At 48.8% G+C, this 71,300-nt stretch overlaps 1 protein-coding gene across 1 annotated transcript; it reads left to right on the forward strand.

The window, feature by feature from the left end:
* The first annotated feature begins 16,204 nt into the window (after positions 1-16,204).
* Positions 16,205-49,907, forward strand: TBX22 (T-box transcription factor 22). Its single transcript, XM_060249510.1, has 7 exons — positions 16,205-16,338; positions 21,038-21,139; positions 28,117-28,291; positions 31,168-31,332; positions 36,358-36,422; positions 40,251-40,336; positions 49,291-49,907. Exons 1-7 carry the CDS (start codon positions 16,316-16,318, stop codon positions 49,905-49,907), a joined length of 1,233 nt encoding a protein of 410 aa, XP_060105493.1. The 5' UTR covers positions 16,205-16,315.
* Positions 49,908-71,300: the final 21,393 nt, after the last annotated feature.

Raw genomic sequence — 71,300 nt, forward strand, 5'->3', positions numbered from 1 at the left:
TGGGATCCACCGTCAGGCAATCCCTCGCTCGAACAGTTTCCTGCAACTGCGGTCTGTCTGCCGTCTGCTTTTGTCGCGAGGGCTCCAGAAGGGTTGCCTGCGACTCGACTGCCAAACCCACGCGCCTGTTGACTCAGAAGTACTGCAGTGGGGCTTGCGAGCATGGAACGTTTGCACAGGATTACAGTTGCAGTCGGCACACGCTGACACATACGCACACCCATCCGAAGACGTGAGCAGTGGCTTCCCACAGCTCCTGCCCTGCCACAAATTTTGTTAATCCTGGACTCTTGCTCTTTTCGGCTACACACACACGCACACGCACACACACACACGCAGAGCATAGGGTTGCAGCTGTTTCAGGACTAAATGGCCACAATTTTAACAACCTTTACATCACAGAGAGTCAGTTTGGTGTAGTGGTTAAGTGCGTGGACTCTTATCTGGAAGAACCGGGTTTGATTCCCCACTCCTCCACATGCACCTGCTGGGATGGCCTTGGGTCAGCCGTAGCCCTGGCAGAGGTTGTCCTTGAAAGGGCAGCTGCTGTGAGAGTCCTCTCAGCCCCACCCACCTCACAGGGTGTCTGTTGTGGGGAGAGAAGATATGGGAGATTGTAAGCCGCTCTGAGTCTCTGATTCAGAGAGAAGGGCGGGGTATAAATCCAACATCATCAATATCATTGGGCTTAAATATATTTCACCCGGGTCCCGGGGTGTGTGTGAATGGGAGAGACCAAAATCCATCCATCCTTCCGTCCGTCCGTCCGTTCGTTCATTCATTCATTCATTCATTCATTCATTCATTCATTCATTCATTCATTCATTCATCTGTTGCTAGAAGAAGATGGAGCTGGAGAAGAGGTGAAGGGATTCGGAGTCCCGCTGGGTTTGGAGAACCCTTGCAGAAGAGGCTCCGTCCGGAGAGAAATACGGGGTCTTTCGAAGTCGCAGTTGCCGTGGAGTAGGGACAAAAGAAACACGGGCGGGAAAGAAAGGCGAGAGACTGGACCTCAATTCCTGGAAGGAAGCCATTTCGATCAAGGGAAGCGAACCCGCAGATTTGGTTTGCTCCGGAGTGTTAGTTTCCATTCAAGTCCACACCGCCCCCGCCCCCTTTAAAGCAGAGGGCAGGGGAGAGTCGCTCTTGTCCTTCCTTTCCCCCTTCACTTGCAAGGGTGAACCTAGTCAGCCAGTCCGAGAGAAGCAAGCCCCGTGTTCGAATTTCAGCTCTGCCACCGAGGGCGTCTCCCTTCCCATTTTCGGTTCGCTGTGACGTAGCTGGAGCTGGTTCCCTCTTCCTCAGAGCAAAGAGACCCCCTCCCCAAGGCTTTTCTTCACTTCGTTGGGATAGAGGAGGGTGACTCAGGAGAGCACGAGAGGCAGCCCATCACCTTGGGGTTAACCTGGGCGCGCATCACCTGTGGGATTGGACTGCCGGACAGGTCTGCAGGGACCGCCCAGTGCCTCATTGATGAATCAATCGGAATCCCTTTTGATCTGCCAAGAAGAGTGTCTTCCCCTCCCCCCATTAATCTGGCAACATAAGACCGTAAGAGAAGCCATGTTGGATCAGGCCAATGGCCCATCCAGTTCAACACTCTGTGTCACACAGTGGCCAAAAAACTCAGGTGCCATCAGGAAGTCCACCAGTGGGGCCAGGACTCTAGAAGCCCTCCCACTGTTGCCCCCCCACAAGCACCAAGAATACAGAGCATCACTGCCCCAGACAGAGAGCTCCAACATAAGAACAAAAGAGAAGCCATGTTGGATCAGGCCAATGGCTCATCCAGTCCAACACTCTGTGTCACACAGCGGCCAGAAAACTCAGGTGCCATCAGGAGGTCCATCAGTGGGACACTAGAAGCCCTCCCACTGTTTCCCCCTCTGCCCAAACACCAAGAATACAGAGCATCACTGCCCCAGACAGAGAGTTCTAACATAAGAACAGAAGAGAAGCCATGCTGGATCAGGCCAATGGCCCACCCAGTCCAACACTGTGTCACACAGTAGCCAAAAAACTCAGGTGCCATCAGGAGGTCCATCAGTGGGACCAGAACACTAGAAGCCCTCCCACTGTTGCTGTTAGGGTTTAGAGATACTTTAGCAGAGTTGTGTGGAGAGAACCACAAAAACAAGCCAGGCAGAGGTTTTAGCTTAAGAATAAAGTAGTTTACTTTAACTATGAGGAAAGGGTTACTGGGATTTCTAGAAAACAAATAAGGACTCAATATCCTTTCTAGCTTCTAAGCTACATCTCGACTCTATAGAGTCCAAACTCTAACTGCATGGAGATCTGAGGGCTTTTACACAAAGGGCAATAAAAACTGATCAAATGGTTTCCCCCAGACCACCTTCCAAATATATGGATTAGCCTATTAGGGCTTTGCTTCAATGGTCACTATACATATTGACACCTAGCCTGAGTGGGAAGTACGTGCAAACATTCTCATTGGCTATACCTCTCACTGGCTAAACATCAGCATGCATATACATTCATTTAATTAACTCATGACAACAGGAAGTGAAATTGCATCAGAAAACCCAACAATCCCCTTCTCAAGTTCACAAACTGAAGTCATGAAAATTTCAGCTTCTCTCTCTGGTGCTCGAACTTCTTCTTGGTGAGTGGCTTGGTCAGGATGTCAGCAATCATTTATTCTGAAGGACAAAACTTTACTTCAATCATTCCTTGTTGCTGCAACACCCTCACCTTGTGGTATCGTATAGAAATGTGCTTGGTCTTGCCTTTGACACTTTCACTTTTGATCAAACTTAGGCAAGGTGTGTTACTGGAATAGGCTCTTCTATTCCAAAGTCTCTCAGCAGGTGTAGGATCCATTCAAGCTCATTGCAGGCACCTGCTGCAGAATCAAACTCAGCTTCCGTTGAGGACATAGTTACTATACTCTGCTTGCGACTTGTCCAGTTGATCAGGTTGCTTCCGTAAAAAAACAGATGCCCACTAACTGATTTGCGTTCAGTAGTGTCTTCGGCCCAATCTGCGTCCATGTATCCAACCAATCTTGGGTCGTCATCAGCTGCAATCTTCAGTTTCAGATCAGCTGTCCCAATAAGATACTTAACAAGTCTCTTCACTGCATTCCAATCATGGTGATTAGGTGAGCTTGTCTTTCTGCTCAAGATTCCAACAGCTGCACTTATGCCAGGTCGGGTGAGTTGAGCTAGATACAAAAGTTTCCCAATGGTCTCTCTGTACAGACGATTGTCCTTTAGAGGCACTCCATCTTCCAGCTTGAGGTAAGATGGGTCAAGTGGGAAACTTACTCTCTTGACATCTTCCAGGCTCAGTGCCTTAGCAAGATTCAGGATTTTGGTTCTTTGACTCAGAAGAAAACCTCCATTCTCTGTCCTTTCTATCTGTATTCCAAGATAGTGGTTCAAAGTTCCAAAACGTTTTACTTCCACTTCTGCATTCAGCTTGTCAACTATCTCTTGCACATCAGATTCACATTGACAGCATAACAACAGTCCATCAGTTGACATCAGTACATACTGGCATTTATCATTCTTCAGTTTGAAGAACAGGCTGGGTTCTACTTTCCCTTGCTGGAACCCTTGCTTCTGCAGAAAAGCAGTTAGCACTTAACTCAGTCCTTTATCAGGTAAGTTTTCCTTGAGGTTTGCCTTTTCAGTCTCAAGGTGCTGCACATGCATTCCTTTCTGTGCTGCTATACTCAGTAGGGTTCTGAGAGTGGCATACTTTACAATCAGCTCCCTTGGGATTTTCTCATTGTCTGAGGATTCTTCTGCAGTTTGCAGAACATTACAAAGTCCATATCTGGCAGGTGGTACACCCTTGTTGCTCCTCTGAGATTGCCTCACAGTACTGCCTGTCTCCCCTTCTGGCCCAGCTTGATCTGCCTCCCCTTCTGCTTCTGCGGTGCTTTCTGGCCTACCTTTCAGGTCGGCGCTATTGGCAGTCAGCCAATCGGCCATTTCAGTGAGGGACATTCCTGCATCAGCTTCCTGATCTTCCTGCACTGTGGCTGTCTCAGATATCAGGGGTGCACTCCTCTCATCAATATGCACAACATTGCATTCTTTAGATAACATAGTCTTTGCATTCATCACATCACCTTTTACAGTCTCTAGAGACTTCTCATTGTGCACTGGCTTTCTCTTGCCAAAGGGTGGCGCTGTGCCTTTCCCCTTCTCACATACATCACAAGCTTGCAACTTTTGGCCACATCCTGCAAACTTTTCTTTGCATGTATTCAGTGATTTCTCAACAGATCTCACATTATAGATATGACCCACTTCTACAGGGTTCAGATAGTAAGCTCCATCAAATCTTTCTGCTTCAAAAATCACATCACTCCCTGAGTGGGCAATGGTGCATTTTCTATCTTTAATCAAAAACACATTTCCTTGATCTGTTAATTTCATTACAGAGATTAAATTCTGATCTGCTTGCTCAGAGTAAACACAGTCTTTCAACAACACATCAATCTTTTGAGTAGACTGAAAACTTCATGGCTCCAACCCCGTCCGTTTGCAAAACATCACCATTAGCAAGTTTCAGAGTTCTCCTCTCACTTTCATCTAGATAAACAAACCATCTTCTCGATCTACATATGTGGGTAGTAGATCCAGAATCCAATAAAAAGGCCCCTTTGTCATCTACGTCACTGGCCCTTAACATGAACGAAACTTCACCACGAGGCTTTTCCTTTGTCTGTGAGCTTTTGGCCCCCTGTTGAGGCACACTTCCTCCTCCTTTGTCTGAGAAGGCCGGGCCATTACCTTTAAATCTGCCTTGCTTTGATTTACAAAATCTTGCAATGTGCCCTGGCCTCAGGCAGCAGTGGCAGATCCTTTGATCTCTGCCCCCTTTTTCCTCCTTCACTGCTAACGCTTGCATTTGGCTTGACATTTTAGAGAGTTTCCGTTTAACACTCAAATCTCTCAAATATGCAATTGTGAAATCAATATCAATCTCTTCTCTGGATTCAACCGGGGCTAAAAGACTCTTATAGGATTCTGGAAACGAAGAGGCAATGACTGCCTGAAGTTCCTCAGTGGAAACTGTACCTCCTGCTGATCTTAATTCAGCTACAAGAGCCAGAATTCTATTTAGGTGATCTGAGATATCACCCCCTGGGGCAAGACTGAGGGAGTAGAGGTGTTTGCAAAGCTACTGCCTCTGGATAAAGGTGCGTTGCCCGTACTTTGAATTCAGATTATTCCAAATCTCTTTTACGTGGTCACAATTAACAACAATGGCTGTCTCTTGGGACGAGACAGAACTTAGAATCAGCAGCTTGGCTTTAAGCTTGTCTGCATCAAATTTATCTCTTCACTCTTGAGAGAAATCCTCTGGAATTACATAGTCCAGCACATATTTTATTTGTATGTACACCCAGAGCACACTCAATTCCCATTTTCCATAAAAGGAAGTTATCCTTGGACAATTTAGGGATGCTAAGCTTATGGGAACCTTCCATATTGTATACGACCTGTTCAGACGATTGCGACGTCATGTTTTCCTCGCTAGTTGCAGGCGAAAATGCTGTCCCAGAACCAGCAGGCGATTGCCTCTCTCTGGGTCTTCTGGGTCTGTGCCTCCAAGAGGACATCAAAAAGAATCCGTTCTTTGTTCCCAAGCGGCCAGCCAGTGACCAGGAGCGACGGGGAAGGAATTCCTTCAGATGCAAATCGGTGAGCAATAGACCTGAGCTCTTCTTTACCTTTCTTAGCTAATTGCCTTGGCTTTTGCTCACAGCTATGAAGCTCACTGCGGCCCACAACCTTTTGTTAGGGTTTAGAGATACTTTAGCAGAGTTGTGTGGAGAGAACCACAAAAACAAGCCAGGCAGACATTTTAGCTTAAGAATAAAGTAGTTTACTTTTACTATGAGGAAAGGGTTACTGGGATTTCTAGAAAACAAATAAGGACTCAATATCCTTTCTAGCTTCTAAGCTACATCTCGACTCTATAGAGTCCAAACTCTAACTGCATGGAGATCTGAGGGCTTTTACACAAAGGGCAATAAAAACTGACCAAATGGTTTCCCCCAGACCACCTCCCAAATATATGGATTAGCCTATTAGGGCTTTGCTTCAATGGTCACTATACATATTGACAGCCTGAGCGGGAAATACGTGCACACATTCTCATTGGCTCTATCTCTCACTGGCTAAACATCAGCATGCATATACATTCATTTAATTAACTCATGACAACAGGAAGTGAAATTGCATCAGAAAACCCAACAGTTGCCCCCCACAGTCACCAAGAATGCAGAGCATCACTGCTCCAGACAGAGAGTTCCAACGTAAGAACAGAAAAGAAGCCATGTTGGATCAGGCCAAGGGCCCATCCAGTCCAACACTCTGGTCGTTTTCGCACTCACCTTAATCAGCAGCGACGACCCTCTTCACCGCGCAGGATCTGCGCGGATTTCGCACTAATTGCCGCGGAGCACCCGGAAGAGCTGGAAAGTCCCGGCGCTTTTGCGGCACAAACCGAAACCGCCAAAAAGTAGTTTCGGTTTGCGCCGCAAAAGCGCGGGACTTTCCGGCTCTTCCGGGTGCTCCGCGGCAATTTGTGCGAAATCCGCGCAGATCCTGCACGGTGAAGAGGGTCGTTGCTGCTGATTAAGGTGAGTACGAAAACGACCTCTGTGTCACACAGCGGCCAAAAAACTCAGGTGCCATCAGGAGGTCCTTCAGTGGGACACTAGAAGCCCTCCCACTGTTTCCCCCCCTGCCCAAGCACCAAGAATACAGAGCATCACTGCCCCGGACAGAGAATTCCAACATAAGAACAGAAGAGAAGTCATGTTCCCACCCTGAGCAGCTTGGTCGGGGAGGGCGGGATACAAATAAAATGTGACTGACTGATGTTGGATCAGGCCAATGGCCCATCCAATCCAACACTCTGTGTCACACAGTGGCCAAAAAACCCCAAGTGCCATCAGGAGGTCCATCACTAGAAGCCCTCCCAATGCTGCCCCCCAAAGCACCAAGAATACAGAGCATCACAGTCCCAGACAGAGAATTCCAACAATACCCTGTGGCTAATAACCACTGATGGACCTCTGCTGCATATGCTGAACCATACACCTCTCGAAGCTGTCTATGCTTGAAGCCGCCACCGCCTCCTGCGGCAGTGAATTCCACGTGTGCTAATCACCCTTTGGGTGAAGAAGGACTTCCTTTTATCCATTCTAACCCGACTGTTCAGCATTGAATGTCCATGAGTTCTCAGGGCCTTTTGATTTTTAAAAGGGGAGGGGGCGTCCCCAGAAGTCGAAGGCAAGAACTGTAGCGGGCAGACAGCACTCTCTACAGTGTTCTCTCAAGCCTCACAGGCGGGCCTTATCTGAACATAAGGATGCCTACCCCCCTCCAGGGTATTCATATTCCTTGGAAATGTATTCAGATTTACAGACTCAGACCCGAGTATATTTAATCAGAGATAAGGCCCGTGGGATTTCCTCCCGCTGAGAGTAAAATTTCAACCTAGCAATGGATCCAGTATGATTGAGATGATTGTCTAAAACGGCTTTAATCGTCTGCCACGCTTCCCAGCGAAGGGTTTGCGGTCGGTTGCCTGGACTGGGAAAGCGCTTGCAAAATCCTTTTTGAACTTGAGCTCCGAACCAGTACCCTTCTGCCGCTTTGGAGCGAGCCTCAGCCGCGTTTGCACTGCAAGAGGGAGGGAGGGGCGTCTTCAGCAATCATATTCAATCCCCCCCCCGCCCCCGAGTTTCCTGAGGCTACTAATCTTTATCCAACTTTATCCATCAATGAATAACTGAAACGCAGCTTTGACTGTGCAGGAATCGGCGTTTTAAATTTAGGAGGTCTGTCTGCGCAGGAAGGTCTGTTGCTATGCTGGGAATTCTTAGGAAGGGAACTGAAAACGAATCAGCCAGTATCATAATGCCCCTGTGTAAATCGATGGTGCGGCCTCATTTGGAGTACTGTGTACAATTCTGTTCTCCGCACCTCAAAAAAGATATTATAGCATTGGAAAAAGAGCAGAAAAGAGCAACTAGAATGATGAAAGGGTTGGAACACTTCCCCTGTGAAGAAAGGTTAAAACGCTTGGGGCTCTTTAGCTTGGAGAAACGTGGACTGAGGGGTTTACAAGATTATGCATGGGATAGAGTAGGCAGAGAAAGAAGTACTTTTCTCCCTTTCTCACAATACGAGAACTCGTGGACATTCAATTAAATTGCTGAGCCGTCGGGTTAGAACGGATAAAAGGAAGTCCTTCTTCACCCAAAGGGTGATTAACATGTTGAATTCACTGCCACAGGAGGCGGTGGCAGCTGCAAGCATAGCCAGCTTCAAGAGGGGATTGGATCAACATATGGAGCTGATGTCCATCAGTGGTTATTAGCCACAACGTATTGTTGGAACTCTCTATCTGGGGCAGTGATGCTCTGTATTCTTGGTGCTTGCGGGGCACAGTGGGAGGGCTTCTAGTGTCCTGGTCGCACTGATGGACCTCCTGATGGCACTTGGGGTTTTGTCCACGGTGTGACACAGAGTGTTGGACTGGATGGGCCATTGACCTGATCCAACATGGCTTCTCTTATGTTCTTACCCTCCAGTCCACTGTGCATTATTGCAAACCCCTCAGAGCAGATGTGCTTGCGGAGATGCCGGCCATTGGTCTTCTGTGCCTCAGTATAAGTAAAGAATGAGTGTTATCCAGACGAGGCGCCTAAAGGACTGGGTGGGTTTGGGTGTGTCCTGAACCACACAGCTTGGTGAGCAGTACTGCAGCAGGAGAACCCTCGCTCATGAAAAGAGGTCCATCTCACTTGGAGAGGACGATGAGATTAAAGAATCGCCCCCTTGGCCGGTGGAAACACATTAAAGAATCGCCAGTGACGATTGCAGCGCTTTGTGCCTCTTTCCTGCGTCCTTGATTTTTTTTTTTTTAAAATCTGCTGCCCAATTGCTAATTTACACGCGTGAGGCTGTCAAGTGACCCGTCTCAGATTGGGAAACTTCCTGATTAACCAGTATTTATCTTCGACGCTGATAACACACCACAGCCGCTCCCTGGCCTTCAAGCCTGAGTACCAGAGAGATAACAAGGGCAGCATGCCTGGGGCACACAAAGCTGAGGGGCGCAGAAAAAGTATCGCATACTTCGTGTTATTCTTCTTCAGGCTATTTGTGTATTTATCTTTTTAAAAACCGAAATAACTACTATGAAAGTATAGGGGCCGCGATTTTATATTCGTGCCTGCGTGCAAAGTTAGCTGGCGATGTCTCTGCTGAGTACACTGGTTAATTAATTAATTATCGCATCCGAAGATCGTCTGAGCAGCCTGGAACTCTAGCTCTTTTTTGTAGTTGGGCGGGAGCGGGGGGAGGGGGGGGGCTGAGAGAACTGTAACTGACCCAAGGTCACCCAGCTGGCCGTGTGGAGGAGTGGAGAATCGAACCCGGTTCTCCCAAACAGAGTCTGCCACTCTTAACCACTACCTCACGCTGGTTTGCCAAGTGGCACCGATCTACTTTAGACCTTCCTCGGGGGTGCCGGTGACGCGGCGATGCTTCAGACCCTACAGCGGGAGCAAGAGGAGGCGTTGCTGTTGGGAAATGTTCTGGTCCAAGCTGGACCAGAACATTCGGGTGCATTCGCACTACACTAAATAATGAGTTTTGCAGGTGGATTTTTGCTGTTCTTATGCAGTCAAAATCCAGATGCAAAACGCATCATTTAGTATAGTGTGAATGCACTCTTTGGCTGTGGTCTCACATGCTAAATAGTGCAGTTTCAATCCACTTTCAAACTGAATTTTGCCTGTTCACACAGTAAAATCCGTGCAGAAATGCATTGAAAGTGGATCGAAATTGCCTTAATTAGCATACTTAATTAGCATGTGCATTATTACACTGAATAATGCACTTTCAATCTGCTGTCAGGGCACTTTCCAATTGGATGCTACTGTGTGAACTGGCAAAATTCTGTTGGAAAGTGCCTTGAAAGTGGATTGAAATTGCATTATTTAGTATGTGTGATCACAGCCTTTGAGGCCCAGACGGGAAACCCAGCTTGCGACCTACTTATCCCGGTGGTGAAACCAAATCATTAAAACCAGGCACGAATTAAATGCGCCAAAATTAAATGGAGCCTAATTATTCTCCCTGAAACAGCCATTGAAGGCGGCTTGGAAGTATTGGGAGGAGGGGTGGGGGGGAATCTTGTAATTGTTTCCTGTGCAATCCTTTGCCCTCTCTTCCCTGGAAAATACCAAGCGACTCGTTCGCGTGGAACATTTCTACCGATGAGAGCAAACGCTGCTTCCCGGAGGCGATAGGTTCTCTCCAGTGACAGCGCGCAGAACTTCCCCGCCCGCAAGATATACGATCAAAAGATAAGAAGGAAAACCAACTCCGCCAACAGATCCCCAGCGCTGTCGAGAAGGACCAGCTAACGGTGTATAATATTGATGAAGCCCGGATAAACATACAGCTCTTTCCCACTCAGAACGGGCCTGGAAACGGCTTCCTAATATCGCCAACACACACGAGACGGACTTTTTTCAAGTTGCGATTCTCTGGCTTGATATTGTTAGCTAGATCGGGTTCCATAAAATAACGCACAGGGGCCATGAGGATTATGACCGTAACTGAATATCGGTTGGAAAGGACACATTTATCCGGCGTGGTTCTTGCTTGCTTTATTTCTTTATTTTTAACCCTATGTCTTGGGCAAGCCTCCGTTGGAATCCTAGGCGTGTTTTTACCAGGAAGCCAACCCCACGGGGCTCAGAGGGGCTTCCTGTAAGGCAAACAGGCTGAAGAGGTCGCTCTTCTGGGTCTGTTCCTCCTCCAAACACGAGCCTCCACGAGCAGCCGGACGGGTCGTCAAACCCGGCTGAAGAAGGACGACCTGCTAGTGTCAGATGCAGGGGTCCTTCCGTAGAAAAAGAGGTGCCGGAGCTCATTAGCAGAACTCATTTGCGGAACTCGTTTGCATACGCCACCCACCCCGGACATCACCGGAAGGCGTCCTGAATTCTATCAACTCAGCATCTACCTTAAAATGCTTCTTGAATGATTATTGCCATTATAAAACTTCCCTTCCCTCATACTTTTGACATTAGATAGATCCAAGCGAGCAGCCTTGTTGGTCTGAAGCACTTAAACAAAGCAGGAGTCGAGTGGCACCTTTAAGACCAACCCATTTTTATTTAGAACGTAGGCTTTCGTGCGCTCTTAAGCACACTTCATCAGACGAGGAATCCAGCGCAGTGAGACTCACCGTGTTGGATTCCGCGTCTGATGAAGTGTGCTTAAGAGCGCACGAAAGCTTACGTTCTAAATAAAAATGGGTTGGTCTTAAAGGTGCCACTCGACTCCTGCTTTTTTCACCTTTTTACATGACTTTCGCCTATGTGGCTACGGGGTCACGATGTTTCCATCCGTCTGCTTGATATGTTTTTGGTTATTCTCCCATTTCTTGTGTGTGTGGGGGGGAATATTAGAAAGTTTGTCCAATCTTAAGAGTTCAGCAAAATTCTCCCGGGGAGGGGGGGGGGTTGAACAATGGAGACAAGAAGCAAGTATTGTGTGGAGTGGGGAGGGAAGGGGGGGGTAAGAAAGAAAGAGCACAAGAAACGGCAGAGGTTCCAGAGCTCCGCTCCTGTGAGCCCCTGCTCCAAACCAGCCCTGGTTAGATGTCCCCCCCCCCCGCACCCACCCCCGCTTCTCTCCTAATTCGCTCCAGGTTTGAGCTTTGGGGCGCCTCCGCAGTAGCTACCCGGCTTTCCTGGCCTTGGAAGAACCAAAGGGCGCAAATGCCTCTTCGTGGATGGCGAGAGGCCAGAGGGCCAGCCAAGAAAGCCAGCCCCGCCCGGAAAGCAGAAGCGGCAGAAAGGCCTTTCCTTCGTCGGGTCTGTCGGGGGGAGGCGGGGAAGCGGGCAGGGGTCGCCTCGAAGCTGCAAGCGGGGCTGCTGCGCGCTTCCCTGGAAAGCATCGGAATCGGGGCTAATCCCAGACGGCAGGAATAAGGTGCCGTTTTTTTAAAAACAAGCATCCACGGATCGAGGATCCGGGATCCTCTCCTCCCCCGGTCTCTTTCCTTGCTTCGGGCTCGGTTTCTCAGAGTGAAACAATGGCGATTTCAGAGGATATGCAAATGAGTTCCTGCTGGACTTTTTCCACCCCAAAAGGCCCTGCGTAAAACAATGGTGATGTCAGGGGCGTGTGGCTTAAATATAGAAATGAGTTCCTGCTGGTTTTGTTTTACAAAAAAGTCCTGTCTCCAAGTAAAAAATTCACGCTCGTGACTAACCCTCTTTTTTTAAAAAAATAAAAAATAAAAAAGTGCGGATTTGGGGCTCTCTCTCTCTCCCCGCCTACCCTGCCTCACGGGATGGTTGTTGCCAGGATAAAAATGCAGGAGGGGCGAGCAATGTTGGGGAAGCGCTTAGGATCCCCCCATGGAGGAGAAAGCCACAGCAGAAATCTTTAAAGAAGTGATCAGGCAAAACGAAATAACAATCCAGTGGCGCCGCTGGGAGATGTCCTGCCCAATGTTCCCTCTAAGCTGCCCAGTCTTCTGAGCAAAAAATCTGCTTCGTGAGCCACTGGCATCAAAGTTGTGAGCTCCTGGCATTAAAGTGGTGAGCTCCTGCATCAATTATTGTGCTCTGGGGGCCATCCTTCCTGAGCTACGACAAAAATGTGTGAGCCGGAGGCTCAAAAACTGTGAGCTAGCTCGCGCTAACGCAGCGTAGAAGGTTGAACAAAGCAGGAGTCAAGTGGCACCTTTCAGACCAACCAATTTTTATTCAGAACGTAAGCTTTCGTGCGCTCTTAAGCACACTTCATCAGCCAACACAGCGAGCAGAGCCACTCTTAGCTGGTAGGCAGTGGCCCAGAATGCAACATGGTGCATATGTAGGAACCAACGACAGTGAAGTGAAATTATCTGGTAGGCGGCGGTTTGGAATGTAAAATGGTACAATGACAGAATCGTAAAATTGATCTCTGCCCGCACTCTCCTCCCTAGCTGGCATTTTGAAATGTCTTGGAATGACCCGGCGTTTACGGGATAGGGCGGAGGAGGATAGCTTGGCCCCAAGGGCGGAAGAAGAGCCCTGCTGGATCGGACCGGGGAGGGGCCATCTAGCCCAGCATGCCGGCTCACGCAGTGGCCAGCCAGTTCCTCTGGAGGGCCAACAACAGGGCAGAGAGGCCGAGGCCTTGCGCAGGTTCCACGCTCAGTCCCCGTCGGCTGGTAGCCCCTGATAGACGACCTCCAGGAAGCTGGATAATTATCTAGCGAATCAATTGCTTACAGATAAAGCATCCAAATGAGTTCTCTCCTCCGAAAGTGGATTTCCGCCCCCCCCCCCCCCGCGCGCCGCCTCGTCCAAGTAAAACGAACCCGCCCCGACTCTGAACTTCCAAGCTTGCAATTCTAACCTTGGCGCGGAGGTAAATGCTGCAGCTTTCGAAAGGCTGGATTCCCAAGTCACCTCGCCTAGGCGGGCCCGTCTTAGGCGTGCCTTCTTTCCCATTCAACTGCAAATCGCTCCATTTGCCTCTCAGTCCATCCATCCATTTGCCTATCAGTCAATCAATCAATCAAAGATGACCCGTTGGGTCAACTGTTCGTTCTTCCCCTCTCCGGGAGGACACGCCCTGTTTCACCCGGAGACCTCCAAGGGTCTCAGGAAAAGATTCCGCCCCACCCCGCCCCACCCCCCACACACCCGTTTTTGGCACTCCACCCGTGGCAAGGGCCCCAAGCGCGTCATGACGTCGAGTTCCCTTCCCGGCCTGTGCCAATGGCCCCGACAGCCGAGCCTCCGGGGCCCCTTCCCGCCCCCCTCTGCCCTCCCCCCTCCCTCCAGCTCTCTCTCCCTCCCAAACGTCGCTCTTGCTCTTAAGCGTTTCCATCCGTTTCCAAAACAGACGGGGCAGGCCTCTCTCTCCCTCTCCCCCTCCCTGCCCCCGTCGGGTTCAGCTGATGCAGCTTTGGAGCGTCGCCTCTCCCTCGCACATCCGACTTCTCCCACGGACCCGCCAAAGAGGGCCGTCCCGTCGCACCCCCACCCCCTTCTTGCTGGTAGTCACTCCCTCGGAGAACCGCGAGGGCGCCTGGAGGCGGAGATCCCGTCTGGTTTAGGATGCCGCGCAAGGCGAGCGAAGAGGGTCCCCGGGCTGACGAGGGAGCGCGGCGTTGAGCGGTCCAAGGCTCGCGGAGGATTTGGAGAGGAAGGTGGGGGTTCCCTCCGGCTTTTCCGCAAGAAGAGAGGGGACCGTCGGCGCAGAGGGCCGCCATGGCTCTCAGCTCCAGGGCCCACGCTTTCTCCGTGGAAGTCCTAGTAGGCAACTCGCCCAAGCGTAAACTGCGCGATTCGGAACAGGAGCGGCCAGAGAAGGCGGCGGAAGGGCGCCTGCGGAAAAGCCAGGCACCAGGTAAGTCACTTTCCCACCCCCCAATTCCTCTTCTAAATTCCTCCGTAGTAGCCCACGGAACTGCTGCGATCCCAAACGCAGCCAGCTTTAGAGTCGCACAGCGCTCTTCGGCTCAGCCCGAACTGGTGGCCGGGGGGTTGAATGGCTGCGCCGCGCTCCTGGCAGCTGATTGGCACGCCAAGGCGCGCTAGCCTGCAGAGAAGCCGGTGGATGCAGCAGCTACCGCGACCGAATTCGACTGGGCAGACGAGCGCAGGGATTTACCTCCGGCCTAGATCTCCAAGAAAGGGGAAGCTCCAAGAGTCCAGCGGCGCTTTCGGGCTAACAAAATCTCAGCATAAATTTGCAGCCAGAGGCGCTTCTTCGGCGGGACACCCAGAGGAACAAACCGGGTTCGTCTGTAAGACGCCGCTGGACTCCAGTTTTCTCTTGCTGCCACACAAAGTAATTACACAGCTGAAATCTTCAAGAAAAGAAGTACTTAAAAACAAAAACAAAACCCTGCCACAGAACCTTCCTTCCTTCCTTCCTTCCTTCCTTCCTTCCTTCCTTCCTTCCTTCCTTCCTTCCTTCCTTCCTTCCTTCTTTCCTTCCTTCCTTCCTTCCTCCCTCCCTCCCTTCCTCCCTTCCTCGCCATCCCAACAAAGCAGAAGATTTCATCTGCCCCTCCAGCCAAGTGAAATAACCGCGAGGGATCCCGTCTCTCTCATTTCTCCGAAGAAGAACCCAGTGGGGTCACAAAGCTTGCTTCTGACGTTTCCTCGAAGAGTTGACCCAAACGCAGAGGAAAGGCCTGGCCTTTTTCGGTGTTAAAGTCGAGCGAGGGATCTCTTCTCCACAGGCCTAGGACTTGGGTACTCTTCTGGAAGCAGAAGCCCCTGGGGGCACAGAAAGTGGACCCATTGTGGCCTTGGTTCTGTTCCTGGGCCGCCCCACTACCCCAAACTCAATGGCAGCCCATGCAAGAGAGCCAATCTCTGCTCTGGTCACCGGCGGGATGGCTGAGAAAACGTTTCCATAGAACTGAATGTGCTGCAGCAAGGGCGGGTTGGAGCTCCACCGCGTTCCCTTCAGCCCCGGCCCCCAACTTGCTGTTCTCGCTTTAAGCCCTGGAGCTAAAGCGAGTTTCTACGCACATGGGAACCGACCACCTCTCCGAATAAGAAAACCCAGGCGGGGCACAAATCTCTGTGTGTGTGTGTGTGGGGGGCAGATTGTAGAATTTCCCCTCCCTCTTCCCACCGCGATAGACCTCTCTAATCCTGGTTTAGCCCTGTCCCCAAACTGACATTCTACAATAGAGAATCCGAAAAACCAACTCTTGTGATTCCATGGCTGCGATCACACATGCTAAATAATGCACTTTCAATCCCCTTTCAGTGCACTTTCCAACTGGATTTTGCCATTTCACACAGTAAAATCCAGTTGGAAAGTGCATTGAAAGAGGACTGAAAGTGCGTTATTTAGTGTGTGTGATCGCAGTCTATGAGTCCAGGGTAGAATGTCAGCTTGGCGACGGGGCTAAACCAGAATTAAAGGTTTAGTGGGAAGCTGGTCCTTCTGAAGCCGAGTGGCTGCAAACACACATGCGAAAGAACACACTTTCAGCCCACTTTCATTGCACTTTCCCGCTGGATTTTACCCTGTGACCTGGCCAAATCCAGATGGAATTAAAGGGCATTGAATGGGCATTATTTCGCGTGTGTGGCTGCAGTCTGTGAGCGCTTCTTCTTCCTTGCCCTTTCCCCCTCCCCCCTTCCGCAGAGAAGAAGCCCAAAGGAGAAACGTCGCTGGCCCTTCCGGAGGAAACCCGAGAAGCGGCGGGGGAGATCCAGGTGGACCTGCAAGGCTCGGAGCTCTGGAAAAGGTTCCACGAAATCGGGACGGAGATGATCATCACCAAAGCCGGCAGGTAGGGACCGGACGGGAGGCAGGGTCACGCGCCTGAGTTCACGGGCCCGCGCCTCGCCCCACGGGCCCCCTTTTGTTCCCGGAGCTCCCGAACACCGAACGCCACCAGGGCGCTACCGCAGGCCCACAACGATATCCCCTTAAGACTGTTCGCACTAGACCTTTAGCCCTGGTTCAGCCCTGTCCCCAAACTGACATTCTACACTAGAACCAAAGAATCAGAGAAACCAACTCTATGACTCCGCGATTCTCTGATTTTAGTGTAGAATGTCATCTTGGGGACTGGGCTAAACCAGGATTAAAAGTCTAGTGCGAAATTGGTCCGGGATTCTAAAAAGCAAAACCATTTTCCAAATAAGCCAGAGCCTTTTCCTCTCACCATATATTCTGGGGAGCCCCTTCGTGTTTTCTCTAGGACTGCAAAATATGTTTTTTTTTAAATAAAATAAAATAAAATGGACGGTCGTTTCTTTTAATTTCTTTTTTTGTTGTTGTTAAAAAGATTCCTCTTCCCTGCGCTGCTGCATTCCCAGTCACGCGCCCCTGCTTGAGATTTATCGTTATTTCTTTTGGGGACAATGACCAGATCCTATTTCGACAGGGCCCTATCCAGGCAAAGTTCCATATTTGTCGAACGCCACTAATTTCAGTGTTTGGGCGTATTTAACAGTCCCATGGAAATCAATAGGTCTGCGGGGTGGGGAATCGGTCCCTCTGGGAGCTTTTTCATCTCGTTGGAGCGCCCTGTTCCTCCGGTCCCTTTCGTTGAATGCAACGTTGGCTTAACGTTAGGGGAGAGGCACCGACTTCTGCGTCTTGGCCCCCGTGAGGCACCATTCGAATCCGGTTCTCTGCTTCGCAGGGACCTCTGAATCTCTTTTCCGTCTTCTGCCGGTGGAGTCGCTACTGACTGGTAGCGGCTCTCCCAGGTCTCGGGCTCCCAAGAATCTTTTGCCTCGCTTTCCTGGGAGTTCATTGGAGCTCCCTCCGGTTTGATTCGGATTCCCACCTTCCGTTCCCGATCCGAATCCTTGTGATGCACTTAAACCCAGGCCAAATGGCCGCTTCTGGGTCTGCGTCTCTGGAGCGGAGGCTGACCCAAAAATGTGGGTTTTTTTTTATTGGGGGATTTGTATTCCGCTTTCCTTCCCCGCCGAGGAACCACCAAAGCGGCTAACAACCCCCGTCCTCTCCTCTTCCGTCTAGCCTCACAACACCCTTGCGAGGGAGGTGAGGCGGAGGCCCAACGTCACCCAGCAAAGTTTCTGTAGCCGAGTCGGGATTCGAACTGGGGCCTCCCAGATCTCGCACTGTAACCCACTGCGCTGTTATGGGCTCCAGATGTTGCTGACACAGAGAACTCAGCCTGAAAGCGAGCCGTCGCTGACGGCCTGCGAAATGACGTCGTGGCCGTGCAACGACTAGATTTCGAGGAATGTCACCCTGTTCTTTAGATGTGTTTCCCCCCCTCCCCTTATAAACGAGTCCCTCGCAGATCCAACAGTGTGTGTGTGTGGGGGGGGGGGATCGTTCAAACCCAGAGACACTTTCCGGCTCATTGATTCCATCGAGATACGATCTTCTGCATCTTAATTTGGGACTAGTGAAGGCGGTGGGGCAATCAGCGCGCTTTCTGGCGGAGTTATTCCGGTTTTAGGCCACACCGATAGCAATGCGCTTAGATGGGAGTTCCTGGCTGCAGTCACACCCACGAAACGATGCCCTTTTCAATCCACTTTCAATGCACTTCCCAACTGGATTTTACTTGTGTGAACTGGCCAAATCCAGTTGGAAAGTGCATTGAAAATGGATTGAAAGGGCATTATTTAGTCTGTGATCGTAGCCCCTCTGTCCAGGACGGCAGTTTTGGACTAGGAGGGCGAATTGTGGAATGTACATTCTGGAATACCCCCCCCACCCCACCCCACGCGATGCTTCTTGCACTTACTGGAGAATCGTACATCCTCTAGAAATCAGTGGGGCTTCCCTAGGATTAAACCTAGCCAGGATCGCATGCCGGTTTCTGGAGGCTGCCTTGGTCACTGCAATGGAACTTCATGTTCGCGTTCTCTTCGGATCTGGAAAGACAGACGACCCGATTCGATTCTAATTTATACCGAAGGAATTCCTGTTTAATGGGACACTGTTAAATACCTATCCTGTACAGTCCGCGCTATATCACCCAACCAGAAAGGGGGAAAAAATTTCAGCCCCGTGGAGCCTTCAGATGCAGAATCCTAAACCCTTTTGGTTTCATAGGCCTTAATTTCAGGGGAAGTGAAATTAAAAGAGAAAAACGTCGTGCAAACCGGTCTAAGGACACACAGTTCAACCAAATTTCACTGGAGGCCCTTCCCAAGGACACTCCCCCCCCCTTCAAATTCCCCCGCCCCGAATGTGGCATCATTTTAATGGGTTAAAACATCCCCGGCAGGGTGAAGCCTCTAGAAACCGTCTTCGTCTATGACTGAAGAAGAGTTCTGTGTCACCCCAAAGCTCACAACTATCCCCGCCCCCTCTCTGCCTTCGCTTTCGGGTGCTTCGCTTGGAGCAATCGGCGGCCTCTGGAGTTGATCGACTCTTTTATGCGCTAGCCGGAGACCGCGGCCAATAAAATAGCACAGTTAACGACAGAGCAGAGAATCGGCCTCGGGAAAGGAGAGTTACGGCGGTTGCTTCTTCTGTGGTTGCCGGAGAGATTCCCCACAGCAGCGGCCATAGAAGTGAAACGACAAATGAAAGCTCTGTTTTGCTGGGATGCGGGAGAGAGGGAGGGTTACATATGGGTATCATACGGCAATCAAAGTTTACGTCTCCCTTTCAAGGGCCTTTAATGATATACCCTCCTGAGAGTTCACTGCATCCCACCCTTTAAAAAGACGTTGTTTAGAAATGCAGAAGTGTGCGCCTGTCTCCGAGGAGCTGGGGTTAACGCCAGGGCTTAAACCGAATCCACAGGTGCCCCTTAAAGTGCCTTTGGAGCCCTCTCCCACTGCTGGTGTGTACGTGTTTTAAAAACGACACGGTTTTACAATTCGTATGTAAAGCAGGTCGTTTCGGAAAGGACTGTCGCTTGAATGCTGCTGGCAAGGCCAACCTGTCGCTCTCCCCGCCCCCACCCCCATCTCGGCCGGTCGGGAAGCAAAAGTTACTGGTTCTCCAGCACAGTAAAGGGAGACGGCGGCTGCAATCACACACATACAATAATGCGCTTTCAGTCCACTCCCCATGCACTTTCCATCGGGATTTTACTGCGTGAACTGGCAAGATCCAGTTGGGAAGTGCAGGGGAAGTGTATTCTCTAGTGCGTGTGATGGCAGCTGGTGTGATGTCGTGTTTAAAGCCTCCGGCTTGGATCTGGGAAACCCAAGTTTGAATCCCCACCCGGCTACAGAAGCTTGTTGGGTGACCTTGGGCCAGTCGCGCGCTCTCAGCCTAACCTACCTCACAGGTTTGATATGAGGAGAAAACAGAGGAGAGAGATGCAAGCCGCTTTGGGGCTCCATGGGGGAGAAAGGCGAGATATAAAGAACAGTAAACAAATGAAGTGCTTCGAGGATCATCATCGTGAATAAAAGGATCAACCTCATATCCAGCGCCCTGAATTGGCCCAGCCCTATTTCTACCATTCGCCATTATTTGCATAGGTCTGCTGCTTCCAGGACCAGCGTTGAGCAGTACTACTCTTAGTAGTTACTAAAACCACCATAGGAACTGGAAGTCTTCTCTTCCAGCGAGACTAGGCTGTATCAAGCTCAACGTCAGTGCAAATCATCCCTTTAGGGGTGAACCTAGCTGTCGAAAAGTGTCCCGTAGCGTTAACACTGTCGCTGCTACTACTAGTAGTAAGAGAACACGCGGCATTCTGCAATTAATATTACGTCGCAAGGAAGCCTCGCTGATTTCCAGGGCTCTTGTGGCCACTGGTCACATCTATTTGCACAGAGTCTGGCTGGTAGAATCGCCTCCCCCCTCCCTCACCGCTAGTGGGTTATAAAGGGCAGCGCACCGACCACCGACTTGAATTCCAACAGGGCTGGAATCCTCACTCGCCACATCTGCCCTCGACAGGCCTGCCCGGGGGTCCTAAGGCTAAATCACACCTGCTCGATCGTGCACTTTCAATCTACTTTCCATTACAGCATTTTACTGTGTGAACTGGCAGAATCCGGCTGGAGAGTGTATGGAAACTTGGAAAGTGCGTTGAAAGTGCATGACTGAGCGCGTGTGACGGCACCCACTGAAATGCACGGTAGTTCCGCGGTGGAGCCTCCACCTTGGGTGCGTTCACACTGCACTAAATCATGTATTTTGCAACTGGGTTTTGGCTGTTCTTACACGGGGGAAAACCAGTTGCAAGACGTATTATTTAGGGCAGTGTGAGGCACTTTCACACACACTAAATAAGGCACTTTTGGGTGCACTTTGCAACTGTGTGAAATGCCAAAGTCCACTGTCACTGAAGTGGATTGAAGTAGCATGTGTGAGAGTGCCCGAGGGCTAGTCTACCTTCCGGGGCTGTTGTGAGGATAAAACGAAGGAGAGAAGGCTGTAGGCCGCCTTGGGTCCTTATTGGGGAGAAAGGGACACAAATGAAGCATTTCAATACAGAATAAATGCATCGGCCAGGGTTTGGTCATCCAGTGCGGGGACATTGGGGCGGAGGGATCTAAGACCTTCTGCTCCTCTTCTTTCCTTAGGCGAATGTTTCCCTCGGTGAGAGTCAAAGTGCGAGGCCTGGATCCGGTGAAACAGTACTACATCGCCATCGACGTGGTGCCCGTCGACTCGAAAAGATACAGGTAAGAGCCAGGCTTCCAGAGCCAGTTTGGTCTAGTGGTTAAGTGCGCCGACTCTTATCTGGGAGAACCGAGTTCGATTCTCCACTCCTCCACCTGCAGCTGCTGGAATGGCCTTGGGTCAGCCATAGCTCAGCTAGGAGTTGTCCTTGAAAGGGCAGCTGCTGTAAGAGCTCTCTCAGCCCCACCTACCATAGAGTGTCTGGGGTGTGTGGGGGGGGGGGGGAGGAAAAGGAGATTGTGACGGCTCAGAGACTGGGATCACACACACTCAATAAAGCGCTTTCAATGCACTTTCCAACTGGATTTTACTGTGGGAACTTGCAAAATCCAGTTTGAAAGTGCATTATTCGGTGTGTGTGATCACAGTCTGAGATTCAGAGTATAGGGCGGGATATAAATCCAATATCATCACCTTCTTCTTCTTCCTCCTCCTCCTCCTCCCACGACCCTGGGGGGTGGGCGGGATCTGCGTTCGAGTTGTGTTTCTTAACGACTTGTCGAGCCGAAGTTATCCCAGGTCGATGTGACCCACCTGCTTGGAGGGTGCTCGAAAGATTGCTGCTGGCGCTGCTTCTCTGGGTCTCTCTCCCATCACGCCCATCACGGAGGCCTCTGGGCGGGCAGAGAGGCAGAAGAAACATTTTCTATCATAAACCATCAGATCTAAAACAGGGTGAAGAAATGCCAAAGGCATGCCGATTGCCGCATTTTAGGCCGGGACCGCGGCTTCCGTCTGTTGACTCCCAAAGTAAGGGCCGCACTGAACATGGTGCGGCTTACTCCCGCGTAAGGGCACGTCGTGAGCCAAGTTGGAAAGACGCTTCGTCGAAGACCTCGGGCCTGCGCAGGAGTGAGACGCTCTTCCCAGATTCTCCAAGAAACGTGGGGAAACGAACCCAAAACGAAAACCCGCCAGGCCCCAACCCAATCTTCTTTGCAACCGGCGGAACTGCAGTCGAACCGGATCTCCGGAGCCGGTCGAACCTTCCGAACCCGAGGAGGGCCTTAGAGAAAGGAAGAAGAAGACTGCAGATTCATACCCCGCCCTTCTCTCTGAACGAGCGCCGTGGCGCAGAGTGGTGAAGCTGCAGTACTGCAGTCAGAGCCCTCTGCTCACACGACCTGAGTTCGATTCCAGCGGAAGCTGGTTCAGGTAGCGGGCTCCAGGTTGACTCAGCCTTCTATCCTTCCGAGGCCGGTCAAATGAGGATCCAGCTTGCAGGGGGGGGGGGGAAGTGTAGATGACTGGGGAAGGCAAGGGCAAACCACCTCCTAAAAAGGTCTGCAGAGTCACCCCGGAGTCGGAAACTACTGGTGTTTGCACAGGGGACCTTTCCTTTCCTTCTCTCTGAATCAGAGACTCAGAGCGGCTAACAATCCCCTATATCTTCTCCCCCCACAACAGACGCCCTGTGAGGTGGGTGGGACTGAGAGAGCTCTTACAGCAGCTGCCCTTTCAAGGACGACTCCTGTGATAAGCTATGGCTGACCCAAGGCCATTCCAGCAGGTGCAAGGGGAGGGAGTGGGGAATCAAACTCGGTTCTTCCAGAGAAGAGTCCGGCGCACTGAACCACTACACCAAACTGGCTCTCAAAAGACGAGCCCCCCCCCCCCCCAATCTCCCCACTGCTCCCTTGCTTTCTCTCGAGTTGCCTTCCAAGGAAGGCGCCCGGGATCGGGACCCTGCTCCGGCCCTTCCCCGCGCCGCCCCCCCCCCGGCCCGGATCCGGCCGCAGTCAAGCGCTCTGTGTGATTTGAGTGCCAGCTATTTAAGAAAGCGCCGGATCCTCCCGCTGCAAGAAATGGGACGTAATATAACTCGGGTTAAGGACTTGGTCACAAGGCATCTTGACCTGCCAAGGCCAGGACACGCGTTTTGCAAACCGCTGGGGACGCGGGCGGCTGGAGGAAGGGAGAAAGAGTCCGCCCTGGAAAGTCGCGGAAAAGTATGAAGTCCACGATCCAGCCCGTTGAACCCGATCGCTGGGGACTGAAAGCGGAAAGCCCAGTCCCCACGTTCACTGCTCCCGAGTCCCGCGTCTTCAATTTCAGACTGGGGCTGGGAGGAGGGCTGGCCCCCCCTAGACTCAGAGGCCGGGAAACCTGAACAAAGGTCCCAAAGGCGCTGCAGAGGTAGAGGGCACCAGGGTGGACCAAGCGCACGTGTGAACACACCCATCGGTGGAAGAGAACGTAAGAGGGGCGCGGGGGGGGGGGAGGTAAGAAGAAGAGGTCGCCAGCGACTCAGAAGCCGTGCCCGAGTATGGAAGCGAGGGGAACCAAAGAAAGGTGCCCACGCTGGGGCTGCTGCACGCGTTCAGCGACCGTGAGGACGCGCAGGGGACTTCTCTTGCTTCCGGGGCTGACCAAGAGACGGCAGATCTTGCAAAACCGGGCCTGAAACGAAACCCGAGCCGGCGGGAGGAGGAGGCCGCTGCATCTTCGCTCTCCCCCCCTCTGGATTTCATTGTCCGCGCAGATCATTTTCTTCTTCTGCAGCAGGGGACATTTTCGGGCAAGCGAAACAGATTGCTGGGGAGCCAGGCTGCTGTCCACCCAGGGCTCGCCCTAGCCCTTCTGGCGCCCTAGGCAGCAGAGCTCCGCCCCAGTCACCGGGCGGGCTGCCTACTCGCGAGTAGCCCCGCGGGGAAACGGTAGAAGGGCTAGGGCCGGCTGCTAGGGAAGGAAAGGTGCGGGGGCGGTGGTGACTGGGCGGGCCGGGTAGGGCAGAAAAGGCGGGAAGGGAAGGAAAAGTGTGGGGGCCGGCAGGACGCCGTGGGGAGGGGGTGGGGGGCAAGCTAAGCACTTGCCCGGGGCACCGGAGGGGGGGAGAGCCCAATTTGTACCCCCCCTCTCAGCGCCCTAGACAACCGCCTAGTTTGCCTAGCTGCGGCAACCGGCCCTGCCCGTTTTGCTCTTCCTGAGGCCTGTCCAGGGGTAGGAAAGAAGAAGAAGATGATATTGGATTTATATCCCGCCCTCCACTCCGAAGAGTCTCAGAGAGACTCACAATCTCCTTTACCTTCCTCCCCCACAACAGACACCCTGTGAGGTGGGTGGGGCTGAGAGGGCTCCACAGCAGCTGCCCTTTCAAGGACAACTCCTGTGCTAGCTATGGCTGATGCAAGACCGTTCCAGCAGGTGCAAGTGGAGGAGTGGGGAATCAAACCCGGTTCTCCCAGATAAGAGTCCCCACACTTAACCACTACACCAAACTGGCTCTCCAAGAAGATGATAATGGGCAGTGTTCCCTCTAAGCTGAGTGAGCGTGAGCTAGCTCACAGATTTGGAGCCTCCAGCTCACACATTTTTGTCTTAGCTCAGGAAGGATGACCCCAGAGCACACTCGTTGATTCAGCAGCTCCCAACTTTCAGGCCAGGAGCTCTCACAGTAGAAGCTTGGCTCACAAGACTCTGCAGCTTAGAGGGAACATTGATACTGGGTCAGAACTGGGTTCCTTACAGAGGCGATGGGGCTGGGGACCCACGGATAGTTCAGCTCCGCCTTTAGGACCTAGTTGGCTCCCAGAGGTGCAGGGGGCCATAGGACCTCAATTGCCTTTAACGGCACCTGGGAAAAGGCGGCATTGGGGGCAGAAAGCAAGTCCCCTTGAATCAGCTGGGCTCTTGGCTCTAGACCACGGGTGGCCAAACTTGCTTATCATAAGCACCACGTAGTGTAAACGCAAGGTGTTTGAGAGCCGCAAGTCATGAATGCCAGATATTTAGAGGGAGGGAGGGAAATAGATGGGAGAGGGAGGCAAGAGGGAGAGGTGGAAAGAAAGCCACTTAAAATGCATTCTCCAAGCTTCCAGCTGGCTTGGCTTGGAGATGTGACATTAAGAGACAAATGCCTTTCCCAAGCTGGTTGACAGGTCAGTGGGGGCTTTGAGAGCCACACAGTATGTGTGAAAGAGCCACATGTAGTTCCCGAGCAGCAGTTTGGCCACCCCTGCTCTAGAATTAGATGGATCTTAAAGAGAAAGGAGAAGGAGGAGGAGAAGATTTATATCCGCCCTTCACTATCCAAAGGCGTCTCAGAAGCTTAAAGTCTCCTTCCCTTCCCCACCCCACAACAAACACCTGAGCCTGAGGTAGGTGGGGCTGAGAAAGCTCTGACAAAAACTGCTCCTGAGAGGAACAGCTCTGCCAGAACTTGTGGCTGACTAAAGGCCACATCAGCAGGTGCATGTGGAGGAGTGGGGAACTGAACCCAGTTCTCCCGAATAAGAGTTTGCACGCTTAACCACCACACCAAAGTGGATGGATTTGAAATGTGGCGTTGGAGGACACTTTACGGATGCCATCACGGACCTCTCGGAGTGGGTTTTAGATCAAATCCAGGCTGAGCTCTCCCTGGAATCTAAATGACTCGTCTGAGGCTTTGGTACTTTGGTCACATCGTGAGATGACAGAGAGTCACTGGAGAAGACAGTGGAGAAGAAGTCGAAGGCAGCCAGAGAAAAGGAAGAACCAACGTGAGACGGATGGACTCAATAAGAGAAACCAAGGCCCTCCTTGCGCAAGTTCTGAGCAAGTCTTCAGTAGCACCTTTAAGACGAACAAAACTTGTGGCCACTGACATTGTTAGTCTTTAAGGTGCTACGGGACTCTTGCTCCTTTTGACGGCTACAGGCAGACTAACATGGCCATCCATCTGGATATACGAGCACCACACATTGAAGGCATCGTATTTAGCCATACAGAATGGAAATCCATGGTATCTGGAGAAGTGAGTATTGACTCAAGAAAGCTCCTACCCTGCCACCGATTTTGTTAGCTTTTAAGGCAGGGGTGTCAAACTCGTTTGTTAGGCGGGACAGATCTTCACCTTGTTGGGCTGGGCCAAGTGTGTCATAAAATATAGGTGGGGAGATATAAAAAGATAGGTAGGGGATGGACACACACACTCAGCCTAATCCACCTCACTGGTTTGTTGAGCCTCAGCCAACAGAAGGAAGAGAGGCTTGGCTCAGTAGCTCTGCTGTGCAATTGAGAGAGCCTGGCAAAGCTAGCTCTCCTTCCCCCACTTCCTCCCCAAGGGAAGAGCTTTGCTCTGTAGCTCCTGTGCGATTGAGCCAGTCTGGCAAAGCAAGCTGTGGTGCAGAAGGAAGCAAAAGAGGGAGAAGGAAGCAGACGACAGTGAGTTGGAGCCCTCTGGGGGCCTGATTTGGCCTTCCGGCAGCATGTTTGACACCCTTGCTTTAGGGCGCTACTGGACTCTTGCTTTTTTTCTACTGCTACAGACAGACAAGCCCAGCTACCCATTTCAATCATGAGCAAGTCTGTTCATGATAGAATGTTTTGGAGGTTTTTAGTTCACGACTCTGTCTGTAATGTGTCCTCGGTTTGTGGCAGCCACGTAGGGCTTTCAAGGCAAGAGACGAACAGGGGTGATTTGCCATTGCCTGCTTCCAAAGATGGACCCTGGACTTTCTTGGTGGTCTTCTATCCAAACGGTAGCCGGGGCCAATCCTGCTTAACTGTTGAGATTGGATGAGATTGGGCTAGCCTGGGCTATCCAGATCAGGGCCTTTAATTCCTTGGGTGGCCATAAGTTGCAAACAACTTTAACATGCACACAATCCAAAGTTGTGGTCCCGTCATGGCCGGCACATGGGAGTAGGCAAGGTAGGCGGCTGTCTCGGTGTTGGATGTTCTTAGAGAAAAATATTATTTAGCAGAGTTAGAAATGAGCAGCGCAGCAAAGAATATGCAGAGAACAAGCGTGTTTTTAAAAGAATATGATTGCTTTACTTAAAAACTACAAGGGAAGGGTAAACTGGGAAGCAAAATAAGACACTAATTTCCTACGTCGTGACGGCTAGAGAACAAACCTAGGAATGGCTTCTCTTCTCCAAACTTAGACAAAGGGAGGAAGACGAACCGTAAAATGCAGAACAGCCAATACATTGTTTTCCAATCACAACACTTCATTGCAGGTCATTTAACTAAGACCTCCTACAGACTTTCATGGCTTTCTCTTTAGCTAACAGACAGGTTACAGTAAACACATGTGACTTCCTGTTCACTAACAAAAACAAGGTTAACTCTATAATTACTGAAGTGTTGCAAACATGCTAATCCCAACACTCGGACACCACCTTGCCTGCAGGGACACTTCCGCCCCCCCCCCCCCCAGCCCCTGTGCTGCTCTCAGCTTCTTGGCCAACCTGGGAAGCTGAGAGCAGCGGGTCTGCCTGAGAAGGCTGAACAGGGGCTGCAGGTGAGCCACGCCAGCATAGCAGAATCTTGGAGGGGCTCTGAGACGGCACTGTGCAGGTGCCAGGAGCCCACCCAGCCCCCCTCTGCTGCGCCGCTGCGCCTGCCCTCCTCACAGGCATGGCCGCGGGGCAGGGGGAGCTCAGGACACCTAACCAACCTCACAGGGTTGTTGTGGGGATACAACGGAGGAGGGGCAGCCATGTTGGCCATCATGGAAGAAGGACTGGAGCCAAACAATCTGGGATCTTCGTTATGCAAAGGAGAAGTTCTTTTGCTCTGCTCTTCTCTTTGCACGTGCCACCAGAATGATACAGTTTTTAAAAATCTCTCATTAGTGTTCTGGGGTGTCTGAAGACCTTCACATAGACAACCACAGTGAGAGCCAGTTTGGTGTAGTGGTTAAGTGCGCAGACTCTTATCTGGGAGAACTGGGTCTGATTCCCCACTCCTCCACTTGCACCTGCTGGAATGGCCTTGGGTCAGCCATAGCTCTGGCAGAGGTTGTCCTTGAAAGGGCAGCTGCTGTGAGAGCCCTCTCCAGCCCCACCCACCTCACAGGGTGTCTGTTGTGGGGGAGGAAGATAAAAGAGATTTTAAGCCACTCTGAGTTTCAGAGTGAAGGGCGGGGTATAAATCCAATATCTTCTTCTTGTTCACGGATATGGGGAAAAGCTGTCTGTGGAACTTGTGTTTCAAATCAGACCTGACAATTTCGCCCTGTAATCGGTTTGTCCCCTGCTTTTGTCGGCAGATATGTCTACCACAGCTCCCAGTGGATGGTGGCCGGGAACACGGACCACTCCTGCATCACGCCCCGGCTGTACATTCACCCGGATTCCCCTTGTTCCGGAGAGACATGGATGCGACAGATCATCAGCTTCGATCGGGTGAAGCTGACCAACAATGAGATGGACGACAAAGGGCATGTAGGTGTGGACTTGGGATGATGCATCTGGGGTAGGAGAAGGACGGGGCGGGGGTTGCAGTTCTGCTCAGCTTCATTCAGAACACAGGAGGGCTGGCTTTGGTAGGGCCGGATTAAGAATTAGGCCAAGTAGGCACTGGCCTATGGGCCCCCACACCTTCTAGGGGCCCCGGGCCAGCTTTTCCCCATGGTTTCCCCTTGCTTGCAGCCCTCAGAGCCTGCACAGGCAGCCAGCTACTGAGCCACTCTTTGCCCAGCTTGCCTGGTGCGGCTGCTGCTGACATTGTCGCCAAATCTGCCTCTCTCTGCCTCTCCCCTGCAGCTTTGTCAAAGGGGCTTTTGAGAAGGTGCCTACAGGTTGCAGCTGGGGCCACGGGTGGCGGGGTGGGAGCTCCGGCTCTGAGATAATTTGCAAGGGGTCCCCCCAAATTTTGACTGCCTAGAGGCCTCTACGGGTTTTAATCTGGCACTGGGCTTTGGTTTCTGCCCCGAACCATTCCAAGTGGTGTGGAAAGTGCCATCAAGTCCCACAGCTGACTTACAGCAATCCTATGGGCAGGGCTTTTTTTGTAGCAGAAACTCCTTTGCATATTAGGCCATGCACCCCTGGCTGTAGCCAATCATCCAGGAGCTTACAGGGTTCTTAGTACAGGGCCTGCTGTAAGCTCCAGGAGGATTGGCTACAGCAGGGGTGTGTGGCCTAATATGCCAAGGAGTTCCTGCTACAAAAAAAGCCCTGCCTATTAGCCGCCCTGAGCCTGCCTTTGGCGGGGGAGGGCGGGATATAAAAATAAATTTATTATTATTATTATTATTATTATTATTATTATTATTATTATTATTATTATTATTATTATTATTATTATTATTATTATTATTATTATTATTATTATAGATTTCAGATGTGGTTTGCTCAGCTGAGCAGCATGGTATCTGACCTTGGCCACAATAACAGGGAAGACACAGGGAGACAGGTCATTTCTATGGTTCCCTTAATAGTACAAGAACTTCTGCAAAATATGCTGGTTAGCATAGACAAGCCCTATCTTGGAAGCTAAGCAGAAGAAGAAGAGAAAAGATTGGATTTATACCCTGCCCTTTTCCTTTCCTTTCCCTTCCCCTCCCCACAACTAACTCTCTGTGTGAGGTAGGTGGAGCTGAGAGAGCTCTGACAGAAACTGCTCTCGAGGGGAACAGCTCAGTGAGAACTTGTGACTGACTCAAGGCCACATTAGCAGGTGCATGTGGAGGAGCGGGGAATCAAACCCGGCTCTCCCGGATAAGAGTCCACGCACTTAACCAAATTGGCTCTCAGAAGGGCCAACCCTGCAAGGACTTGGATGGGAGACCTCCTTGAAATACCAAGACCCGGAGGCAGAGACAGGCTGTATCAAGCCACTTCTCTCAACGTCCTCCATGACCCAGTAGGGGTCGCCAGAAGTTGCCATGACTTCCAGGCATGCACACGTCACACACAAACAAAAATTAGCCAGAACTGCTGCAGAAGTACTGCTGCCATGGGTAAGGGACTCCACCAGTGCTCTGGTCATGGGAAAGCAGTGTGGCGTAGTGGTTAGAGTGTTGGAGTAGGATATGGAGGAACCAGGTTCGAATCCCTACTCTGTCATGAAAGGTTGCTGGGCTACCGTGGACTAGCTGCACACTTTCAGCCCAGCCTACCTCACAGGGTTGTTGTGAGAGTAAGGAAGAGGAGAATGATAGAAGTCACTTTCGGTCCCCACTGGGGAGAAAAGTGGCCACCATCACAAAGAAGATGGAGGTAGAGAGATCCTTTCTGATGTGACCTTAGTATTCGGAGAACTACTGGGGGAGGAGATCCACTAATGATCTCATTACCAGTGCCCCCTCTAAGTTGAGTTAGCGTGAGCTAGCTCACAGATTTTGAGCCTCCAGCTCACACATTTTTGTCTCAGCTCAGGAAGGATGGCCCCAGAGCACAATAATTGATGCAGCAGCTCACAACTTGAAAGCCAGGAGCTCACGAAGTAGAATTTTTGCTCACAGGACTCTGCAGCTTAGGGGGAGCATTGCTCATCAGCCAATAAGATCTCAGCCATGGGGGAGGAGCACAGCACGGGTCTCCTTCTGGTTGTCACCTCACCTGGGAACTGGCGCCACTGGGCATGGATCTCCCCAGGGCTTTTTTTGCAGCAGGAACTCCTTTGCATATTAGGCCGCACACCCCTGATGTAACCAATCCTCCAGGAGCTTACGGGGCTCTTAGTACAGGGCCTACTATAAGCTACAGGAGGATTGGCTACATTGAGGGGGTGTGGCCTAATATGCAAAGGAGCTCCTGCTACAAAAAAAGCCCTGGAGCCTCTCCCAGGTCCAATCACTGGTCCCTCCATAAAGGATCTCAGATAGCCGGTGATTGGGAAAGCCTTTGCATTCCCGACATTGGGAAGTCATGGCATATCTAAAAAAACCTGAGCTGGACAGGCCAATGGTTTGATGCCAGCTCATCCATCTGTTTGTTTTATGAGACAAAAGAACTATTTAGTTTTGCATTTACATTGATGAGTCTCTTTGGTGACGGAAGAGAGGTTGCGGGGACCAGGCAGCCGCTTAAGCAGCTTCTGTTCCCAGAACCATTTCCCATTCATCTTAGATGGGGAGGGTGGGTGCAGAACTGAGCGCTGGCATCATTCCAATGTTGTATTTCAAAAACTCTAGAGATATTTCTGCCCCATGGATTTCTCAACTTCAAGCCTGTTTACATTTGGGGGGGGGGGCGGAGAGAGTTCATTTTATTGAATTCAGGGAATAAGCAGACTTGGAATTGGACTTGTTAGTTGTTTTCTTCTTCTTCTCCAGAGATGAGGGTAACCTTTCCATTTTGCCTCTGGTTTACAGATTATTTTGCAGTCCATGCACAAATACAAGCCCCGCGTTCATGTCATTGTCCAGGATTCCCGATTTGATTTGTCCCAGATCCAGTCCTTACCAGCCGCTGGCGTGCAGACTTTCTCTTTTAAAGAAACCGAGTTCACAACCGTCACGGCTTATCAAAACCAGCAGGTAACCTTCCCAGATCTTCACGGGGCTCTGAACTAGCTAGGTGGTTCTGGTTTTGGTTTCTGCATGTGATTTTAATCCTGTGTGTTTTATCTTTCTGTCTGTCGCACGTCTAAAACAATTATTATTATTATTTTAAAAAGAGAGAGAGAGAGAGAGAGAGAGAGACAGGTACAGGCTGAGAGTGTAGTCTGTAAACAGAACGAAGGAGTGAAAAGTGCAAACTGGGCACTTCATACAAGAGAGAAGTCTGAAGCTGGCATCTATCCATTTTTGCTTTGTGACTTTGCAGAAAAGCACAGAATAATCTGTCTGATTTCTCCTGTGACTGCCATGGCCATCTCAGAAGGAGCCAGGAAACGACAGCCAAATTCAGGCTTGACGTTCAGGTTTTGAACTCCGAAAGTTCGGCTTTGAAGCCTGAAAACTTGGCCCAGTGTCCTGGCTTATAGCGATTGTTTTCTTCGAGGTTTCACAAGTGCATTGTTATAGCCGCCGGGCTGTGTTCCATGGATAATCAAAGAGCACAACGCACCCCAAACTTTTGACTTCAGGGACGAATTGATACAGGATGAGTCCATGCATCTTTCTGCCTGTCTTTCCTATTTTCACCGTGGCCATTGTTGTCTTTAGGGCTGTTGGGTTTTTATGAATCGTTCTCGCATGCTATTTATTTACAATTTTTATGTCGTATGTGCCAAAAGCGAGGAAAAACGGACTCATTTTGGTGGAAGGAATTCTTGCCAAGGAAAAGGAAACTCTTCCAAAAATAAAGGTCCATCGGTTCATTTCCTGTGCAGGAGAAACAAAATTAGAATGGTGATATTTGAACGGAACGAGATAGCCCTTGAAATCGGCCATGCGGTCCTTAGTCAAATAAATATAGAACACTCTGCGAGGGTTTTTACTAATGCATATAATACCAAAACAATTTTTATACTAAACAATATTCAATAGTATTCCAACACCAGTTTTGGGAAGCAGTCATCTCCTTTTTGGAATTTATTGGACTTTGTGTAGCTCTGCAAACATTGTACAATTTTTTTGTAGAAGAGAATTTTTGGAATACTTTTGAATATCGTTTAGTGTAAAAATTGTTTTGGTATTACATGCGTTAGTAAAAACCCTCACAGAATGTTCTATATTTATTTGCCTATTCATACCTGTGAGTTCTCTATCTTGACGTGCGGTCCTTAGTGGCGTGACACTCTATGTCTGAAGACCTCCACAGTCAATTGCATGGTTGTTCTCATCTCCAAGCCAGAAGCAGGACCAGTGCTGGAGTGTCCCATGTGACGCCTTGGAAAAGTTCCAAGCCTCGATCCAGCGAGAGAGATCTAAGAGGGGAAATGGGCTGTAGCTCTGAAAAAGCTGTAGAGTTGGAGGAGAAAGACCTGCATCTACAATGCAGGTGTGATAGATCTCTAAGGCAACTCATCTGACCACCCCCCCCCCCAGGGCATGCTTGCCAAGGAAATTCCCCAGCGCAACCAAACTGCAGCAAAGAGGAAGTCCCTGCCATTAGTTATGGTTGTGGCTACTAGTTTAGGTAAGAGTGGTAAAGCTGCAGTACTGCAGTCAGAGCCCTCTGCTCATGACCTGAGTTCGATCCCAGTGGAAGCTGGTTCAGGTAGCTGGCTCCAGGTTGACTCAGCCTTTCATCCTTCCAAGGTCGGTACAATGAGTCCCCAGCTTGCTGGGGGGAAAGCATAGATGACTGGGGAAGGCAATGGCAAACCACCCCGTAAAAAGTCTCCCGTGAAAACGTTGCGAAAGCAACGTCACCCCAGAGTCAAAAAACGACTGGTGCTTCCCTTTACCTTTACTAGTTTAGGCAGCTTGACAAACTCATGGAGAGTCCTCCTTACTTATCTCACAAGAAAATCAGAAAGGGCACTTTTGGACCAGAAGAGAATCCAACAGATTCTGTTTGTTTTTGTGGGAAGGCATTTCGGAAAAATCTGTAAGCGACTGCCTTCTTCTCTTTTTGGTAGTCTCCAGCATTGGGTGTCTCTGTTACTCAGCAGTAAAGTGTCTCTGAACATGCAAGTTCCTGTGGCAAAAAGCCTGTCTCTGCTATTCCTGTTTTCACCTTGGATGGATTTCGGCTCTTTCTGTTTCTTATCTGCTGCCACCGCTCTGCGCTCTTCTTTAAACGGCACCAAAAACACAATATCCAGTGTATTATTATGAAGTCCCCATTTAAGGACAAACTACTTCCAAGCTTAGCCCTGGTACAGAAGTCATAGGTGAGATAGGTTAAAAAGATGCTACGAACTGGTTTCTCTTAACAGCATATTTTGCTGTAGTGCTATAGCGATTGCTATTTTTAACTAACAGTGGGTTACGCTATAGTGCTGAAAGCCCTTTAAAGGTCCTGCAGCGGTGCAGCAAGGGGGACGATGCAGGTGAAATGGCAGCTGCAAGGGGCTGAGAGAAGAAAGCGTGCGGAGGAGAGCGCATGAGCGCAGAACCTTGTGTTTGCAGCAGCAGTGTAAGGAACACAGAGAAACCTCACCCTGGGAAATGGGCTGTGTCATATCAGGATACTTGAATACGTCTTGTCACCCGTGTTACCTCTAAACTGAGTTAGCTCACAGATTTTTAGCCTCTAGCTCACACATTTTTGTCTTAGCTCAGGAAGGATGACCCCAGAGCATAATAATGTATGCAGTATTTCACAACTTTAATGCCAGTAGCTCACAAAGTAGAATTTTTGCTCACAAGGCTCTGCAGCTTAGAGGGAACATTGCTTGTCACTATTCCTGTCCACTGCTATCTTATAACAGTAATGCCCTTTCTCTGTTGAATTCGCTGGACTTCAAAATCCCGTTCTCTTCTGTCTTAGCCAACACAGTCTCTGAACTGTCATTCTTCAGTGCTCAACTCGTAAACTTACCATCTCCGTTTCCCAAAAGGGATTTCCCTCTGTATCTGAGTCCCATGGTGCAGAGTATTAAAGCTGCAGTACTGCAGTCCTAAGCTCTGCTCACGACCTGAGTTCGATCCCCGGCGGTAGCTGGGTTTTCAGGTAGCCGGCTTGAGGTTGACTCAGCCTTCCATCCTTCTGAGGTCGGTAAAATGAGTACTCAGCTTTTTGGGGGGAAAGCGTAGGTGACTGGGGAAGGCAATGGCAAACCACCCCGTAAAAAGTCTGCCGTGAAAACGTTGTGAAAGCAACGTCACCCCAGAGTCGGAAACGACAGTGCTTGCCAGTTTGGTGTAGTGGTGAAGTGTGCAGACTCTTATCTGGGAGAACCTGGTTTGATTCCCCACTCCTCTACTTGCAGCCGCTGGAATGGCCATAGCTCTTGTAGGAGTTGTCCTTCCGTAGGGTCTGCAAAACTGAATGGCTCTGGCTCGCATATAACATCTAAAGATGAGAGAGGGCTGCCGATCCACTGGATCTGACTGCTGGCCGCTGGCTGACCCACTTGGATTTGACTACCGCCTCCCAGCGATTGTAACATCGCCTCTAAGGATTGCTGACAGTCACTGTGAAAAGCTGATAATATTTCTGGGGAACTGGCTTGTTTTACTCTCATGTGTAGCACCAGTGTCTTTTTTTTTTTTAAAAAAAATTTTTTTAATGGTTTTAATGTTGCACTTGTTTTTTAGTTGCCATTTGGCCTGTTAGTCGCCCTGAGTCTGCTTGCAGGAAGGGTGGGATACAAAGATGATGATGGTAGTAGTAGTTTATAATCTGATGCATGCCAATAAAGGAAATGTGATGTGTACGATGTATAGTAGCAGCAGCAGCACTAGTAGTACAGTAAACCTCTAGACAGAGCCGGGTTAACAACTAGGCACTGGCCTATGGGACTCCACACCTGTGCTGGCTTCCCCTCCCCACCCCACCCACCCCCGGTTTTCCCTCTGCTTGCCGCCCTCCCAGCCTGCATGTGCAGCCAGCAACTGAGCTGCTCTTTGCCTGACTTGCCTGGTGCGGCTGCTGCTGGCATCATTGCCAAGTTTACCTCTTTCTGCCTCTCCCCTGCAGCTTTGTCAAAGGGGCTTTTGAGAAGGTGCCTGCAGGCTGCAGCGGGGGCCGGGCCATGGGTGGTGGGGCGAGTGCTCAGACTCTGAGATTATTTGCGAGCCCCCCCCCCCCGCCAAGATTTTGACTGCCTAGGGGCCACCAATCCGGCACTGCCTCTAGACCAAGAATGTGAACTCCTATAGGAGCAGAGACAAAAATAAAATAACGGGGCAGTGGAAATGATGCTGAGTTTATATTCCACAGATCTCCCTGAAGAAGCTTAATGTGAGACGTGTAGGGGTTATTAATCTTTTGGAATGAGATCTTCTTTCTACCGCACCATTATTGTGTTTTTCTTTGCTCCAGTTAGTGAGACCTTTATTTTCTTCTCGTTGAACTCCTGTAGGAGACCCCCTAAGTCAGAAATATTAACAAAAACCAGGGCTCTTTTTGTAGCAGGAGCTCCTTTGCATATTAGGCCACACCTCCTTGATGTAACCAATCCTCCAAGAGCTTACGGTAGGTCCTGTGAGAAGAGCTCTGTAAGCTGTTGGAGGATTGGCTACATCAAGGAGGTGTGACCTAATAGGCAAAGGAGCTTCTGCTACAAAAAGAGCCCTGACAAAACCTTCCCTGAGTAGGGCTAGCTGAAGAATTTTTGGTGCCCCAGGTGAATAATGAGTTGGGAACATCGTCCCCCTTATCCCACCACATTCAATACAGGGGGAAATTAGAATGAATTTTGCTGGGCCTGACAGGAAGAACCTGTCTATTAATATGGTTTTGTGCAAGGTGATTTGCTTGTCTGCTGAAATTATCTTGGAATGAGCAATTAAGTGCCAGAGTAGAAAAAATGAAGGTTCTGAAATCCCACTAACTGTTGCATTAGAATGATTAGTTCAGACTGCAATTGAGTCATCTGGTATAAACGTCGCAATAATGAACATGTGTGGGTAATAATTCTGTTGACCTAGTTTCTGGGTCTTTCGGCCTTGCGTAGCTCACAATACAATGTCTGGTTTTTCTTCTTTGTTTAAAAACATTCCTAGATTACAAAGCTGAAGATAGATCGGAATCCCTTTGCTAAAGGGTTTAGAGACCCCGGAAGGAACAGGTACGTGAGCTTTCTCACTTGTTTATTACAAATAAAAATCTTGTCCCCATAATTATTTTACGGTTCAGTTATTTGGATGAAAGTTATCTTTGACAATATCAATCAACCACTAGCCCAATTCTTAAGGAAAATATTGAATATCCCCTGCTGTGTCAAACATTGTATTACAAGCAGAATCTGGACAGATATCCTTGGAAGCAAGAACGTGGCCTTTTGCCTTCAAACTGAGGTTAAAATAGCTCTTTGCTGAAGATGGCCAACCTGGATAAAAACCCTGAGTGGGAAACTGATGAAAGTTAGAAAGCTGATCATTGACATTTTTGAGATGGGTGAGTCCTCAAAATAGACCATAGTAGTTTGAACCTGAGATCCCACAGAGTTTGCCCATCCCCCCCCCCTTTTTGGTCTTTCTTACCCAAAATCTTTACCCCCCCTAATATGTACTATCTTACCATCCCATGTTATTACAGAGGTTTTTTGGTTTGCGAGACTGAACATTGTACCTACAATGGTTTTGCAAGCGAGATTTTTTAATAGGCCCAACACCGATAAAATCTGCCCTTGTGGCCTTAAAAGGATTGATTCGTGCTCTGCTAGAATGCAATTTTTTTAGGTTATGAGGGATTACTATACGAAGCCTTTATTCAACCTACTGTACCCCCATACTCCTGAAACCCTGGCTGTTTTATTCAGTGATAAGGATACTAAAATCACTCCGGCAATGGCAAAATTTGTCTCAGTCCTTTTAGCTCTTGCATTAAAAAAATGGAATACATGTCTTCTGCTGCTCGAGACTGGTGAATCGGTGAGCTTCTAAGGATACAAAAAAGGAAAGAGGCTGTGCAGTATGTTCATGTATACTGTCCCAGTGCTCAAGGGTGGAATTTTAGCAGGAGCTCCTTTGTATATTAGGCCACACACCCCTGATGTAGCCAATCCTCCAAGAGCTTACAAAAAAGAGTCTTGTAAGCTCATGAATGTTTGGCTACATTGGGAGGGTGTGGCCTAATATGCAAAGGAGCTCCTGCTAGAATTCCACCCCTGCCAGTGCTAATGGTAAAAGTGGAAGGGTAGGCATTAGGGAGATATTGCAAGGAAATAGTGTAAGAATGTTAATATTTGAAGCATGTTTGTATTTTGAGCGTCCTTTATAAAGTTGATATCTTCAGAACCAGTATCTGGTTTTATACAAAGTAATAAAAAAGTAGCTTGAGACACTTAAAATAAAAGTTTGATTTCTCTTTAGCCAAGTAAGCAAATCAAAATGGAAAAGGAAGTAGTTAAGGATTAAAACGTAGAGCCAAAGGAAAGGGACTGAAAGGAAAGAGTATGGTTAGAGCAGAAAGGAACCGGGACCTCCAGTACCAGGACCTGGCCTGACAAAGTGACATTTATGTCAGATCCAGCCCTCATAACAAATGGCTTCGACATCTCCGGCTTAGACCTTGAATACAACTTTGTGGGTCTTAAGGGTGCCGCTGGATTCAAACTTTTTTCATGCCCAAGTAAAGCGGAGGATGTCAGCATGATTATTTTGTGGTGATGGATTATTTCAGAAAGCTTTTTTAACACTGTGGCTGTGTTGATCTGCACGGCAGAAATCGAGATTCAAGACCGGAAATGCCTTAGAGATCAAGAAGAATTTTGGGGTACAAGCTTTTGAGAGTCAAAGTTCCCTTCATCAGACACAGTAGAGTAGGAATGGAGATCAGAGTCCTTTTAATATAGTCAGAAGGCGGGAAGGGGGCCTTAAGGAATGCTGGTAAAGGATGCAAAGCTATGATGTATATTGTCATCCGCTTGATTAGAGCAGAAGGGAATCTTATGTCCATATGAAAAAAAGCAGGCCTCTGCTAAGGTCTCGGCAAGGGACAGTTTCCCCACTCTAATCACACACAGTTCTGCTCTCTTAGTTTGCAAATCAGTGGGAATCAATTTTTGAAAAACACTTGTGCATGAAACAGATACAAGAGGAAAACATCTTGCATGCGTTGTGTTGGTCAGGGAAGCAGAAAAGCATGGAATGATGGTGTCTAATATTTGTGGCCAATGTATGATAAGAGTGTCCAAAGACTACAAGAGAGAGAAAAAAAAAATTCTCTGTTTTTTTCTTTGTGCCTTGCTCTCCCCGCAACTGGAATCTTGTGTTGGTGTATGCTGCAGAGAATTCTGGCCAAGAAATGGTCAGATGCCAAGTTCACTGACTAGTACTTCAAATAAAATTATGAAAGGCATAGTTTCTTCTCTCGGGTTTTATACAAAGTAATAAAAAGTAACTGAGGAACTTAAATAAAAGTATGATTCCTCTTTAGCTGAGAAAGCAAATTGAAGTGGAAAAGGGAATAGTTAGAGATTTAAAGGTAGAGCCAAAGGGAAGAGGCCAAAAGGAAAGAGTGTGGTTAGAGAAGAAAAGAGCAGAAACAAAAGGAAAAGGGGAACCAGGCTATACTCTTTTGCTGAGAGATGGCACAAATCTGTCCCTGAGCACAGATCAGGGCTTTAGACAATCTGGGTTAATGGTCATTTGCCCTGTTCTTCAAATACCAGTAGAACCAGCTCTTTGAATTATGCCCAGAAACAAACTGGCAGGCCACGCAGGCCCTAGAATCATGGTCTGGTTCGAATGTTGCCAATTGCAATAATGTCCTACCTGTGGTATCAGATGGATTTGAGTCCTGTGTCCTATCTAAGAAATACAGAGCAATACAGGCAGTAGATTTGCCCCAGTCCCATATTCTTACTATCTCCACAAAGTGGTCAAAATAAATAGACATCAGACCAACTGTGCAGATTTTCACAGAAATATACACCCGGATCGCATAGGATATTTTTGTTGTCGCACGTCTTTGTGGGTGGAATTGCTAACACAGCTTTACTCCGCCCTTTCTCTAAGCAGTTCGAGGTGGCATACATTATTCTATTGCCCCAGTTTTGTCCTCACAACAATATGAGGTAGGTTAGGAAGGGCCGTGGCTCAGTGGCAGGGCATCTGCGGGCATACAGAAGGTCCCAGAGCTGATCCTGGCATCTCCAGTTAAACAGTTATCAGGCAGTAGGTGATGGGAAGGGCCTCTGTTGGAGATGTTGAAGAGCTGCTGCCAGTCTGAGAAGACAATAGTGACCTAGACGGACCAAGGATTTGCTTTACTATAAGGCAGTTCAAGCATGTGTGAGGGTCTTGGACAGGGTCAGCTTGCGAGCTTGGCGGCCGAATGGGGATTCAAGAGTCCTTGTCTGACACCCCAGTGGCACCTTTAAGACCCACAAAGTTTAACTCGGGTATCTGAAGAAGTGTGCATGCACACAAACGCTTATGCCCAGAATTAAACTTTGTGGGCCTTAAAGGCGTCACTAGACTCAAATATTGTAGCAGTGTTGTCTGCTTGGACTGGCAGTAGCTCTCCAGGGTCTCGAGCAGAGGTGTTTGTTTCTCACCTACCTGATCCTTTTCACTGGAGAAGTCAGGGATTGAACTTGGGATCTTCTACTTGGCGAGCAGATGCTTTACCACTCAGCCCCAGCCCCGCCACCAGTTCCTGGGGATCTGGCCACTCTGCTCATGTGGGATGTACAGGGCTTTTCTTAATAGCAGGAACTGATTTGCATAACAGGCCACACCTCCCTGATGTAGCCAGTCCTCCTGAAGCTTACAGTAGAGCCTGTACTAAGAGCCCTGTAAGCTCTTGGAGGACTGGCTACATCAGGGAGGTGTGGCCTAATATGCAAAGGAGTTCCTGCTACAAAAAAAGCCCATAGCATATTTAACATCTGAACCAGCTTGCAAACCATGCTTTCCGCACACTAATTGAACTAACGCTCACATTCTAGAGGAGTATTGGATGGACTGCTGGAATCGTATCCGTGGAGGCCATCGCTGACTCTGGACTTCAAATCGTTTGGGGGAGAAACTCAAGGTGAGTGTTAATTCCTCGGTGCATTTGACGATGGTTACTGGACACTGTGCAATAATCTTGTGCTTTTGTGGCAGCTTCAACTCAGTGACTGCTTTGGAATCAATACGTTGAGCGAGGACCTAGCGTTAATTTTCAGCAGGGCTTTTTTGGTAGCAGGAACTCCTTTGCATACTAGGCCCCACACCCCTGATGTAGCCAATCCTCCTGGAGCTTACAGTAGGCCCTGTGCTAAGAGCCCTGGAAGCCCTTGGAGGATTGGCTACATCAGGGGGCGTGGCCTAATATGTAAAGGAGCTCCTTGCTACAAAAACCCCCTGATTTTCAGGGGAAATTCTAGCCTGCAATAAGCGCTGGTTTGATTTTTCACCTGCTAGGCTAGAAAGTTAAAATTTTTTAAAGGTTACTTCCGCCCCCCCCCCTTTTTTCCCCCATCAGCAAATCATTTACTTTGAGATGCTATTAATGTTTAGTATTTTCCAGACCTTCAGCTATGGTTTTTTCATCTCCTCTGACCAATTTAAGCTTGTCTGATAGTTCTCAAGGTATGGTATCCTGGTTATCTCTTCCTTTTCTGCCATTTTGGGATTGCAGTTGGACTGCAGTTGAAAAAAGAAAGGTAACCAACCACCTCCCACTATCCAGTGCTTCATCCTCAATCTATAGCACAAACTCCTCCACATACAGTTGCTTTTAAAGGGACATTTTGGGGGCTCCTATCAAAAGCCCCATTTTGTGTGAAGTTTGGCTTGGAGAGACAGGCATATATTTGAGTCCATCGCAAGAGCTCATGATGTATTCAAGAGCTGATCCATACTCCCTTCTAAGCTGTGGAGTCTAGTGAGCAAAAATTCTACTCTGTGAGCTACTGGCATTAAAGTTGTCAGCTACTGCATAGATTAGTTTCCTTAGGGGACTATTTTTCCACTGAGCTAAGGCAAAAATGTGTGAGCTGGAGGCTAAAAAACTGAGCCTTCTCATGCTCACTCAGCTTAGAGGGGACAACAACCTCACTTATGAGCATATGAAGCTGCCTTATACTGAATCAGACCCTTGGTCCATCAAAATCAGTATTGTCTACTCAGATTGGCAGCCGCTCTCCAGGGTCTCAAGCTGAGGTTTTTCATGCCTACTTGCCTGGACCCTTTTTAGTTGGAGATGCCGGGGATTGAACCTGGGACCTTCTGTTTACCAAGCAGATGCTCTACCACTAAGCTATCATCCCTCCCCAAGCTTAGTCTCGTGCTGCCTGATCCTTTGCACCGCTGAATGCAGATCAACATCTTCTGGTGATCCCCAGCCCAAAACACGTCCAACTAACCTCAACTAGGGCCAGGGCATTTTGGGCCCTGACTCCAACCTGGTGGAATGAGCTTCCCCTAGAGTAGAGGCAGGCCCCAGGGCTGGGGGTGCCTGCACCCCTAGGCCGAACGTGTAACCTCTGTCCCCTATTGATATTTTCGCACGTGCACCCCAATGACATCATAATGACGTCACTGCCATGCACGCCCCCGGACTTTGCCAAGCTGGGAGCCGGTGGGGGGGGGACAGGAGAGGGGGTAGCGGCAGGCAGGGGATGGCAGTGGATGCGGGGAAGTGAATGGTGGCGGGTGAGCGGCCGTGGGGAGGCAAACGGTGGTGGCGGGGAGGCGGCTGGCGGGCAGCTGCGGGGAGGGAATGGCAGTGGGCGCGGGGAGAGGGGGCAACTCATGGTGCCCCTAGGCCAAGTGGCACTCGAGGTGGCTACCTACTTGGCCCACTTTCACGCGCTGGTCCTGACTAGAGGTCAGGGCCCTGCGGGACCTTTTGCAGTTCCACAGGGCCTGTAAGACGGAGGTCTTGCGCCAGGCCTTTATATTAGGTAGTTGGCGTCATCTTTCCCTCTATTCATCAGGCCCTTCCTGTCACTCTCTTCTGCAATTGAACTTGATGTGGACTCAGCCCCTCAAGAGTTGCTGATAAGTTACGCTTCACTGGATTGTACATACGAAGTATTTTTTTGGCCGCCATCTTGGTAGATTAGATTGCGGTTTTAAATGTGGATCGTTTTAATCTTGTTTATATGTCTTTTTGCTATCAGCAGGGCTTTTCTGTAGAAAAAGCCTAGCAGGAACTCATTTATACTAGGCCAAACCCCCTGACCAATGTTCCCTCTATGCTGTGGGGACTTGTGAGTGAAAATTCCACTTTGTGAGCTACTGGCATGAAAGTTGTGAGCTACTGCATCAATTAGTGTGCTCTGGGACCATTAATCTTGAGCTGGAGGCTAAAAAATGGTAAGTTAGCTCACACTAACACTGTCCCTGACCCCAAGCCAGCCGGAACTGCATTCCTGTGCGTTCCTGCTCAAAAAAAGCCCCGATTATTATGACAATGGTGTACCCCACCCTGAGCCCATTTGCGGGAAGGGCAGGCTAAATATTGAATAAATCAAATGAAATCAGTAGGACTGCTGAGGATTTCAGCTTTGGCCATAATATTAACTCTATGGGTGGTGATTTCGGTCTATTGCATTTAAAAAAAAAATTGCCCTTTCTCCCAGGATCTCAGAGTGACATTCAGGGTTTTCTCTCACATTCCCTGTTTTATCCTGTGAGGTAGACTAGGCTGAGAGTGAATCATTGTCTCAACTTCATGGTCGAGTCAAGAATCTGAACCCAGGACTCCCCAGTCCTTGAGTGATGCTCTAACCGTGGCATCACACTGGACCTCGACTGAGTGCCATCCCGTTGGTTCTTCTTATGAGAAGGGTAACCACCCCAATTAAACTCTGAGCTGGAACACCATAATAGCTGCTGACTTTTGACACCGACTGCAAAGAGAGAGAGAACCTATTTTGATGATTATTAAGGTGGGTTTTTTCCCATCCTCGCAGTCAAGAGGGAGTTGAGCCTGCAGGCAGCCGGCCCCTCCGTGTCCTGGATCTTTGTGTGTTCCTGGCCTTCCTGATTAATCAAAGGAGGAATTTAATTCTGCTTTGAAAGCTCTCGCTCATTAATCTATCAATTAAATTGCTTGAAGCCGGCCAGCTGGATACAGACCAAGGTTTATATTTGGAGGGCGTTGGTTGCACATGCCTGATTGGAAGCAGGAAGGGTTCCGCTTTCAACTCTTTCCAAGGAGGGCAGAAATGGCAGAACGGATATTTTTCTAACACTGTAAAACAGGCACTCCGGGGAGGCGAAAGGAATTAATCCCACCACTCAAAGAGCCACGCTGCTGCACGAAAATGGTACTCCTCTTCGTCTTTATGGACTCCCAGGGTACTTCCTGCCACATTGCGTTGAAGGCACCACGGTTCCAATTAACCAAAGAGTTTTCATATTATTGGGGGCCAAACATGGCAATTTCACCTCAGCCCCCTTTTAATACTAAGCAGGTCTTGCCAGGCTAGCTATCGTTTCAGCCACAAGAACAATCCAGCCTCAAATTTGCAGGACCTTTGCAGGTATAATAGTTCCAATTTAAATGGGCTGAAATGAGCAGACTTAGACCAAAATAACTCTGTTTTGGATTCCAATGTCAGATACATGACAGGTATAGAAAACTGGGGCAGGGCATATCATCTTTTAAAAGAGAGAGAAAGAGGGTGTTTTTACATTCAGTTTGATCCAGAGTTTTAGAGTCTTCAAGTTGCCTGCCACTGTTCTGCTTTAACAATTTTCCTTTTACATTTAAGCATTTCAATTTGGAGGGGGGGGCGTGTCTCTGATCAGAGGGCAGCCGGAATACCAGTGCTTAGTTAAATGTATACAATTGCTTGGAAATCCTGTCAACACTGCAAGAACCATATGAATTTAAATTACAAGATGAGGCAAGCAATGCTATGGAAAAAGTTCAAGTGCTGACAGTTCTCATGCAAATTACTGCACCTTGTGGGTGGCTTTTGGAGGAGTCTTTTAAAACACATGAAAACGTCTACAATACAAGTTTGAAATGCCTGTAGAGAAAGGACCAGATCAAAACTAGTGTGGAGAAAAACGTTGCAGCAGCAGCACCAGAACTCATCTCACCGAAACAAATGTAGACGCTTAGGGCAGCAATGATGCAAAACAGTTGTGAGGATGTTAGGTAATGTAAAAGGTGAGTTTTCAATGCAGCGATAGAGAGTCGCAAACTGCCAGTGTAAAAACACCCAGAGAGAGAGAGAGAAAGAGAGAGGATGCATCCCATATGTTTAATGGGATGATAAGAGACTTCCCAGGAATTTCTCCTGCTTTCTGCCTGGTACTCTAGTGCCAAACCAGATGTTCCAAACCAGATGTTCCATTGGAAACAAACGCATGGCTGGGTTTATGTGAATGCCGTACTCTTGCAGATCCCTGCGGCCACACACGCGAGAGCTGAGGATCCATTGTGGGCTCTGCACAGAACCACTTTTAGGAGGTGGGGATCAGAGTATCTAGGCCCTCAAAGGGATTCAGCGGCACCAGGACTTTTGTTTATTTCAAACACCATTTTGGGGTGGGGGTGGGGGAGTGGAAGAATGTCTCTCAATAGGAAGCACAGCCATTGAAATAAGATACCCAGCACTGAGGGCAGGTGCTGTGGATTCATGAAAATCAGATTTTGGCTTACAAAGTCACAGACCCATATCGGCAGGGCAATCCTATTGATTTGTTGTAGGGTTGCCAATCCCCAGGTGGGGGCAGGGGATCCCCCGGTTTGGAGGCCCTCCCCCCACTTCAGGGTCGTCAGAAAGCAGGGGGAGGGGAGGGAAATGTCTGCTGGGAACTCTGTTATTCCCTATGGAGATTTATTCCCATAGAAAATCATGGGGAATTGATCCGCGGGTATCTGGGGCTCTGGGGGGGCTGTTTTCTGAGGTAGAGGCACCAAATTTTCAGTACAGCATCTAGTGCCTCTCCCCAAAATATCCTCCAAGTTTCAAAACGATTGAACCAGGGGGTCCAATTCTATGTGCCCCAAAAGAAGGTGCCCCTATCCTTCATTATTTCCTATGGAAGGAAGGCATTGAAAAGGTGTGCCGTCCCTTTAAATGTGAGGGCCAGCTGGCACAGCTCTGTCTCTTTCCCCTACCTGAGATTCGGGCGGAGGATGGAGGTGGTTCAGCCTCATTCCCGGGCTGCCTCCTCTGCAGGAAAGGCAGCCTGAGAGCAAGGATGAGGCCCTGCGCCAGCTCTGTCCCCTGCCCAAGACTCCGGCAGAGAAAAGAGGCGGCTCGGCAATTTGCATGGAGGGCTCTTCTTGAGGGGTGATCTGGCTCCGCTCAGCCTTCCCATATGGTGGGAAGGTTGAGCTGGGGGGCGGGCATTTGCATAGAGGGCTCCCCGAGATAGGGTTGCCAAGTCCAATTCAAGAAATATCTGGGGACTTTGGGGTTGGAGCCAGGAGACTTTGGGGGCGGAGCCAGGAGCAAGTTTGTGACAAGCACAATTGAACTCCAAGGGAGTTCTGGCCATCACATTTCAAGGGACTGAACGCCTTTTTAAATGCCTTCCTTCCATAGGAAATAATGAAGGATAGGGGCACCTTCTTTTGGGGGCACATAGAATTCGACCCCAATCCTTTTGAAACTTGGAGGGTATTTTGGGGAGAGGCATCAGATGCTACGCTGCAAATTTGGGGCCTCTACCTCAAAAAATAGCCCCCTCAGAGCCCCAGATACCTGCAGATCCATTCTCCATTATTTCCTATGGGAATACATCTCCATAGGGTATAACAAAATTCCCAGCAGATATTTCCCTCCCCTCCTCCCACTTTCTGATGACCCTGAAGCGGGGGGAGGGCCTGCAAACCGGGGGATCCCCTGCCCCCACCTGGGGATTGGCAACCCTACCCCGAGAGGAGCCCTCCCTGCTAATGGGGTCTGATTTGGTCTGGCGCTGGGAGCCCTCCCCCACTGGAGGGTGGGCGGCGGAGCCTGCCTGGGGCAGCAAAACCCCCAGCGCCAGCTCTGCACCTGGAAGTCTAGCAGACAAGGCCAGCCCTAGGCAAGGCTAACTTCTGGTGCCCTCCTCCACACTGATAACGTCACTGAGTCACATGGGGGTGCCCAATTTAGAGCCCCCAGAAGGCCGGCGCCCTGGGCAATCGCCTAGTTTGCTTGGTGGCAGGGCTGGCCCTCCTAGCAGATGGATAAAGGCAGAACCTTCCATGCCCAGAGTCCACTTCATTAGATGCAGGAAGCAATTCTTCAGCAGGTTCCGCATGTGTACACAAGGATAGGTGTGTGTGTTTGGGGCAGGGAGAAACAGCAACCACTGGAGTTTAAAAGGCCACGAAATGCAAAAGGAACAGGTCTGTGATGCAGAATGCAACAGTAGATCAGGAGAAGATAAAGCCTGAAAGGATTAGGTGAGGGAGAAGAAAGGCAGAGGTCCCTCTGACGCTGCTGTAACAAAGTGGAAAGCTGTTCTGCAGGCGTTCAGCTCCCACTGGGGCCAAACCGATCTTCTTTTGATGAGGCTCTTGCTGGGAGGCTTTCCAGCAGCCCTAATGAATTGCTGAGATGGGTGGAGAAGTCGCCAGCGACTTTTTCTAATTTAAATTCAATTGCAAAGCACGTGTTGAATTTCTTCTTTAAAACGCGGGCGGTTACAAATAAGGTGCGAGCGCGGAATGCTGCATTCTGCTGGTTAGCATTAACATTCTTCAGCAACATCCCAAGACTTTTTTTGTTTGCTTGTTTTTTTTTTAAAAAGAAGGCCTTCCAGAGGGAAAATGGAAGTGCTTTAAAACCCATCTTCGTTCGGCCAGTGTTGCAACCGAGCTCTCTTAAGGACATGGGCGATACCCCCTCCTTTGCATATGAGGCCACACACCCTTGATGTAGCCAATCCTCCTGGAGCTTATAGTAGGCCCTATAAGAAGAGCCCTGTAAGCTCTTGGAGGATTGGCTGCAGTGGGGGTGGGGGTGGCCTCATATGCAAAGGAGTTCCTGCTACAAAAAAAGCCCTGTCCCCGAGTGGACAGGTTGAGATCTATTGCTTGGCGGCATTTGTGACCCACAGCCAATCTCTGTGCTGCTATTTTCCATGCGCCTTCCTACTCTAGCAGTAAAATGGATGTTGAGCTGAAGCAAACGCAGCATGGACAGTGCGGTCCCTGTGACCAGGGCCTGGGGAGGGGTTTAATGCCATATAGCCCCTCCCCTGAAGCTGCCACTTCAACCTGGGGAACTGATCTGCATGGTCTGTATATGAGAAGTAATTCTGAGAGATCTCCAGGCTCCACATGGAGGCTGAAGTTCTGGAGAGAACCATGTAAAAATATAACAACGCTACTACAAACAATTATTCAACACCAGTTATTGATCATATGAAGTTCTATTGAATATCGCTTCCAAAATCAATTGATTCAACAAAATTACAATCATTCAGTGGTTAAGAAAACATATTGTAACAGCATATCGGTGATACACACATGCAATTTGCAATTAAGAATACAAAGGCGGATATTGTAGCATTAAAAAGGATATTATAGCATTGGAAAAAGTGCAGAAAAGGGCTACTTGAATGATTACAGGTTTGGAACACTTTCCCTGTGAAGAAAGGTTAAAACGCTTGGGGCTCTTTAGCTTGGAGAAACGTCGACTGCGGGGTGACATGATAGAGGGTTACAAGATTACGCATGGGATGGAGAAGGTAGAGAAAGAAGTACTTTTCTCCCTTTCTCACAATACAAGAACTCGTGGGCATTCGATGAAATTGCTGAGCAGTCAGGTTAGAATGGATAAAAGGAGGTACTTCTTCACCCAAAGAGTGATTAGCATGTGGAATTCACTGCCACAGGAGGTGGTGGCGGCTACAGGCATAGCCAGCTTTAAGAGGGGGTTAGATAAAAATATGGAGCAGAGGTCCATCAGTGGCTATTAGCCACAGTGTGTATATATATGTGTGTGTATATATATATATAAATTTTTTGCCACTGTGTGATACAGAGTGTTGGACTGGATGGGCCGCTGGCCTGAACCAACATGGCTTCTCTTATGTTCAAATGTAAACAATGTTACAACAATTCCATGACACACAAAAAGTCTACAATAAAAGAGACAATGCTCTATAACAGGGGTGGCCAGACTTCCTGAACAGAAGAGCCACACAGGATAAACGTCAGATGTCTGAGAGCCACAAGACATGAATGTCAGATGTAGGTAGGAAGGAAGGAAGGAAATAGATGGTGAAGGGAGGAGGGAGGGAGAGGTAGAAAGAAAGCAAGTTTAACTTTAAAGGCATTCTCCAAGCCACTGGCTGCCTTTGCTTGGAGAAGCAATTTAAAGAGACAAATGCCTTCTCCAAGCTGGTCGACAGGGCTGTGGGATCTTCGAGAGCCACACAATATGTGTGAAAGAGCCACATGTGGCTCCCGAGCCACAGTTTGCCCACCGCTGCTCTATAATGATGATTCGGGAAGGTGCTGATAAATTTCTTCAAAAACGAAAGTGACACGCTTCCAGCATCCCGCACGTTTTGGCGGCAGCAACCTTCATCCAACAGGCTTATTTCTATTGTCTGGAACCAATGCTCAAATCAGTGCTACGCTTATATCTGCTAATCAATTTCCTAAGCGGCATTAGAGGTCCACCTGGAGGCTGGTAACCGTTGGTGAAGTGGTGTCTCTCGTTTGGTGAGAAGGGCATCACTCTTGGGCACAGCCAGCGGCCGTGAATCCCATCAGTTAAACAGTATGTCCTCGTCCACTGTGATCTCCAGATCAATTTCATGGAATGACCTAACAGTCCGCATTATGCACTAGCATTTATTTATTCATTTTTGGCTTCAGGTTCTCGAGGCGAGAGATATTCAGAGTTGGCTTGCCTCTGCATAGCGACCCTGGTCTTTCTTGGTAGTCTCCCATCCAAACCAGGGCTGGCCTTGCTTGGCTTCTGGGATCTCCGAGACCATGCTAGTCTGAGCCCAGGAGAGACGCAAAGGAAGAAAACCTCCGTCCATGCTCTTGGGTTTGCTAATGCACGTTTGCTTGCTTCGCTCTAGGTGCAAGTCCTGGCTCTTCCCCTGTGACTCCCTCCGTCGGAACCCCTTCTCCTCTCGGCTCCCTCCTGTCGTCCCCCGCCTGTTCTGCTCCCGCATTCCACTTGTCTGCAAGCAACGTCGGGATGTCCTGCCCGGAATCTTACCTCCACCATCTCGGCCTCCCCCTCTGCTACAGGCTCTGCCCGACCGGCCTTTTAAGGCAGCCATCGCTGATGTTCCCCGGCCATGACAAACTGGGCCACGCGGCCAGCCCTCCCCTCCTGCCCCATTTCATGGTGGACGTGCCCTCCCTGTCTTCCCTCAGCATCCGGAACGTGAAAAGCGGCAAAGCTGAAGACTCGAATGGACCCGGCCTGCCAGGCCCTGCTTCTGCCAGTCACGTGTTCTACGGTTTGCACGCGTCCGGAAACATTTTCCCCTCCGGTCCCATTACCCGGGAAGCGCTGAATTGTGCTCTGCACCCCCCGTACGGTTTCTACGGCTATAACTTGGCAGTGCCTTCCAGGCTGATGAATGCGGCTGGCCATTTCAAAGCCGGCAATGGCCTCCCGTCCCCTCTCCGAGAGGGCAGATGTGGCCATCCCCACTGGCCGGCAGCAATCAACCACTGCCTCTGAGGGGAACATCTTGACAGCACGCAGCTGGTCCTTTCCTGCACTGACTCTTTCAGACTCTTCACCAAAGACTGATGGGTTGGCCCTTGAGCACTTCGGGACCCGCTGGAGGCATCCGTAGGTCATCAAGACAAGATACTGATGGCCAGGGGTGGAATTCTAGCAGGAGCTCCTTTGCATATTAGGCCACACACCCCCTGGTGCAGCCAATCCTATAAGAGCTTACAAAAAAGAGCCTTGGAAGCTCTCGGAGGATTGGCTGCATCAGGGGTGCGTGGCCTAACGTGCAAAGGAGCTCCTGCTAGAATGCCACCCCTGCTGATGACGACGAAGCGTTCTAAGCAGAGACAGCCCTTTGGGCTGCAGCTGACTGAGGCTGATTGGGATGTTAAAACCGACCTTGTGGGCCCTGTGATGCTGGCAGCATGGGAGCTCCCCTGAATTTGGGCCCCTGCGGCAATGCCGGTGGGCGGGAGTTCACCCAATGGCCGAGCCTGCACCCCTTGTTGTTACCATTGTTGTTACCATTGTTGTAGCCTGGAACAGGGTCAGCCCTAGGCTATCTGGCACCATAGGCAAGGCTGACTTCTGGAGCCCTCCTTTCCCCTGTGCTGATCACCAATTTTCAAGCACAGATGAATTGTGGGGAAAATATGAATCCAATTTAGTGCCCCCCAAAGGCTGGCGCCCTAGACGACTACCTATTTTGCCTAGAGGCAGGGCCAGCCCGGGCTTGGCTCTAAGCCAAGTGGACCCTTTTTGGACCAGCTTGTTCTTGGTCGTTGGTGCCCCACATAGCTGTCGGTGCCCCATTGGGAACTTTCCTAATAAGTTAAAGGGCCTCTCTGTCCCTGGCAACTGCTAATGTCTTTTGGGTTTTTTTAGGGTCTTGGCAAAACGTCTACCTGCCCTCTTTCATATTTGCACTTTGCAGCAAAACGTTAGCAGCGCAAGGTTACTGCCGTGTAAAGTGATCGGATTGTTTTCATGAGACTCTGTCATTTTCTGTCTTTACTCCAAAACTTATTTGGAGAATATCTCTGCATAGCCACATTGATCTTCTCTGTCTTTTAAAGGAGCAATACATCAACCTTTGTCGCTTCCTACCCCTGCCTCTACCTATTGTCCTCTGAGTAAAGCACTAAAGTATATTTCCCCATGCTTGCTCTCTTTCCCACCCCAATTGATTGTTATGTACTGACTGCAAATACCACGGTCTTGTAGGCCTAGTTTTCACTGAATTGGTACACCTACATATGGACTGTTTGACTTCAGATGGGGGCTCACCTAATGCTCCCCTGTGCTTAAAAACAACCCATGCATATGGAAAATTAAGGCGCCAGGGAGAAGGCTAGAACCATTCCTCCCTGAAATGCTAGCTTTCTAGCTGCAAGGGAAGATTTTGCTTCGAGAGCCAGTCTTGTGAGCCCTCCACTGGCAGTGAAACATCCCGAGCACCCTAACTGCTATGTGACCAAACAATAGAACAGGTAGCATCCATGAGAGTCCTGGGAGATTTCCCTCTTCATGGGCACTGACCAGATTCAGACCAGTTTCTGGCACCAAAGTTACCATTCTACAGTTTCTGGCACCAAAGTTACCATTTTTCTACACAAAAGCCCTATGTGAAACAATGGTGATGTCAGGGGTTTGGCCTAATATGCAAATGAGTCCCTACTGATCATGTATGATGGCTTGAGGCTGTTGGAAGCAGCGCTGCATCGCTTTAGAGAATTTATATACAAAGAAAGTTTAGCCAAAAACAGAGTAGACAAAATTTAAAAAGTAAAGGTAGTCCCCTGTGCAAGCACCAGTTGTTTCTGACTCTGGGGTGACGTTGCATCACAACGTTTTCATGGCACACGTTTTACGGGGTGGTTTGCCATTGCCTTCCCCAGTCATCTAGGCTTTACTCCCAGCAAGCTGTGGACTCATTTTATTGACCTCGAAAGGATGGAAGGCTGAGTCGACCTTAAGCCAGCTACCTGAACCCAGCTTCTGCCGGGATCAAACTCAGGTTGTGAGCAATGATCCTTCTAAGCTGTGGAGCCTTGTGAGCAAAAATTCTACATGAGCTCCTGGCATTAAAAGCTGTGAGCTACTGCATAAATTAGTTTGCTCAGGGGCCATTTTTCCTGAGCTACGACAAAAATGTGTGAGCCAGAGGCTAAAAAACTGTGAGCTAGCTCACTCTTAACTCAGCTTAGAGGAAACACTAGTCATGAGCAGAGGTTGGACTGCGGTACTGCAGCTTACCACTCCGCGGCACGGGGCTTTTAGACAAAATTACTGTGAGGGAATTCCGATTCCTACCTCCCAAAATTCATCCTGTTTCTTTGAGGAGCTCAGAGCTGTATTAGAGTCTCTCGGTTTCTCTTTCAAAAGCACCCAGAGTCAGCAGTCTAAACCAGTGTGTTATGTCTATGTGCATGTATGCATGCATGCCAAGCTCAAATGATTCAGATCGCCACATTTCCAAGGCAGGCCTTCTGCAAAATGTCCAATCCACTTGAATTTGCCACCAAAGGTATTAAGATTGCAATCCCGCCCAGGCTAACTTGGAAGTTGTATACCGACATGCTGGGAAGAAAAGTATCCTGTCCCTTTAACAGAAGCTTAATGGGATGTGATTTAGCTGGTGAAGCTATTGGCCTCCAAATCATTCGATTTACTGTGTGCAGTTCTGGTTGCTGCACCTCAAAAAGGATATTATAGCATTGGAGAAAGTCCAGAAAAGGGCAACTAGAATGATTAAAGGGCTGGAACACTTTCCCTATGAAGAAAGGTTGAAACGCTTGGGGCTCTTTAGCTTGGAGATACGTTGACTGTGGGGTGACATGATAGAGGTTTACAAGATAATGCATGGGATGGAGAAAGTAGAGAAAGAAGTACTTTTCTCCCTTTCTCACAATACAAGAACTCATGGGCATTCGATGAAATTGCTGAGCAGACAGGTTAAAATGGATAAAAGGAAGTACTTCTTCACCCAAAAGGTGATTACATGTGGAATTCACTGCCACAGGAGGTGGTGGAGGCTACAAGCATAGCCACCTTCAAGAAGGGGTTAGATAAAAATATGGAGCAGAGGTCCATCAGTGGCTATTAGCCACAGTGTGTGTGTGTGTGTGTGTGTATATATATAATTTCTTTTTTTGGCCACTGTGTGACACAGAGTGTTGGACTGGATGGGCCATTGGCCTGATCTAACATGGCTTCTCTTATGTTCTTATGTTCATGCTATGGCAAGTCTGAGCTGTCCTTTTCAACATGTTAAGCCTCTACTTAGAGGTGGGACCAGGGCTTTTTTTGTAGAAACAGCCTAGCAGGAACTCATCTGCATATTAGACCACACCCCCTGACATCACCATTGTTTCACACAGGGCTTTTTTGTAGAAAAGGCCCAGTGGGGACTCATTTGCATATTAGGGCACACCCCCTGGCCCCAAGCCAGCCAGAACTGCGTTCCTGTGCATTCCTGCTATAAAAAAAAAGCCCTGGATGGGACTATTTTTTTTCTCCAGGCCTGTTGGCAGCCCTTCCTTGGAGCAACCATTGCTGAATACAGTGGAGTTAACTTCTGAATAGGACTCCCTAGGAATGGGAAGTTTAGGGGTCTGATTTGTTCTTCCACGACTATAACAAAAGCATGATAACCAAACAGAGCACCTGTGCAAAGGAGTAAAACAAAATAGGAGTCAATAGCACCTTTAAGACCAACTTAGTTTTATTCAGAACGTAAGCTTTTGTGTGCTCCAAACACACTTGATCCGATGAGGAATCCGGCACAGTGAGCAGAGACACACATAGCTGGTAGGCAATGGCTCAGAATTCTGAGCCATTGCCTACCATCTATGTGTGGCTCTGCTCACTGTGCCGGATTCCTCATCGGATCAAGTGTGTTTGGAGCACACGAAAGCTTACATTCTGAATAAAACTAAGTTGGTCTTAAAGGTGCTATTGACTCCTATTTTGTTCCACTACTTCAGACCAACACGGCTGCCCACTTGGATCTCTGCAAAAGAGTGTAATGGATCATCCTATGATGGCAGCCACACCACTCACATGCCCGTCTTGGCCTTCCGAAATCCTGCCACTGGCCAAACTAGTTCTTCCTCTTGCCAGCATAGTCAGGGTAGGGTGGGTTGATAAAGGCTTGTTTATTATTTATTTATTTAGTGGACTTATATCCCGCCCTTCTCACCGAAGTGTCTCAGGGCGGCTGACCGGGGTGTGACCGGGGTGCACTGGAGGGGGCATTGACATCGGACTGGAGAGAGATGAGTTCAAATCCTCACACAGTACATGACTTTGAGCCAGCCGACTGGACTGTATTCAAATGTCCAAAACAGACTCCAGCTGTGGATACAAGGTAACCGTCATTCATATAATAGTGATAGTTGAATGATTATTAAGTGCTGTTTTTTTTTCCTGTATGGAATAATCAAGCATGTTATTTCATAGCAGACAGGGTAGGTAAAAAGTGAGATCCTGACATGCTCCGAGGCTTAGCAGGGGCAGCAGGCTAGGTAAAGTGGCATCCCTGTAGCTTTGAGTCTGTGTCTGCAGCCTAAGACAGGAAAACACATTCAGACACTGACTACTGCTGCTAGAGGAGAAAATTGGAGATGTATGATGTTTATGAACCAGCAGATTTGGGTGGGGGGGGGGAATGATAAAAGAACTTCTGAAAATCAGCAATCTGCCTCAGCAGTGAACATCTGGAATTTCAGCAGCAGTATGCATAAACAGGCACAGCCATTCTCAATATGGTTTAATGTTGGTTTGGTGGGAGATTTGGGATCAATACTCCATCTAAGCTGTGGAGTCCTGCGAGCAAGAATTCTACTTCGTGAGCTCCAGCCATGAAAGTTGTGAGCTCCTGCATCCGTTAGTTTGCTCCGGGGCCATTTTTTCTGAGCTAAGACAAAAATGTGTGGGCTGGAAGCTAAAAAAAACTGTGAGCTAGCACACACTAGTTCAGCTTAGAAGCAACACTGCTTGGGATCTGGTATGAGGATAAAAGTTACGATACCATGCCAGCCGGAATACACCCATTTCCTTGGCTCACCAGCTCACCTTCATCTCCCCATCACATGAGGACAAGTTCTGCCTCCTGCATTGTCTCCTTTCCCTGCCATACTCAGGCGCCATTCAGATAACAACAATCAGGAAAAGGAAAGGTCCCCTGTGCAAGCACCAGTCGTTTCCGACTCTGGGGTGACGTTGCTTTCACGTTTTCACAGCAGACTTTTTACGGGGTGGTTTGCCATTGCCTTCCCCAGTCATCTACACTTTCCCCCCAGCAAGCTAGGGACTCATTTGACCAACCTCGAAAGGATGGAAGGCTGAGTCAACCTGGAGCCGGCTACCTGAACCAGCTTCCGCCGGGGATCGAACTCGGGTCGTGAGCAGAGCAGAGGACTGCAGTACAGCTTTAACACTCTGCGCCACGGGGCTCTTATTAACAACAATAAACGATATCTTAATCAGACTCCAGTTCGTGGTGATGATGCCCATTTGGATTTGTTCCAGCAAATCCGGGGTTCTTGGTGATGGAGGTGGAAACTGCTGCCAAAGTCACAGCCTGCTTGTGGCAATTCCATAGGGCTTCCAAGGCCAGAGACTAACAGAGGTGGTTAGAGGTGAATTCCACGTGTTGACCACCCTTTACGTGAAGAAGTACTTCCTGTTATCCGTTTTGCATCCTAATCCCCAGGATGGCAGTGGCAAGAATGTTAAAATGACCCTGGAGCAGGATAAGTGGCCCTCATAGCATTGGCAGCACACATGAGCACTCTTGGAGTTGCTTTATACTGAATCAGACCCCTGTAGGGTTGCCAAGTTTAACTCAGATAATATCTGGGAAGTTTGGGGGTGGGGTTGGGAGACTTTGGGGGTAGAGCCAGGAGACTTTCCCTAAAATAAATAAATAAAAGCCCAACACTGCAGTTCTCCTGAATGCAGTCCTCATTCCCTCACCCAAGCAGCAGCAAATCATATCTCTCTCTCCCACACCCACACCCACAAGCAAAAATAAAACAGTTTGCAATCCCACGCTTGTGTGGTCTCACTGGAGCAATTTACTCACGAGCTGCTGAACTTCCAATAACACAGGGAAATCAAAGGTTCAAGTTTGCTATGCAAATGACCTCTGCAAAGCTTGTACAACAAACGGAGGGCCTGGGCTGCTTTCACAGCTACTGGGAGCAGCCATGTTGTTCTGCCTGCTCACCTCGCCCCCATTCAGCCTTAAAGACACAGGCACCCCATCCCAAAAGGAAACCTTTGCAAGCTTTCTCCTAGCGTTCTGAAGGGGAAAGGCACATGGTAGCTGTAAAGGTGGAGCTTCCCCCTGCTGGCCAGCTGACTGGGGGCAGGAAGGAGCCTGGGGAAGTGGGAGAACCCCCGCTGGGACCTGGGAATTGTCAAGCTTAGACCCTGGTCCATCATGGTCAGCATTGTCTACTCAGACTGGCACAACACTGCAGTTCAGCAACTACTCAGCAACTCTCCAGGGTCACAGGTCAAAGTCCTTCACATCACCTCCTGCCTCATCCTTTTAACTGGAGATGCCGGGGATTGAACCTGGGACCTTCTGTATGCCAAACAGAGGCTCTTCCAGTGAGCCACAGAGCCTCCTCACAGCAGCACTAGGCTCAAATCTGATCAGCCCCAATGATGGACATCATACTGGTTACCCTCTTCTCTTTTTGGGTCAGTTATCTCAAATATTCCATGCAAGTGTTTTTTATGTGTTTGGATGCCATGAGGAGTCAGGAGAGGAAACAGACGAACTCCCTCCTCTCCTCCCCACCACAAACGGACTCAGGGGGTTGCCAATCCCAGCAAGGTGAGTTAATCTCTAGAAGCCCATAGGAGGAAGGCTGAAATGTGAAGAATGACTAATCTAGTACATGATGAACCCAGCAACATTTTTATGAAGATCTCTCTAAAAACCTACCTTCAAAATGTAATACAGACCAGTTATGGACCAGGGACATGGATCTGAAAACAAGACCTGTCCCTAAGAAAACAAGAAGACTCCTGCTGGATCAGACAATAGTCCAGCCTCCTGTCTCACACAGTGGCCAATCAGTTCCTCTGGATGGCCAACCACAGGGCATAGTGACTGAGGCTTTCCCCTGATGTTGCCTCCTGGTTCTGGGATCCAGAGAGATTCAGTGCCTCCCTTCAGCCACCGTGGCTATTAGCTATTGATATCTTCCATGAATCTATCTAATCTCCTTTTAAAACTGCTTCTTCCTGTGGCCATCACTACATCCTCTGGTAATGAATATCACATTGCAATCACCCTCTGTGAAAAGTAGTGTTTCCTTTTGTCCTCCCTGAACCCACTGCCCATCAGCTTCATTGGTAAACAATGTGGAACATCTGGGTTTCTCTCTTGTTCTTTTCTAGGGTTGCCAAGTCCAATTCGAGAAATATCTGGGACTTTGGGGGTGGAGCCAGGAGACTTTGTGGGTAGAGCCAGGAGACATTGGGGTGGAGCCAGGAGCAAGAGTGTGACAAGCATGATTGAACTCCAAAGGGAGTTCTGGCCATCACACTTAAAGGGACCACACACCTTTTAAATGCCTTCTCACCACTGGAAATAATGAAGGATAGGGGCACCTTCTTTTGGAGCTCATCGAATTAGACTGCCTGGTCTAATTCTTTTGAAACTTGGAGGGCATTTTGAGGAGAAGCACTGAATGCTATGCTGAAACTTTGGTGCCTCCAAACAAAAGTACATTGTTTTTTTTCCCCCTCCAGGACAGTTGGCAACTTTATTTCACAGCCTCAAGGGTTGCCGTTTCTTTTTAATGAAAAACTGAGATTCTCAAGTCTGTGTTTTTACCAGTTTCCACACACTGTGCCACACCCTGTGCTTGGGACAGTGTAGTACAGTGGTTAGAGCGCTGGCTGTGAAATGGGAAGCCCTGGGTTCGAGAGCTCCCAAACCCTGAACATTACTAGGCGACCTTGGGACAGTCACAGTTCTCAGCCCAACCTACCTCACAGGGTTGTTGTGAGTGGAGGAAACGGGATCATCCTACCTCAAGCCCCTTGGAATCAAAGTGTGGGCTTTATAGGCTGGGTGAGCAGAAGTCTCATTGGAGGGGGGGGGGACTCTGTCCACCCCAGCTGCAACTGCCACCAGCTAGGGTTGCCAACCTCCAGGTGAGGCTTGACGATCTCTTGGAATTAAAACTCATCTCCAGACAACCAAGATCAACTCCCCTGCAGAAAATGGCTGCTTTGGAGGGTGGTCTCTGTGGCCGTAGACCCTACTGATGTTCCTCCTGACTCCAAGGCCTGTCCTCCCCAGGCTCCACCCCCAAGTTTCCAGGTATTTCCAAACCTGGACTTGGCAACCTTCCCCCATCCCCTTTCAGGTCTCTTCCAGAATCCTCGCACTCACCATTTCTTGACAACTTCCCCCATAATAAATGTTTCAACCTTGCACAAGAGAGGCTGATTTTAAAGGCTTTTCCAGCAATGTCTGCTTACATTTACTGAACCGAGCGAATGGATTTGACAGGGTTGGGCGGCCTGCGATTTTACAACCCCTTTGAAATGTCGCTACGACTTGAAACTCCAGCAGCCGACATTCGGGAACGCGTCGCAGAGCCAAGTTCGGTTTCCCAGCTGGTTTCCTCCCCCAGAATTTAAGTAATGTTTACGGTAGACGTTTAAAAGAAACCGAATGCAGGGCTTGAAACAGCGGTGGCTTTGCCCCTTTGATATCTGTTCCTTCAGATATATATATTTAATCTCCTCGAGTTTGGTCTGCAATTAGATGATAATTTGTATCAGAGTTCTATAAACAAACCTGGAGTGGATGGCAATGCGAAACAGGCCCAAAGGTACACACACTCTTTGAAACCTGTCCACCCCCAAACCATTTGCACGTGTGGCTCGGCCACTTCAGACAGGCTGTTTCAATAAAGGGCGGGGGGAGGGGGCAGGTATCGTTTCCTCCTGGCGTTTCAAATGTTCGTGTTTACAAATTTGTACTGCACCCTAATATGTAAACAGATATTATTGGAAACAGCTGCATTATCGATCTCGGGTCTTTTGAGGGGGCGGGGAAGGGCTATTTTACATCTATAGATGTATGTACGCAAAAATATACCCAGGCAGACAGACAGTTCCTCAGAAGCAGGGTGGAATTCTAGCAGGCGCTCCTTTGCATATTAGGCCACACCTCCTGATGTAGCCAACCCTCCAAGAGCTTACAGGGCTCTTTTTTGGAAGCTGTCGGAGGATTGGCTATATCAGGGGTGCGTTGCCTAATATGGAAAGGAGCTCCTGCTAGAATTCCACCCCTGGTCATAAGTAAAGGTGCCTTTTTGCTCACTGTAGACAGGGAAGGGAATTTTTGCAGGTTCTCCACTCTTTCTGTGGCCCTCTCCCAACTTTGACAAACACCGCCCCCCCATCGTTTTCCTACAGGGTTTGGGGGGCATTTTTGTATTTTGTGCATGTGTGTGTGCGCACATGCACCTGGAAGCCATGGCAACCTCTGATGACTGACCCCTACTGGAGGCCTAGAGGATATTCAGGGAGGTAGCTGAATGAAGCCTGCCCCTGCCTCCCAATTGCTGGTATTCCAAGGAGGCAGGGCTCTTTTTGTGGTGGGAGCTCCTTTGCATATGAGGCCACACCCCCTGATGTAGCCAATCCTCCTGGAGCTTTCAGGGCTCTTTGTACAGGGCCTACTGTAAGCTCCAGGAGGATTGGCTACTTCAGGGTAGCTCTCAAACATCTGATGTTTATTCTATGTGGCTCTTACATGAAGCAAGTTTAGCTAGCCATGTACTTGACTCATTCCATGAGTCTCAGGGAGATGGGTAGACTATAAATAACCCAGTAAGTGCTTTTAAAAATGTCAGGGGGCATAGATGACCATAGTGAGATAGGAAAGGCAAGACAGTTACTATTGATAGCTGTGTAAGCCCTGCATTGGATCTTCACTGTAGTTTCTCTTTCCTAAGCATAGACTCAGGTAGGTGTTGCATGCACACGTCACGAAGCATACCCAGAATTAAACTTAAAAGTGCCCCTGGCCTCAAAAGTTTTTTTTCCCCCTAAGCATAGATACACTCCTGGTTTCTACTGGAAATAATCCCTGCATCCATCTTTGTAGCAGGAGCTCCTTTGCATATTAGGCCACACACCCCTGATGTAGCCAATCCTCCTGGAGCTTACAGTAGGCCCTGTACGAAGAGCCCTGCAAGGAATTCTAGCAGGACCTCCTTTGCATACTAGGCCACACACCCCTGATGCAGCCAATCCTCCTGGAGCTTACAGTAGGCCCTGTACGAAGAGCCCTGTAAGGAATTCTAGCAGGACCTCCTTTGCATACTAGGCCACACACCCCTGATGTAGCCAATCCTCCTGGAGCTCACAGGGTTCTTAGTACAAGGCCTACTGTAAGCTCCAAGAGGATTAGTTACATCTGGGGGTGTGTGGCCTAATCAGGGATGGAATTCTAGCAGAAGCTCCTTTGCATATTAGGCCACACACCCCTGATGTAGCCAATCCTCCTACAGTTTACAGTAGGCCCTGTACTAAGAGCCCTGTAAGCTCCAGGAGGATTGACTACATCAGGGTGTATGTGGCCTAATATGCAAAAGGAGTTCCTACTACAAAAAAAAAGCCCTGCATCTATGGATTAATTGATATCCCTCTTCGCTGTAATGGGAGGGGCTGCAATTCATTGGCATTTGCAAAGGCCTCCATTCAGTCCTTTGGCACCTCTAGTGAAAGGATTTCAAGATGGCAGGTGGGGAGGGAAGGTTTCTCTCTGCCCCAGATGACCTGTTGCCGGGCAGAACAGACCAGGCTGAGCAAGGTGGTCTGACTGATGGTCTCCCTCACTATGGCAACACTATGGCACGGGTTGGTCAAATGCTTTGGAAATGCTCTTTCTTGAAGTTCAACCACCCACTGCCTTCGAAGCGAGAAGGAGGGGAGTCGGAGCACATGTTTTGTGTCTGGCATCTCCTCGCTTTAACAGTTAATGGGTCTTAAAACAGATGGTGTTGGGGAAAACCGTTCTTTACCAATTGGTGTCGTCAATAGCTGGTTGAATGGACCAGTGGACTGGTTTGCGGTAAGGTAGTTATGTCGGTAGACCAAAAGGGATGCACTGACGCTTGCTCTAGAAGGAGAAGATATTGGATTTATATTTCCCTCCATTCGAATTTCAGAGTCTCAGAGCATCTCACAATGAAGGAAGAACAACGGCCTGGCCAGCCTTGTCCTGCCTCCATCTTAAGACTCCGAAGGCAGCATTAAGCTTTCACGCACTTTGGCCTATGCAAGAATGCTGAGGGTCTCGGAATGTGCTGCCCTTTCACCTCCTTCCTGGAATCCGCATTTGGGGTTACAAGCTTATGTAAACATTGGTCGTTTCCTTCTGCACGTTTTTAGTCAATGATTGTGTACAGAGGAATGTATAAAATAAAGCAACGCAACCACTGTCACAGACGGCGGCGCAAGCAGCACGGACAGACTGGTGGGTGAACCTCATCTCTGAGTCGTGTGACCATTACTGCATCGCAATCTCCTTTATTGTCCTCCCCCACAACAGACACCCTGGCTGTGAGGTAGGTGGGGCTGAGAGAGCTCTTGCAGCAGCTGCCCTTTCAAGGACAGCTCTGCCAGAGCTATGGCTGACCCAAGGCCATTCCAGCAGCTGCAGGTGGAGGAGTGGGGAATCAAACTCGGTTCTCCCAGATAAGAGTCCGCACACTTAACCACTACACCAGACTGGCTCTACCCTGGGGGGAAAAATAGGAACAAAGGGTGTATTCTATTCCATCTAGTATAGGAAAGGTTGGATTATGCCTGTAACTCAACATTTGGAAAGGCTAGGGCCTTCAATATTTTCTTCATCTTCTAGACTGCCTGATACCCTAGGCAAAGCTAACTTCTGGTGCCACCCCCCCAAAGATAATGCTGCTGAGTCACATGGGGATGCCCAATTCAGCGCCCCCAGAGGTCCAGCACCCTAGGCAATAAGTGGGAAAGGCTGGAGGTGAGAAGGCTGCTTCTCTGTGCTCACTTGCTCTGAAGTCCCACTTATTCCACTGAACCCCAAAGCACCATTGTGCTGGTTTAACATGAAATAAAACGATGGTCAGAAATCAGTCAAGGTTGCACTATTGCTTCCAGTGATGTTTTCCCATTAGGTTCCCCAGGGATGAGCTCCAGTTGATCCTTCCACTTCTCGGGCCAAGGAAATGCGTAAATACTTCACATGGAAGTGCTTAGCTTAAAGTAACTGGAGCTCTGTTGGTGCGCTGGATGTCAGTCCTCCATATATTACGGAGAACAATATTGACTGGTAGATTTTTACAGATGTTGGGGATTATTACCTCATAGCTCCCAGGCTTCCGGCTCATGTATCGGGCAGCTGATCCCTCACAACGCACCTTATGTTTTACGGCTATTTCGCAAGCCATTCCTTGGCCTCACTTTTTCTGCAAAGCAGACTCCGGTGGACTACCGTTAAGCCTTGCAAAATGGTCCTCCACAAAGCCCTACCTTTCAAACGATCCTTTGCAATTGAGGGGTCCCAAGACCTTGGGGTTTTGCAAAAGAGAACTAATTGCATTGCATTAAAAAAAAAAGATTTCAGCATTTTCAAACATTAGAGAGGATTACGTACAATGCAAATGTAAACTATTTGGAAAACAGACCTCAGAGGACAGATATTTTACATTAAACAGGAAGCCAATTCTTTTATAAAATCACAGAGTAGAAAAAGAAGAAGACTGCAGATATATACCACGCCCTTCTCTCTGAATCAGAGTCGCAGAGCAGCTTACAATCTCCTCTATCTTCTCCCCCCCACAACAGACACCCTGAAAGGTGGATGGGGCTCAGAGAGCTCTCGCAGCAGCTGACCTTTCAAGGACAATTCCTAGAAGAGCTATGGCTGACCCAAGGCCATTCCAGCAGATGCAAGTGGAGGAGTGGGAAATCAAACCCGGTTCTCCCAGATAAGAGTCCGCACACTTAACCACTATACCAAACTGGAAGGAAGGAAGGCATCCTAGCAAGAGTTTAACAGCCCATTTGAAGTTAATAAATATATATCAGCAGGGGTGGCCCTATGGCATCAAGCAAAGCCGGAGGACACGCGTGGCGGGGTGGCAAGGCTCTGAGTAGTGCAAAGAGGCTGTGTGCTACCCACTCACCATCTCTCTGCCTTCCTCTCTGCACCACTCAGAGCCTTGTTTGGTGTAGTGGTTGGAGAGCCAGTTTGGTGTAGTGGTTAAGTGTGCGGACTCTTATCTGGGAGAACCGGGTTTGATTCCCCACTCCTCCACTTGCACCTGCTGAAATGGCCTTGGGTCAGCCATAGCTCTGGCAGAGGTTGTCCTTGAAAGGGCAGCTGCTGTGAGAGCCCTCTCCAGCCCCACCCACCTCACAGGGTGTCTGTTGTGGGGGAGGAAGGTAAAGGAGATTGTGAGCCGCTCTGAGACTCTTCGGAGTGGAGGGCGGGATATAAATCCAATATCATCATCATCATCATCATCATCATCATCATCATCATCATCATCATCATCATCATCATCATCATCATCTTCTTCTTCTTCTTCTTCTTCTTCTTCTTCTTCTTCTTCTTCTTCTTCTTCTTCTTCTTCTTCTTCTTCTTCTTCTTCTTCTTCTTCTTCTTCTTCTTCTTCTTCTTCTTCTTCTTCCCCTCCCTGCCCTCCAGCCTTGCCCTATGGAGGCAGAAGGTGCAGGCAGCAGGGTGGGGCAGACACAGTGGAGGAGACCAGGCAGCATGTGACCTCTTCCTGGCTCCCAGAAGGCCTCTCCTCCTGGGTGATGTCAATTTGGTGCCCCCCTGGCCTGCACCCTAGGCATCTGCCTAGGTCTGCCTAGTGGACGGGCCACCTCTGTCTATCGCTTTATACCTAATGCATTGTTTAACCTGATTGATCTTATTTTCTGGATATGTCACGGATATGTTCCAATTGTTCCGTTTTACCAAGGACAGACTTACCTTCTTCTTCCTGGCACAGACGCCACACTGTCTTTTGCCTGGTTTTGGGTTTTTATGAGATGCCTTTCCCAAAGGTTGTTGGTGTGGTCTTGAGGCCTCACTACATGCTGCAGAGCCCTGTAGATGAGTCCCGGATTGCCTGGCCATCTCGGATTGAAAGCTTCCTGCTGGGAGCTCAACTTCCACAGATACCGGTAATTCTGCCGTTATGGTTGTATTCTTATACACGGGCAACAGTGTTCCCTTTAAGCTGAGTTAGCGCGAGCTAGCTCACAGATTTTTCACCTCCAGCTCATGCATTTTTGTCTTGGCTCAGGAAGGATGACGCCAGAGCACGCTAATTGATGCAGTAGCTCACAACTTTAATGCCAGGAGCTCACAAAGTAGAATTTTTGCTCACAAGACTCCGCAGTTTAGAGGGAACATTGTCGGGCACCGTTCCAGATTTTCAGACTGCAAATTAGTCAACACCTTCTAAAGATGGTATAGGCTCCTACTCCTATCTGCAGAATTAATTTCACTCTTATTTCTGTTGGAATCCATAGGAATTTGAGAAAACGTCATATAAATACTGTGTTTGAAATTGGTCTCACTGAAGAAGTTAATTGAAATGAGGGAATCCGTGGGTGGGACCACACTGAGAATTTGGTGCGGCAGTATCTTGGCTTTGAAAAAGCCAATGCTCTTTGATGCATGCTGCAACAATCACACAGTCCCCATCCTGCTGCTGGGAGAGACACAGCCTGCAAACGCAAGAGGAACATTCAGACTGCTCATGTGGGTGGGGGCAGGTGCATCATGGCCATTCAGACAGCCAGGAAATGTACCCTGCATGCGCTTTTTGGTGGTTAAGTGTGCGGACTCTTATCTGGGAGAACCGGGTTTGATTCCCCACTCCTCCACTTGCACCTGCTGGAATGGCCTTGGGTCAGCCATAGCTCTCGTAGGAGTTGTCCTTGAAAGGGCAGCTTCTGGGAGAGCTCTCTCAGCCACACCCACCTCACAGGGTGTCTGTTGTGGGGGAGGAAAGTAAAGGAGATTGTGAGCCTCTCTGAGACTCTGATTCAGAGTGAAGGGTGGAATATAAATCTAATGTCTTCTTCTTTAGAGATTTGCTGCCGGGAAGCTATTTAATCCAGCCCCATCCTAAAATGAGGTAAGTACGGGTGGAAGGGAGCAGATGTGCGCATGTGATTGCACACATTAGATCTGGAGGGGAGGCGTGGCTAGGTCAGGCCAAATCTCTCATGTGATCCTACCCTGTATCCGGGATCCTCATGTGAAGATTCTTCCTTTTGGTGTTGATGATTCTTCCCTCTGATGATTCTACTCATTGAAGTTTGGATACACCTTGTTCTTTACTTTCTTTTTTTGTATAGACTGTAGTGGAACTCTATTATTCTATGTCCATTTTACATGACATCTTTATATTACGTGAAAAGGTATAGTAGGAAAATAATCACAATGCAAAACAGAGAGAGAGGAAGAATGGAGAGAGACCGTGTGCTGTGCTCTTCAGTTATTTAGGATTTTCATCGACTTTCCCCCTTGACCCTTTTTCTGTGACCTTTGACCCCCAGCTTCATCCTTGGCCCTTGGGGCCCTACCAGTTGAGTGTATCAGTGGGTGGGCTCTGGGCCGAACTCCACCCACTGGTGCCCTCAATGAGTTCACCATCCTATCCCTATGTGCTCTGGAGCCCCAGTCATGGAGGGGAAGACAGAAGGGGGAAGGGTCTGCATTTGGCCTACAGGCTATGGGGTTAGAAATGCCTACATCAATGGAATCACTTCCCGCAGCTAAGCTCTCTTGTTGTTTCTTGTGTTTTGATTCCGATCTCATCTTTTCGCAGGCTGGTGAGCGATCTCCGCCAGCGCTTCCTTGTGGGGGGGAACTCTCACAGCTGCGAGCACTTAGCAACTAATCATCTCAATTTGACTCACCTGTGCGAGTGATCTTTGACAGACCCATCTGCTTTAAGTCAAGGCTGGGAATAAAACGGGGTCGAGATCCAGAATATTCTCCACACAAAGCTGGGTGAAAATGGGACTCCTCCTGGAAAACGTAGACTGTTTCAGGCCTCGGAGCCAATTCCCTACCGTTCTTACTCAAAACCTTTTAAAAGCCTTGAGCAAAGGATTTCAAAGGAGGTCAATAAAATGCATGCTTACGTCTTTGTTTAGAGTCTTCTCTCACCTCTCCCATCATCCCGGGATAACATCTGATAACATCTGTTAAGTGCAAGACAGCTGAGTTTTTTCATGTTACTCTGTGTTGGAATAGACAACAGTCCCCACTTGTGTCATGGAAGAGTTAATCTGTTGTCTGTGTTTACAAATAGTAGCCAATGAGCAGAAACATCATTAGACATCGTGTCGATCGGGGTGGTCAAACTTGCTTAATCTAAGAGCCACACAGAATAAACCAGATGTTTGAGAGCAGCAAGAAAGGAACGTCAGATGTTTGAGAACCACATGACGGATGGACGGAAGGAAGGAAGGAAGGAAGGAAGGAAGGAAGGAAGGAAGGAAGGAAGGAAGGAAAATAGATGTAAAGGGAGGAGGGAGAGAGAGGTGGAAAGAAAGCAACTTCAAATGCATTCTCCAAGCCACTGGCAGGCTTGGCTTGGATAAGTGATTTAAAGAGAAAAATGCCTTCTCCAGTCTGGTCGATGGGGTGGTGGGGGCTTCGACAGCCGCATAATGTGTGTGAAAGAGCCACATGTGGTTTCTGAGCCAATATGGCCACCCTGGTGTAGAAGCTCCCACTAGAGAAGTGGGATGAAAGTTGTGTTTCTATCCTGTTTTCTACTATATTAATCTGTACTGTTATTCTTATGCCAATAAAGGCTGACTTGACTTGAGTAGAGAAGTAGGAGGTAGTATTCTAAATAAGAGGACCTAAGTTACTCCAGGACTTTTTTGTAGAAAAATCCCAGCAGGAACTCATTTGCATATTAGGCCACACCCCCTGACACTACCATAGTTTCACACAGGCTTTTTTGTAGGTAAAGCCCAGCAAGAACTCATTTGTATATTAGGCCACATCCCCTGATGTCACGGTTGTTTCACACAGGCTACTTTGGTAAAAAAACCCCCAGCAGGAACTCATTTGCATATTAGGCCACACCCCCTGATGCCAAGCCAGCCGGAACTACATTCCTGTGTGTTCCTGCTCAAAAAAAGCCCTGGTTATATCAGTACATCAGCTGACACTTTGGAAGCTCATGGAAACTCTATGGTAATACCACAGCATTTCCAGACAGTCAGCTGATTTGCTGACATCACGCAACATCTTTTTCGCCACCTGCTGTTGTCTCGCCATACCCGAGCGAAGGGTAGGTGGGAACGCCCAGCCAGTGAGAGAATGCCTGCCAGAGTCTGCAAGGGTATTCATGTAACCTGTGATCAGGGCTATTATTCTATATTCCAGTAAGAACTAAATATATCCATGTGCCTCCGAACCAGTGTTCCCTCTTAGTTGCAGAGTCTTGTGAGGAAAAATTCTACTTTGTGAGCTGCTGGCATTAAACGTGTGAGTTTCTGCATCAATTAGTGTGCTCTGGGGCCATCCTTCCTGAGCGAAGACAAAAATGTGTGAGCTGGAGGCTAAAAATCTGTGAGCGAGCTCACGCTAACTCGGCTTAGAGGGGACACTACTCCAAACTTGTACTTTTTTGAAACATTCTTTCAAAATAGAGTGGCAGTCTGGGATGTATTAAGTTGTTATTTAAATTGTTTTTGGTTATTTGCTCTAGTGATCACACAGTGGCATGAACGTATTTATTACCCGCTATATATGAAAGACGGCGCTTTTGATCTGCAGGGTACAGACCACTCTTCTTATTTATAGCAGCTCTAGACAAGAAGAAATCAGAATCTGGGGCATTTGTTGTTATCAAACCTGCTTTCCTTTGCCAGGAGAGAAAAGAATTCTCCTTCTGTTTGAGGTTTAGATTCGATCATTGCAGTGCTCCAAGAAATTGGCAGCAACAGGTCACATTATCAATTATTTTAGTTAATTGCACAGATTCACTATGGTGATACAGTATCTATAAAAACAGTGATCTTTTTATGGCATAAGTTTCTGCTGTTTCACAATTACATTTCAATACATGTTATTTTAAAACATGATGTTTTCATTAGTATGAGTTTCCCGTTGTTTATAAAGGTAGACTTAAAATATCAAAAAAGTTGCAGGGCAGAAAGGCTGAGAACCAGTTTGTTGTAGTGGTTAAGAGCGGCAGACTCTAATCTAGAGAACCAGTTTCAGGTCCCCACTCCTCCACATGCAGCTGCTGGAGTGACCTTGGGCCAGCCACAATTCTTCCCCCTTCCTTCTCCACTTCCCTTCCCAAACGATTATTACAAATTTTGATTATTGTACTTGGTCTTTATGTATCATATAAGATTTTCAGTCTCGGGGGTGTGTGTAGAAAACCCCCAGCAGGAATTCATTTGCATATTAGACCACACCTACTGACATCAGCACTATTTCACAAGGTGTTTTTGGTAAAAAATGCCCAGCAGGAAATAATTTGCATATCAAGCCACACCTCCTGACACCAAGCCAGCCAGAACTGTGTTCCTGTGCATTCCTGCTCAAAAAAAGCCCTGGTCAATCTCAAAGAAATGTTTTCACTTTGTTTCACATTATGGCTGTGATAGCACATGCTAAATAATGCCGTTTCAATCCACTTCCAGTGCACTTTCCAACTGGATTTTACTGTGTGAAATGGCAAAACCCAGCTGGAAAGAGGGCTGAAAATGGATCAAAAGAGAGGGAAGAGAAGAAGAGACAAAGGATGAGATGGAGTGAAAGAGGAACAGAAGGAATAAGGAGAGAGTGTTGAAGTGAGCGAGTCAGCATGCCTGGATATTGACTCTGACTCAGAAACTGCAGCTAGTGCAGAATGTTGCAGTGCAGTTGTTAATGGGGCTCCCTTGATGGGAGCACATTCAACCAGTGCTGAAAGAGCTGCACTGGCTGCCTATTGTGTACCGAGTCTGTTTCAAACTGAAGGTATTGACCTTTAAAGCCCTATATGGCTGAGGACCTATCTATGGGACCTCCTTTCCCCATATGTTCCCCAGAGAGCATTGCATTTGGGAGCTCAAAATCTGCTATCCATCTCCGGACCAAGGGAAGCCAGACTAAGCTCTACATGGGCCAGAGCCTTCTCAGTGGCAGCACTAATGCTGTGGAATGCTCTCCCAGAGGCCATAAGAGCCTTGCAGGATCTTTCCCAATTCGTAGGGCCTGTAAAACTGAACTTTTTTTGGGGAAAGGAAAGGTCCCCTGTGCAAGCACCAGTCATTTCCGACTCTGGGGTGACGTTGCTTTCACAACGTTTTCACGACAGACTTTTTACGGGGTGGTTTGCCATTGCCTTCCCAGTCATCTATGCTTCCCCCCCAGCAAGCTGGGGACTCATTTTACCGACCTCGGAAGGATGGAAGACTGAGTCAACCTCGAGCCGGCTACCTGAAAAACCAGGCTTCTGCCAAGGATAGAACTCAGGTTGTGAGCAGAGCTTAGTACTGCAGCTTTAACAACTCTGCACCACGGGGCTCTGAGCATTTTTGACAGGCCTATAAAAACGAAGTGGGAGGAGGCTGCCTCTCCTACGCTGCTGAGCAATACCATTCAGAAGGATCACTAACAGATAATCAGAAGAACGGTGACATCAAAAATAATTCCGCCCGCCTATGTTAATGTGCTTCTATAGAACCAACTATTGAGTTTTTAATTGTTGTTATTAAGTTTTATCGTTTTAAAATTAGAATTGAAGCTGTTATTTTTGACATGACTGTTAGCCGCCCTGAGTCCGCTCGCAGGGTGGGTGGCGTATAAATTGAAGGTAAATAAATAAATAAAACACATCACTCTCAGGGTGTAGAGGTGTTCTCACCTTCTCGCCTTGAACGGGATGCCCCTCTTTGCCTTGACCTGGAAGCTGCCCTCTGACTCCCTCCTCCCTCTCTTAGCTTTGTCCCCTCACTCTCTCACATGGCCTTCCACGGGAGACACATGTCTCTGCAGGTCCTTCCAGCAGAGACCATGCCGCCATACTCCCACTCACACGAAGAAGACTGCAGATTTATACCCCGCCCTTCTCTCTGAATCAGAGTCTCAGAGCACCTTAACAATCTCCTTTATCTTCTTCCCCTACAACAGACACCCTGGCTGTGAAGTGGGTGGGGGCGAGAGGGCTCTCACAGCAGCTGCCCTTTCAAGGACAACTCTGCGAGAGCTATGGCTAACCCAAGGCCATTCCAGCAGCTACAAGTGAAGGAGTGGGAATCAAACCCAGGGTTCTCCCAGATAAGAGTCCGCACACTTAACCGCTACGCCAAACTGGCTCTCTGACGCCAGAACAGCTGGCCACTTGTGATTGGGGAAGTACTCTTTAGATTAAGCTTCTTGCTCTCCTTTTGACAGCAACCTGAATAGGTTTGATTGCAACTTAAATAAATACAAGTTTAGCCTTTTTTGCGATATGCTTCTTGGGAGATTTATTTGCTGCCCTCAGTATCACGGCTTGTACGAGTGGGCAAAACTCTGCTATGTTAACCAGATATCTCAATAGAGAGGGGAGAAGGGAAGGAGGGAGAGGAGGAGAAAAAGGGAGAGGGGAGGAAGAAAAAGAGGGGAGAAGAAAAAGAGGGAGGGGCAGAAAGGAGAGGAAGGGAGGAAGAGAGAGAGGAGGACAGGAAAGGAGAACCAGTAGGTGAAGTAGGTTGGAGAAGAGAAGGGGGGGGGGGTTCTCCAAACAAAATCAGTGAAACGGACATCCTTCAAAACACTGTTCAGATGACAAAATGCGGACCTTGTTTGTAGATTAATAGTGAAGAAGGAAATATGCCCTGAATACAAACCGGTAGCAATGGTCTTATTTATTGTGATTTCCCCAAGAAACTTTTACAAAGGGATGACGTTAGTGTGCTCAAGGAATTCTTGGACTGGAGCCACTTTTGGAAATCCAAGAAGCAAGAAGAGCTCGTTGTAGCGCTTAATTGCTCCCTCCTCAATCTCCTGGACCACAACATGGGAAAGAACCGAGCTTCATTTTAACCTCTCGAGCAATTGCAATTAGCCAAGAAAAGAAATCCCTTCATTTAAAAGGACTCAGTAAGAAAATATTTTTGAATTGTCAATTTAGGTGCAAATCCAATGATGATTTACTTTACCTCTGAGTCTCTGGCCTCCATACAGACTGCACAGCTAGACTGTGAGCGCCACTAAGTCCATAAAGGTCAAGACCTCTGGTGTCTCCTCTTTTATTAAGAAGTGATACAGAGGAACTGTAGGCTTAGGAAGACCTTGGGTATCTCCAACAGCCTGTTCAAACAGCAGGCTTGGTTGAGAGC

Source organism: Heteronotia binoei, chromosome 11, assembly GCF_032191835.1.
Source record: "Heteronotia binoei isolate CCM8104 ecotype False Entrance Well chromosome 11, APGP_CSIRO_Hbin_v1, whole genome shotgun sequence".
In the NCBI taxonomy this organism is placed as follows: Eukaryota; Metazoa; Chordata; class Lepidosauria; order Squamata; family Gekkonidae; genus Heteronotia; species Heteronotia binoei.

Excerpts from the sequence above, each read along its gene's own strand:
- TBX22 (XM_060249510.1), top strand. The coding sequence starts at position 16,316 with ATGATCATCACCAAAGCCGGCAG. Across the intron at positions 28,292-31,167 it reads AGATGGACGACAAAGGGCAT|ATTATTTTGCAGTCCATGCA; the intron begins GTAGGTGTGGAC and ends TCTGGTTTACAG. Across the intron at positions 36,423-40,250 it reads AGAGACCCCGGAAGGAACAG|AGGAGTATTGGATGGACTGC; the intron begins GTACGTGAGCTT and ends CTCACATTCTAG.